Source organism: Arachis ipaensis, chromosome B7 (assembly GCF_059453495.1).
Source record: "Arachis ipaensis isolate K30076 ecotype BB chromosome B7, ASM5945349v1, whole genome shotgun sequence".
In the NCBI taxonomy this organism is placed as follows: Eukaryota; Viridiplantae; Streptophyta; class Magnoliopsida; order Fabales; family Fabaceae; genus Arachis; species Arachis ipaensis.
The window spans coordinates 31,575,423-31,647,511 of record NC_142442.1 but is presented as its reverse complement, the minus strand read 5'-3'; the positions used below and the strand labels follow the sequence as shown (position 1 = coordinate 31,647,511).

At 37.2% G+C, this 72,089-nt stretch overlaps 1 protein-coding gene, 1 non-coding gene and 1 pseudogene across 2 annotated transcripts; 2 read left to right on the top strand and 1 right to left on the bottom strand.

The window, feature by feature from the left end:
• The first annotated feature begins 21,810 nt into the window (after window positions 1-21,810).
• LOC148550753 (small nucleolar RNA R71) lies at window positions 21,811-21,914 on the top strand. The gene has a single exon (XR_015892836.1). It is a non-coding gene; the product is annotated as a small nucleolar RNA R71 (small nucleolar RNA).
• A 23,319-nt stretch (window positions 21,915-45,233) lies between these two features.
• Window positions 45,234-48,445, top strand: LOC107606923 (histone H3.3-like). Its single transcript, XM_088494611.1, has 5 exons — window positions 45,234-45,318; window positions 47,560-47,660; window positions 47,759-47,835; window positions 47,912-48,023; window positions 48,125-48,445. The coding sequence occupies exons 1-5, from the start codon at window positions 45,234-45,236 to the stop codon at window positions 48,293-48,295; spliced, it is 546 nt and encodes a 181-aa protein (XP_088350737.1). The 3' UTR covers window positions 48,296-48,445.
• A 23,135-nt stretch (window positions 48,446-71,580) lies between these two features.
• LOC107606924 (aldehyde oxidase GLOX pseudogene) overlaps window positions 71,581-72,089 on the bottom strand; it is a 1,710-nt pseudogene continuing 1,201 nt past the window's right edge.

Genomic DNA, 72,089 nt, shown 5'->3' with positions numbered 1-72,089 from the left:
AATTAAGATTAACTAACATCTGTTTTGGACACAAGATTGATTAATTAAAATTAAGGCGTGAAAAAGGAAAAAGAGTCACAATACGTGGTTTTGCTTTTTTGCTAATAATATAAAAATATGTGAAAGAAAAAAAATTAAAATATCACCATTTAAAAAAAACTGTTAATCATACATATGAAAAGGGATTGGGAAATATACATGGATATAAAAAATAAAAAATTATTACTCGATAGTAGAATAAAAAATAATCATATATATATATATAAAAAAATAATCATAACAAAAAAATAATTAGCATATGTGACTTAAATTTTTATATGTACAATTAATATATATATATATATATATATATATATATATATATATATTTAGAATTATTTAACAAAATTAATATATATGTATAGATAAATAAAAAAAATTATTATAATTTATAAAAATTACACATATGATGACATTAATAATAAAGAATAAAAAAATTATTGAACGATTGTAGACTCAAAAAAAATTAATTATGATAAAAAAAATTAATTAATATATACGATTTAAATATATTTACATATATAAACTACATAAAAAAAGTATTTAGAATTATTTAAAACAATAAATATATTCTAAAAATAAAAAAATTATTAACTAAACAATTGAATAATTAATATATATATATATATATATATATATATACACGGAAATTAGTATGATTTATGAATATTATTACGTATATGATGGTATTAATGGAAAAAACAAAATTAGTATAATTATTGTAGGCTAAAAAAATTATTTATAATAAAAAATCAAAAAATAATTAATATATGTGACTTAATATATGTGTATTTAAATAAGGAAAGATTTAAAATTATTTAAACAAAATAAATAAATATATTCTACGAATAAAAAAATCATTGACTAATCGATTAATATATACTAGTAGTATAAATAAAAAATTATTAAATAGAAAAGAAATAGTATGTTTTTAATTTTGGGAATAAAACGTAAATAATTATAATATAATAATTTGTTTAATTATTAATATTTATAATTATTATTTTAAATCATAAATTTAGAGAAAAAAAAGTCTATTAACAAAAACGATTAATAACTATATTAGAGTTGATAGACATAACACTAGATTAAGAAAAAATAAACGCAATTACTACAATTTAAATTAATTTTAATAAAATAATTTAAAATTATAATTTTAAACTTATCACGTGCATAGTACGAATTATTGAACAATTTATTATCATGTACATGACACGGATTATTAAACAATTTCTCATGAATTTTTTTTCCAAAATAAAAATACTATTTTTACTTATAATTATTATTCTTTATCAACTCTTTCATTTAAACACTAAAATTATTTATTAATTTTTTTATTTTTATTCCTCACATTTATTAAAAATTTATTTTCAATAATTTAGGTATTAATTGTTGTTATTTAATTAACTTATTTTAAGTATTTACTTATTAAAATTTTCGATATTAATTATACCTCAATTACAGTATTAAGACTTTGAACATAATTTCAATTTAATTTTGGACAATATCAAAAAATATATATATATATATATATATATATATATATATATGATATTTTAGATATTAATTATTATTATCTATTAACTTATTTTAGGTTTTTAATTATTAAAATATTAGATATTAATTATATTCTGTCTACCATGTTAAGCCTTTAGACATAATCCCAATTTAATTTTACAGCAAATATATATAATATTAAATTAAAAGAGTAGATTTTAATTTTACATAAAATAATATAATAGATATAGAGTATAAATAAATTTACTTGACAAATATAATTATTTATAGTGTGATATTTTATTACGATAACATATCTTTGTGCATTGACTCCCTATATAGCAATAATATATATATATATATATATTTAGTTTGTTATTTTTCCATTACATGACATATTTTTTATTATATTTCAAATTTAGAGTTTCTTTCATCTAACATTGCAGTGAAAGAATAACAAGTAAAAAAAAATGAAAAAAAACATGCGAACATTCTAAACATGATTACCACTAATCTTTTTTTCTTTAGTTTTCAAATATATTATTTATTTTATTTATTTAGAGTAATAATTAAATTTATTATAACTATAGTAAAATTATCTTTAAACTATTAGTATTATTAGTAAATTTTAAAAATTATTGACATATTATTAGTATATATAATAAGCAGTAATTTTTTTTCATGTTTATTATTTAAAAAATTTATAATTTTCACATAGTCTTTATTCTATTTTTTCCCATACCTAATGACTGTTGACTACGATCCTATTAATAGTATCACCTATAGTAGATTATACGAAGAGAGAGTATGAAAAATAAAAACAAGAATTATAAGGCTACAAAAAGTTCCATTCAAGTTTGACAAGAGTAAGACGGTTTACATAGAAATAGTTATAATAGATGATAAGATTAATTGATTCATTTACTAAATTTTTTCAAGTAATGCTAAGTTCAATTTATAAATAGAGTTTAATTTTGATGCACTGACAGTGTAAAGCGTTTTACATAGTCGTGCAATCACATCTGTTCTTTTGGATGACCATTCACGCGGTCAATGTGAAATGTATTTATTTTTATTGATGTGTCATTACATAATTGGATACACGTGTAAAACTACTTTACACTGTTAGTGTATCAAAATTAAATTCTTATAAATATTTGTAGTTTATATTTGAAGTTAATTTTATAAGTACACCATTTCACAAGTCAAAGACAATTCTTTTTAATAGCTTTGTAAATGCTAATAGCTTTTATATTTAATTTATTTTGCAATACGATAAAATTCATTGTTCAATCAAGTTAAAGGCAATTCTTTTTAATAGCTTTGTAAATGCTAATAGTTTTTATATTTAATTTGTTTTGCAATACAATAAAATTCATTGTTCACTCAAAAATTATTTGACAAAAATATTTGAGAATGAATTGGTAGAAAGGAAAGTCTATGTCTTCTCAAATTTTGAGATCGAGAAATCAAGCGGAATATATCTTCTGACTGTACACACGTGCAAAATATCTTTTAAGATGGAGTCAGGTATAATACATTTGGTCGATGATCGTAAAATTCTGGATAATCATTTTAATTTGCTTACTCATGCTGATATATTGAAACAAACAAATGAACGATTCTACTTATTTGGTATGTAACTTATTTATATTAACCCACACAAAATTATTTTTCTTTTGATTTTAGGTTTTGCTAAAAAATTGTATAATAGCATCATTTTATCGATAACAAAATATTTAACAGTTTATTTATGAAAATATTTGAAATTGTATTGTGACTTTTTTTAAAGGTATATCCTTTTATTAATATACTATTGTTAGTTTTAACGTTTAATATAAAATAAATCAGTAAATTCTTTTTATTTTATACACATTCGAAGTTATAATTTCTTATATTATTCACTCATTTGTCCTTAATTTGGTACTTTTAATTCAATTTTTTTGTTCAATTAGATGTTATTAGATTCTTGACTAGAAAAGAAAAACTCATATCATGGTCAAAAAATAGAGAGAAGTGACCAGTACATTGTGATTGATCTTCATGATTTGCAGTATGTAAAATTTTAATATGAATATTTCTTTAGGTTATAATTATGTGTTGTGGTGCAAATTTTTTTTCTTTATATATTACTACTTACTCCCTTAATTCTCACTTTCATTCAAAAATGAGAAAAAAAATAAGATGTACACTATGAGATCAATTTACAATCCAATTACTTGATCATCTATGTGATCACCAAGCAACCAAATACATAATTTATTCTCTAATTTATAAAATTTAACAAAGACATTGGTAAACATATTGGTTTCGCATTTATTTATATATTTTATTTATTTATGTTATATTTGTAATTATATTATATCTATTTTTATCAATATATTTTTAAAAAAATATCGTTAGTATTAGTACATTGTGTATTAAATAAATTAAATGATAGAAACACGTAGTTATTTTCTTTTTCAGTCAAGATTAAGTAAAATACTGTAATTTAGACTTGCAATATCAACATATTAATAGTAAAATGAAGAAAAAATGTAATATTATATCAAAAAAAATTTTTAAATCATAATTGTAATTTATGATTGAAATCATAATTTAAATATTTTAAACGGGATAATTTCATTTAGAGAATTCATAATTCAAACATAATTTTTATACACTTAATAGCTACATTCGAGTTAATACATTTGATACTATATTTAAAAATGTTCGGTAGGTCGGGTACCGGACGGTTCGGGTTGATACTTCGGTTGGTGGGAGGGAGATCGCCTGGTTCTGGGCTGCTGGGATGGAGAGGGTGTGGACGATTTCCCGAGCACTTTGTGTGGAGAGGGGGGTGTCACCTGCAAGGACACTCCGACGTTCTAGTTAGTGAAATATGCAGGCGAATAAGGGTTGAGTGGTGTGTGACGTACCTTGGGGGAAGGGTAGGTCCTTCCCCATATATACCGTGTCAGAGGTGGGCCCTGCAGGGACAGACCCACCTTCTTCGAGGCCTCCCTTGCACAGCTGTGGCAAGGCTGTCAGGGATGCGTGTCAGGGACGCGTGTCCGGGTCGGAATCTGAGTGTCTCGCCCCCGACCGTTCGGGTCGGGTGCTGCTCGGGTCGGGCCGGCCCGTAAACTGCTTGGGCCAGGCCGTAACAGTACCCCCGACGCGCCAGCAACGACTGTGAGGATAGTTGGTGGCGCGTCATCTCCTTTCTCGTGTGGCGTCGTCAGGCCGGCCGTCCGTGGGGTGGACGTGCCTTTTGTGCGTGTGTCCGTTCGTTGTTGGAATGACAGTTTGTCGCCTCGTTCTTCGCGCAGGACATTTAATGCTCATAATGGGCTGGGAAACCCCGTATGCAAAGACTATTTTGCCCCCAGGTCTTTTGCGCTTCCTGGGTGGCAGTTTTAAACAGTTTTGCTTTGATCTTTTCCCTTTACACTCTTGCTCCTACTATCTCATTCTTCTTTACCCAGAAAATCCTAGACTATCCCAGAGCTTCGTTCTAGCATCTCCGTGCATCTTTCCTTCTTCCTTCTCAGTTTTCGCAACCGATTCACGTAATCTTTGATCCTCTCTCTTTTCTGCTTTATTGTCGTACGTTTACTGCTTGCATTAGCTCCATGTTATTGTTGTTTTTGTCTGATCCTTGTTGCTAGATGACTTTCTAGTGCCAAGTAAATGTGTTAGGGGAGGGGTACCATTCCAGGATAGGCTTTTAGGTGGCTTGCATGATAGGTATAGCTTTAGCCATGCTTGATCTTAACTGTTGAATAGGATGGACACAATTTCTGGGTTTTTCTTGGACTCCCGACCTCATAGACTAATGGAGTGGTACCCCCACTGTAGGTATGCCCCGTGTTGTTTCCTGGGCTTCTCCTTCCGCCGCGAACTATGACCCCTACGCTTGGGTGACCTCCGATGTGAAGCACTCGCCGAATCAGATGGATCTGGAGGAGTTGACGGAGTTCCGGCAAGCCGGGTATCTGTGCGGGGGGACAGACGAGGAGGCCAATTATGACTCCTTCGTTCCTGCCCCCCATGAGCGGCTGTATGAGATTAATTTTTGCTCCCCCCGGGATTGCCGACTGGATTTGGTTTTACAAAGCCATGTTCACCCAGGTTGGCGTCCGCATACCGTTTTCCGACTTTCAGATATCGCTTCTTAATCGCATATCCGTGTCGCCGTCGCAGCTTCATCCGAACAACCGGGCTTCTATCCGCTGTTTCGAGATGGTTTGTGAATATCTCGAGCTGCCGGTGTCGGTGGATGTCTTTCTCTTCTTCTTCAACCTTATCAACCCTTCCAAACAAGGGAAAGCGAGGAAAGGGTTCCTATCTTTTCGATTTGCCCAAGGTCGGAGGGTATTTGGCTTGTTCGAGGGCTCCTATCATGGGTTCAAAGACAAATATTTCAAAGTTCGTCCCGTCAAAAGTCGCCATCCCTTTTGGTTGTCGCTAGAGGGAGAACGCCTCATCCCGACGTATTGGAGCTTCGGGGTGGGGTCTAACACCTTCATTAAGGTGACCTACAAGGGGATGTCTCCTGTAAACAAGAGAATTGCCGACGTGTTGTTTGCGATTTTTGGAAGGAACCCTATGAACCCCCACCTCCTTATGGGTGAACGGGAGGCCGCCAGGAGTTATATTTGTGAGCTGTTTTGTCTTGTACTTTTGCATCGTTTATTTTTTAATTTGTCTTTTACCGACTTTACGACTGACGCATTTGTTTGTCTATTGTAGTGGAGATGTCTGCTTCGGTAACCGGTCTTGAGGGCCTAGTTAAGACCTTTTTGGAGAATAGTGACGAGGAAAAGGCCGACGAGAAGGTCGCCGGGAAGTCTGGGGACCTCACTGATGAAAAGAAGGCTGCTGTGACTTCTCCTCGAGACACAGAGACGTCTGACAAGAACTCTGTCGGGGCGCGAACTTCTCCCGTTCTCGATGAGACGGCCGTTGTTGGGCACTCGTCCCCTTCTCGTCAAGAGGATGATGACTTGAAGCTCATCCCCACTCCTAAGAGGCGAAGGGCATCCTCCAGCCCGGAAGGAACCCTTACCGTGATGGAAAGGAATTTTGACGCTGCCGCCTTCCTTGACTCCCAGCTGATCCCTGGCACGGAGGACCATTTCCATGGCACCGAATTGGCAGGCCAAGCGAGGTGGATGTATCGTACTCTGCTCTGTGGAGCTGTGATAGCTCGGAAAGCCGAGTTCGAGTTGTCGGGGATGCAGGCGCTTCGAAGGAAACTTGAGTCTTCTGTCAAGGCGAACAACGATTTCAAAGTTCAAGTCGAGTCGCTCCAGGGGCAGCTGTCCGAGGCAGGGGAGAAGCTCAAGGCTGCTGAGGAGAAAGCAGCCTCTACTGAGGAGAAGTTGAAAGCCTCCGATGAGACTGTGTCCCGTTTGGTCGAGCGGGAGATGACTTTTGAGAGCCAGTTGAATGCCGCGCAGGGTCGGGTGGTCGCTGTGGAGAAGGAGCGTGACGCAGTTGTCTCGTCGGCTGACGCTGCGCGAGCTGAGGCGAAAGAGCTAAAAAGGAAATATAAGGCGGTCAGAGAGCAGGGAAAGAACGCGATCTTTATGACTGAAGAGGCTCTCAAGGCCCAGGTGAAGATCGTGGTCCCAGAATTCGACACGTCGGCTATTGGAGTCTTCAAAACAATCCAGGATGGCAAGATTGTCGACATGCCCCGGAAGTGAACTCTTGTAACTTGTATTTTTGCCTGGCTTTGTAAAGTACTTTGTTGCAACCGTTAAGACCTTTGTTACTCTTTAATGGTCGCCTGGTCGGCTTCTAATTATCACCTTTATCTTGTTTGTTTAGTTGCGTTTATGTTTTGTTACCGTTTTTCTGGCGTGGGCTTATTGCTTGTGTCCGTTTTGCCGTTTACGTTGGTAACATGGTCGTTAGCCAAACAATATTCATGAACATGGTAGGCATTTGATAAAAGTAAATCATTGGAAATTAGCATTTGATAAAACTAAACATCTATCTAGCACGTCAGGCCGCTTGGCCGGTGTGCCCAAGCTATGAATAGAATCTCCTCAGGTTACCTGCATTCCATGTTCTCGGGATTTCTTTGCCGTCGAGTTTTTCCAGCTTATAAGCGCCCTTGCCAAGCACTTCTTTGATTCTGTAGGGGCCTTCCCAGTTTGCCGCCAGCTTTTCTTCTCCTGGAGTCGGTAGCCCGACGTCGTTGCGTCGCAGGACGAGGTCTCTTTCCTCAAATTCCCTTCTGAGGACCTTGGTGTTGAAGCGTAGGGCTATTCTTTGTTTCAGCACTACCTCTGACAAGTGGGCCATCTCTCTGACCTCGTCTACCAGGTCTTTGTCCACCGCTTCTTCTACTCCTGCGAGGAGTAACCGCGGGCTAGGCTCACCGATCTCTACGGATATCACCGCCTCGACCCCGTACGTTAAGCGAAAGGAGGTTTCCCCTATGGAGCTTTGCTCGGTTGTTCGGTAGGACCAGAGAATCGAGGCGAGCTCGTTAGCCCATGCACTTTTTTTGCTATCTAAACGCTTCTTGAGACCTAGTAAGATGATCTTATTTGCGGACTCCACTTGTCCGTTTGTTTGGGGGTGTTCAACCGAGGAGAACTTCTGTTTTATCCCCAAGCCGGTGAGAAACTCCGCGAACTTCTTGTCAGTGAATTGCGTCCCATTATCCGAAATGACGATCTCCAGGATTCCGAAACATATTATCACCTGCCTCCACATGAACTTCCTACAATTGGATGAGGATATGCTGGCCAGCGACTCAGCCTCTATCCATTTGGTGTAGTAGTCGATGGCAACTATGAGGTACTTAACTTGCCCCGGGCCAACTGGGAAGGATCCCAAGAGGTCGACTCCTCATTGTGTGAAAGGTCGAGTGGACGTCAGTAGGCTAAGCTCGGAAGCTGGCGCTCTGTGGAAGTTGGCGTTCTGTTGACACTTCGCGCATTTTTTTACGAACTCCTTGGAGTCATTCATCATTGTTGGCCAGTAGTATCCAGCTCGGATGAGCTTCCTAGCTAGGGCTTTGCCCCCGATATGGTGGCCGCAGCACCCCTCGTGGACTTCTCTGAGTACGTAGTCCGTCTGGTCGGGATGCAAGCACTTCAGCAAAGGTTGGCTGAGTCTCTTTTTGAATAGCTGATCCTGTATGACCGTATATTTGGCGGCCTCCCTTTTTACCGCTTTGGCTTCCTTTTCGTCCTGAGGGAGTTTGCCATTTTCCAAGAAGTCAATGATGGGGTCCATCCAAGAAGGGCTTATTTTGGTTAGGTGGAGGGCAATTGCCGGCTTTTTCGTGACGCCTTGAATGAGGGAGCGGTTGCCGATTCCAGGTTTTGTGCTTGCCAGCTTGGATAGGAGGTCTGCCCGTGTGTTCCTTTCCCTTGGGACATGTTGGACCGCAACCTCCTCAAATTGTTTGGTCAGCTCCTTGACCTTCTCTAAGTATTTCTGCAGTAGTGAGTCTCTGGCTTGATAGCTTCCATTTACTTGCGCGGTGATGACTTGCGAATCGCTGCACACTTTCAACCTTGTTGCCCCGACTTCCCGAGCTAGAACCAAGCCTCCCAGGAGGGCTTCGTATTCTGCTTGGTTGTTTGATACGGGGAACTCGAACTTAATTGACTGTTCGTAGATGACTCCGGCCGGGCTTTCTAGGATGATCCTGGCGCCTCCAGATGTCTGGTTGGAGGCTCCGTCTACATGGAGCTTCCACCAGGAAGTCTGCCATTGCTTGTACCTTGATCGCATGTCGGGGTTCGTAGCTTAAGTCGTATTGGGACAATTCGATGGCCCAGGTCATCATCCTTCCCGTCAGATCGGGTTTTTGGAGCACCTGACGAATCCCCTGATCCGTTCTCACGACTACCTGGTGACTCTGGAAGTACTGTCGCAGTCAGCGGGAGGAAACCAGGAGTGCTAATGTCAGCTTTTCCAGTTTGCTGTATCTAAGTTCTGCCCCTTGCAGTGCTCTACTCACAAAGTAGATTGGTTGTTGGGCCTTCCCTTCTTCTTGCACCAACACCGTTGCAAGCGCCCCCTCTGTTATGGCTAGGTACAGATAGAGTGGTTCTCCGACCTTCGGTTTCCCGAGGACCGGGGGTGCTGCTAGAATCTCTTTGAAGTGGTTGAAAGCTTCTTCGCACGCAGGGGTCCACTCAAATGCCATTCCCTTCTTCATCAAACCGAAAAGGGTAAGGCCCTTGCTGCCGATGCACCGAGGAAACGGGACAACGCGGTGAGCCTTCCCGTCAGCCTCTGAACGTCTTTGATGCAGCCCGGGCTCCTCATCTGGAGTATTGCTTGGCACTTTTCAGGGTTGGCCTCCACTCCCCTCTGGGTTATCATGAATCCCAGGAACTTTCCGGCCTCCATGGCAAAGGCGCACTTGAGCGGGTTGAGCCTCATGCCGTGTTGTCGGAGGGATGCGAACACGTTCTCCAGGTTGCTTATGAGATCGTCGGGCCGGGTGGTTTTTGCGAGGATATCATCCACGTAGACTTCCACCGTCTTGCCGATGAGGTCACTGAATATTTTGTTCATCAGCCTCTGGTACGTCGCCCCCGCATTTTTCAGGCTAAAGGGCATCACTTTGTAGCAGTAGGTCCCTCCTGGCGTTATGAACGCCGTTTTATCCTCGTCTGGCCGGTGCATCGGTATCTGGTTGTAGCCGGAGTAGGCGTCCATGAAGCTCAGATACCGGTACCCCGCGGCCGCGTCAACGAGTGCATCAATGTTGGGGAGGGGATAGCAGTCCTTGGGACACGCCTTGTTGAGATCAGAGTAGTCTACACACATCCTCCATCTCCCATTGTGCTTTTTCACCAGGACCACATTTGACAACCAGGTAGAATAGTCTAGTTCCCGGATAAACCCTGCTTCAAGGAGGCTGGCCGTTTATTTGGCCACTTCCTCTGTCCTTTCCTGAGACATTTTTCTTCTTCTTTGGGCCACTGGTTTGGCTTCCGGCCTAATGGCTAGGCGGTGTGACATGAGTCCGGAGCTATTCCCGGCATATCGGCAGGTGTTCAGGCGAACAAATCGCCGTTGGCTTTGATCATTTCCATCAAAGGTTCTTTCAACTCATGGGGGAGGTTCCTATTCACGAACGTGAACTTTTCCTCCGAGTTCCCGACCCTAAACTTTTCCAGGTCCCCTTCGGGTTCGGGTCTGGGTTTGTCGTCAATTCTGGCATCCAGGTCGGTGAGGAATACTCCTGATGCCTCTTTAGACTTCTTTCTTAACGAGAGACTAGCGTTGTCGCAAGCAATTGCTGTTTCCAAGTCTCCCCTCACAGACCCTACTGACCCTTCTTCAGTTATGAACTTCATTACCAACATCCTTGTGCTGATGACTCCTCCTAGGTGGTTGATTGTCTTTCTCCCCAGGATGATGTTGTAAGCGGTGGAGTCTCGTAGGATCACGAACTCGGCCATTATCGTTCTTCTCCCCTGACCTTATGAGATCGGTAGGGTGATTATGCCATCTGGCTTGATGAAATAGTCGCCGAGCCCCACAACGCCGTGCTGGTGAGTCTGTAGGTTGGCGTCCCTTAGGCCTAAGGCATCGAACACATTGCGGAACATGATGTTCGAGTATGCCCCCGTATCTACAAGGATTCGTTTGACGAGACCGGTTCCTACTCTAGCCGTTATGACCATAGGGGGCTTTCTCCGACTTCGTCAAACCACTGATCTTCCGGGACGAACAAAATGTGTGGGAGCTTCCTCGTGCCTCGCGCAGAGGACGAGGAGACTGCTAGGACTTTGGCGTCTTTCCTTTGTGCCGACCTCGACCTAGGTGCTGCATTCCTAGCTGTTACCACATTCACTATGGTGAGGCCCCAGTCGTCTTCCTCCGGTTCTTGGCGTCGCTTGGCTGCCCAAGTCCTGTCCTCGCCGTCATGGTCGCGGTTCCGTCGTCTCGGCTCTCTAATGAGGTGGGAGAATTCAGCTAGCTTCCCATCCCTGATCGCTTGTTCCAACGCGTCCTTCAGGTCGAAGCGATCCTGTGTTTTGTGCCCGTAGCCTTTGTGGTAGTCGCAGTAAAGGCTTCGATTTCCCCCTGTTCGTTCCTTCAGTGGTCGGGGTTTCGACAAGATCCCCTTTTCGGCGATTTGTTGATAAACTTCCATGATTGGTGCAGTGAGGGGAGTTTAATTGGTGAACTTCCCGACCCGAGGAAACGGCCTGGGTGCCTTGCTCGGACCGCTGTCCCTGGCGTGTTCCTTTTGACCTTCTCTGCCCCCGCGGTGCCGGTCTTGGTTATAGGAAGGCTGCCGTTTGTTGGCAGCCACGACTTGGCTCACTTCTTCGTCGTTGATGTACTCCTTGGCTACGCGTTGGATCTCCTGCATGGTCCACACCGGCTTCGTGGTGAGGTGCTTTCTGAAGTCCTCGTTCAGAAGTCCGTTTGTCAGGCACAAGCTTGCAACTGAGTCTGTCAGTCCGTCTATTTCCAGGCACTCGTCGTTGAATCTGTCAAGGTATTTTCTGGTCGGCTCGTCGGGTCGCTAAGTCACCCCGAGCCAGTTGATTGGGTGCTTCGCTTTTGCGATCCTGGTCGTGAATTGGGCTAAGAAGGCATGGCTGATGTTCGCGAAACCGGTCACCGAGCCCTGCGAAAGGTTATTGAACCACCGTATTGCAGGTCCCGCCAGGGTGACCGGGAAAGCACGGCACCTTACCTCGTCTCCCACTCCCTCCAGGTTCATCCTGGCCTCAAAGGCCGTGAGGTGCTCCAGCGGGTCTTGCGTTCCATCGTACCTCATGTCCGTTGGCTTGTCAAAGTGTTTTGGCAGCCGGACCTCGAGTATGGAACGATGAAATGGGGTCGCTCCCATTATCACGGGTCCCCGCGTTCTCGTCATTCTCCCTTCGTCGGCGTCCCGACGAGCGCCTTCGTGTCCGCGATCTGTAGTACGCCGCCCCTCGTGCCTGGCATAGATGACGGTGTCATGGCGTCTTCTCGCGCGTCCTCTTTCTCCCGCGCTCTCGGACTCAGCCTGGGGGCTGACCGTACGTCTGGAGTGGCTCCTAGAGTGAGAGCGGGAGTGGCTTTGTTCTGGGGTGTGCTGGTCGTGTTCCCTGTCTGCCAGCCAGCGTTCCAGGTCTTGCATCCTGTGGCGTAGTTCTTGCATTATTCTGGCATGGTTGTCGCCAGTTCCCCCGAAGGGACGTCTCTCGTGAGATTGTGTTGTGTGTCTTGGAGGGGATCTTGTGCGCTGCTGGGGAGCAGTCGCGGCGTGGTCCTCTTCGGGCTCGGCCTCGCGGCTTGTTCCACCTTGGACCAGTACGAAGTCCATGGACGACCTTCCCCACAGACGGCGCCAATGTTCGGTAGGTCGGGTACCGGACGGTTCGGGTTGATACTTCGGTTGGTGGGAGGGAGATCGCCTGGTTCCGGGCTGCTGGGATGGAGAGGGTGTAGACGATTTTCCGAGCACTTCGTGTGGAGAGGGGGGTGTCACCTGCAAGGACACTCTGACGCTCTAGTCAGTGAAATGTGCAGGCGAATAAGGGTTGAGTGATGTGTGACGTACCTTGGGGGAAGGGTAGGTCCTTCCCCATATATACCATTTCAGATGTGGACCCTGCAGGGACAGGCCCACCTTCTTCAAGGCCTCGCTTGCACAGCTGTGGCGAAGCTGTCAGGGACGCGTGTCTGAGTCGGAATCTGAGCGTCTCGCCCCCGACCGTTCGAGTCGGGTGCTGCTCGAGTCGGGCCGGCCCGTAAATTGCTTGGGCCAGGCCGTAACAAAAAAAACACAAATAATGCACATCATATTATTTATTTATTAATTAAATTATTACAATTTAAATTAATTTTAATAGAATGATTTAAAATTATAATTTCAGTTTTATCATGTACGTGTTAATAACACTTGTAGATGGACTAATTTCAAGCTGGATTTTAGTTTGGAATTGTGAAACAAGTGTAGTATGAGTGTATGACCACTATTTACCACAGTAACTGAAATAAAATTGTTGGCCCGACCTTTATTACCATCAGTAACAATAACATCTGCAGCAGCTGCATGCTTCTTAATCGGCCGATATTTCTTGATTTTAACAAAATACGTTTTCTTAAAAATGGTCAGAATGAAGTTTGTTACGTTTTAAAAATTGAATATAAGTTATGGTATAAAATCATATTAAATGTTAGATAAGACATCTTCATGAATTAATAATAGATGTATTTTAGTTCATCTTTTTTTTTTTTTTTGTGCCAATTCAATCGTCAATATATATTTGGTCCTAATTATTAGAAAATTAGATTAGTCTTGTCTAACTTAGCTAAAATCTTAATGAAAAAACAAGGTTTTTTTTTCTTCCAACTCTCATGAATTAAATTCGAAGCCAATGATTTAAAGGACCGTCAATCTTAATAACTTGATCAATTTTAAATTATATAACACAAGATAGCGAGTTTATCGCATATATGAAAATATTTCAAATTTTAGATTTTTTTGAAAAAAAAAATTATTCACTTTAATGTGGCTCAGCCTCGATGACTAATTTAACCTCTGCCATGTGGCACCGAACATCGATTACATTATCCGGATGAGCACCGATATTGTTATTACTGTTGTTCGTTATAATTCCATATGTTATTATTAATATATTTTGATACGCTATTTATGCTATATTTTGGTACACTATTTATGTTGCATTTTAGTTCACCATTTTGTGATTTTTTTATATTCATTGTATTTAGTTTGGAGTTAAATTATTGAGTTCTATTTTTGGTTTAATAAGCAAACATCGTTATTTGTTGTATTTTAAACTTTAGAATTTCTGCACAACATAAATGCTTAAACATAGATAATTTAAATCGCATAAAGTTTGAGTACGACATTTCCTTATTCAAAATACAACAAAGTGAACAATAATTAAACTACACAAATACATGAACTACAAAAACAACAACCACAACAAACACAAATAAAGTAGCAACTGTAAATTAAATCTCGTCTGTCGGCTGGTTTGGACACCCTTTTTGGGTAAGACCAATTCGCCTGCAGAGACCACATCTTTTCTTTTGGCGTTCGCTTTCGTCCATTTCATTACAAAACCTGGTGGAAATAGGTCGGTCGGTAGACTTCTTGTGCATGGCAGGATTAGGACAAACCTGTGTCCCGTACCATTCCGGCCAAAGCTTCTTATTTGGTATCGGAGAAAACTCCGCCTCATACACTTTGAACATAGCCTGCTGCATGTACACCGAATGGACACACGGACCCCATTCCATACTTGCGGCAGCACAGGATGCTAGCAGATGACGATATGGGAAATGTAATGACTGGAAAATGCCACAGTCACACGTGTCCGCCGTCAAGCGAATACGAAACGACCCTTGCGACCAACCATTGAAAGGCTCTAACTTCTCAACCAGGAACGCTGAAGCTCGTCCGTCGCAATGAGTGACATGCATCTTCGAGCTTCCCTCTCTATTCTTCTTAATAGCAGCTATTAGCCATTGAAAAATTGATTACCCACCACTAGTTGTGCATGTGTCTTCCGTCCTTTCCTGATGAACAATTACTACAGCCTCTCGTAGGTACATCGCACAATGGCTAAAATTGGTAAATATCATGTATCCTTAAGCATAGCTGGTGCACGAAATTGTGATCTCAGGCAACGGCTCCGGAAACTCTGTACGCACGTCTTAATAAATCGTTTTTCATTCACAACTTCGATACAACTAACCAGCAAGTGCACTGGGTCGTCCAAGTAATAAACCTTACGTGAGTAAGGGTCGATCCCACGGAGATTGTTGGTATGAAGCAAGCTATGGTCACCTTGTAAATCTCAGTCAGGCAGATATAAAATAGTTATGGAGTTTTCGAACATAAATAATAAATAGATAGAAAATAAGGATAGAAACACTTATGTATATCATTGGTGAGAATTTCAGATAAGTGTATAGAGATGCTTTCGTTCCTCTGAACCTCTGCTTTCCTGCTGTCTTCATCCAATCAGTCTTACTCCTTTCCATGGCTGGCTTTATGTAAGGACATCACCGTTGTCAATGGCTACTTTTTATCCTCTCTGGAAAATGGTCCGATGCGCTGTCACTGCATGGCTAATCGTCTGGAGGCATCACCCTTGTCAATGGCTGCATCCCATCCTCTTGTGAAAATGGTCCAAATGCTCTGTCACAGCACGGCTAATCATCTGAGGTTCTCGATCATACTGGAATAGGATTCACCCTCCTTTTGCGTCTGTCACTACGCCCAGCACTCGCGAGTTTGAAGTTTGTCACAGTCATTCAATCCCAGAGTCCTACTCGGAATACCACAGACAAGGTTTAGACTTTCCAGACTCTCATGAATGCCGCCATCAATCTAGCTTATACCACGAAGATTCTGATTAAGAGATCCAAGAGATACTCATTCAATCTAAGGTAGAACGGAAGTGGTTGTCAGGCACACGTTCATAGGGAATGATGATGATTGTCACGTTCATCACATTCAGGTTGAAGTGCGAATGAATATCTTAGAAGCAGAATAAGTTGAATTGAATAGAAAAACAGTAGTACTTTGCATTAATCTTTGAGGAATAGCAGAGCTCCACACCTTAATCTATGGAGTGCAGAAACTCCACCGTATGAAAATACATAAGTGATAATGGTTCAGGCATGGCCGAATGGCCAGCCCCCATGAAAGTCTAAGATAGCATAAAACTGATCAAAGATGTCTAATACAATAGTAAAAAGTCCTATTTATACTAAACTAGTTACTAGGGTTTACAGAAGTAAGTAATTGATGCATAAATCCACTTCCGGGGCCCACTTGGTGTGTGCTTGGGCTGAGCTTGAATGTTACACATGTAGAGGTCAATATTGGAGTTGAACGCCAGTTTGTAACGTATTTCTGGCATTCAACTTTGGCTTGTGACGTGTTTCTGGCGTTTAACTCCAGACAGCAGCGTAGAACTAGCGTTCAATGCCCTTTTACGTCATCTAAACTCGGCCAAAGTATGGACTATTATATATTTCTAGAAATCCCTGGATGTCTACTTTCCAACGCAATTGAAAGTGCACCATTTTGAGTTCTGTAGCTCCAGAAAATCCACTTTGAGTGCAGGGAGGTCAGAATCCAACAGCATCAGTAGTCCTTCTTCAACCTTTGAATCTAATTTTTGCTCAAGTCCCTCAATTTCAGCCAAAAAATACCTGAAATCACAGAAAAACACACAAACTCATAGTAAAGTCCAGAAATGTGAATTTAACATAAAAACTAATGAAAACATCCCTAAAAGTAACTAGATTCTACTAAAAACATACTAAAAACAATGCCAAAAAGCGTATAAATTATCCGCTCATCACAACATCAAACTTAAATTGTTGCTTGTCCCCAAGCAACTGAAAATCAAATAGGATAAAAAGAAGAGAATATACTATAAATTCCAAACTATCAATGAAACATAGCTCCAATTAAATGAGCGGGACTTGTAGCTTTTTGCCTCTTGAATAGTTTTGGCATCTCACTTTATCCATTGAAGTTCAGAATGATTGGCATCTATAGGAACTCAGAGTTCAGATAGTGTTATTGATTCTCCTAGTTCAGTATGTTGATTCTTGAACACAGCTACTTTATGAGTCTTGGTCGTGGCCCTAAGCACTTTGTTTTCCAGTATTACCACCGGATACATAAATACCACAGACACATAACTGGGTGAACCTTTTCCGATTGTGACTCAGCTTTGCTAAAGTCCCCAATTAGAGGTGTCCAGGGTTCTTAAGCATACTCTTCTTTTGCTTTGGACCTTGACTTTAACCGCTCAGTCTCAAGTTTTCACTTGACACCTTCACGCCACAAGCACATGGTTAGGAACAGCTTGGTTTAGCCGCTTAGGCCAGGATTTTATTCCTTTAGGCCCTCCTATCCACTGATGCTCAAAGCCTTGGGATCCTTTTTATTTACCCTTGCCTTTTGGTTTTAAGGGTTATTGGCTTTTTTCTCTTGCCTCTTGGTTTTAAGAGCTTTTGGCTTTTTCTACTTGCTTTTTCTTTTTATTTTTTTCGCCTATATTTTTTTTCTGCAAGCTTTGTTCTTTCCTGCTTTTTCTTGCTTCAAGAGTCATTTTTATGATTTTTCAGATTATCAAATAACATGTCTCCTTATCATCATTCTTTCAAGAGCCAACATATTTAACATTCTTAAACAACAACTTCAAAAGACATATGCACTGTTCAAGCATTCATTCAGAAAACAAGAAGCATTGTCACCACATCAATATAATTAAACTAAGTTCAAGGATAAATTCGAAACTCATGTACTTCTTGTTCTTTTGAATTAAAACAATTTTCATTTAAGAGAGGTGATGGATTCATAGGACATTCATAACTTTAAGACATAGTTACTAAATACTAATGATCATGTAATGAGACACAAACATGGATAAGCACTTAACATTAAGAAAACGAAAAAATAGAAAATAAGAACAAGGAATGAGTCCACCTTAGTGATGGTGGCGTTTCCTTCTTGAGGAACCAATGATGTCCTTGAGCTCTTCTATGTCTCTTCCTTGTCTTTGTTGCTCCTCCCTCATTGCTTTTTGATCTTCTCTTATTTCATGAAGGATGATGGAGTGCTCTTGATGTTCCACCCTTAATTGTCCCATGTTGGAACTTAATTCTCCTAGGGAGGTGTTGATTTGCTCCCAATAGTTTTGTGGAGGAAAATGCATTTGAGGCATCTCCGGGATCTCATGGTGATGAGCTTCATGCGTCTCTTGAGATCCATGAATGGGCTCTCTTGCTTGCTCCATCCTTTTCTTAGTGGTAGGCTTCTCTTCCTCAATGGGAATGTCTCCTTCTATGTAAGCTCCAGCTGAGTAACATAGATGGCAAATAAGATGAGGAAAAGCTAGCCTTGCCCCAGGAGAGGGCTTTTCGGCTATTTTGTAGAATTCAAGGGAGATGACTTCATGAACTTCTACTTCTTCTCCAATCATGATGCTATGGATCATGATGGCCCGATCCACAGTAACTTTAGATCGGTTGCTAGTGGGGATGATGGAGCGTTGGATGAACTCCAACCATCCTCTAGCCACAGGCTTGAGGTCCAGTCTTCTTAATTGAACCGGCTTGCCTTTGGAGTCAATCTTCCATTGAGCTCCTTCCACACATATGTCCATGAGGACTTGGTCCAACCTTTGCTTAAAGTTGACCCTTCTAGTGTAGGGGTGTACATCTCCTTGCATCATAGGCAAGTTAAACGCCAACCTCACATTTTCCGGACTAAAATCTAAGTATTTCCCCCGAACCATTGTAATATAATTCTTTGGGTTTGGGTTCTTACTTTGATCATGGTTCCTAGTGATCCATGCATTGGCATAGAACTCTTGAACCATTAGGATGCCGACTTGTTGGATGGGGTTTGTTAGAACTTCCCAACCTCTTCTTTGGATTTCATGTCGGATCTCCGGATACTCATTCTTCTTGAGCTTGAAAGGGACCTTGGGGATCACCTTCTTCTTGACCACAACATCATAGAAGTGGTCTTGATGAGCTTTGGAGATGAATCTTTCCATCTCCTATGACTCGGAGGTGGAAGCTTTTGTCTTCCCTTTCCCTTTTCTAGAGGATTCTCCGGTCTTGGGTGCCATCAATGGTAATGGAAAAACAAAAAGCTTATGTTTTTACCACACCAAACTTAGAATATTGCTCGCCCTCGAGCAAGAGAAGAAAGAATAGATGAAGAAGAAGAAGAAAATATGGAGGAGAGGGGGGAGGGGTGTATTCGGCCAAGAAGGGGAAGAGAGGGTTGTGTTGTGTGAAAATGAAGAAGAATGGAGGGCTTTATATAGGGAAGGGAGGGGGGGTAAGGTTCGGCCATAAGGGTGGGTTTTGGGTGGGAAATTGATTTTGAATTTTGAAGGTAGGTGGGGTTTATGAGTTAGGTTTATGGGGAAGAGTGGATGGATGTGAGTGGTGAAGTGGTTATAGGGAAGAGAGATTGAGGTGATTGGTGAAGATTTTTGGGGAAGAGTGTTTATGGGATTGTGTGAAAGAGGGGTGAGAAGAAGTGAGTGGAGGTAGGTGGGGATCCTGTGGGCTCCACAGATCCTGAGGTGATCCTGTGGAGTCCATAGATCCTGAGGTGTTCAAGGATTTATAATCTTGCACCAAATTAGGCATGCAAAATGCCCTTGCACACAACTCTGGGCGTTCAGCGCCAGATTGGTGCTTGTTCTGGGCGTTGAACGCCCATTTGTTGCCCATTTCTGGCGTTGAACGCCAGAACCATGCTTGTTCTGGGCGTTCAGCGCCAGCTCTTCTCCAGGGTGCAATTCTGGCGTTCAAACGCCCAGATGCTGTCCATTTTGGGCGTTCAGCGCCAGAACCATGCTCTGTTCTGGCGTTGAACGCCAGCCAGATGCTTCTTACTGGTGTTTAAATGCCAGTAAGGTCTTCCTCCAAGGTGTGATTTTTCTTCTGCTATTTTTTATTCCGTTTTCAATTTTTATATTTATTTTGTGACTCCACATGATCATGAACCTAATAAAACATGAAAGAACAAGAAAAATAAAATTAGATAAATAAAAATTGGGTTACCCCCCAACAAGCGTTTCTTTAATGTCAATAGCTTGACAGTGGGCTCTCATGGAGCCTCACAGATGTTCAGAGCATTGTTGAGACTTTCCAACATCAAACTTAGAGTTTGGATATGGGAGTTCAACACCAAACTTAGAGTTTGACTATGGGGGCTCTGGTTGACTCTGTTTTGAGAGAAGCTTACTGTGCCTCTTTTCCATGTTTACAGAAGGGTAACCTTGAGTTGTAAACACAAGGGAGTCCTTATTCAATTAAAGGACTAATTCACCTCTGTCAACATCAATCACAGCTCTTGCTGTGGCTAGGAAAGGTCTTCCAAGGATGATGGATTCATCCTCATCCTTCCCAGTATCAAGGATTATGAAATCAGCAGGGATGTAAAGGCCTTCAACCTTTACTAACACGTCCTCTACTTGTCCATAAGCCTGTTTTCTTGAATTGTCTGCCATCTCTAATGAGATTTTAGTAGCTTGCACCCCAAAGATTCCCAGTTTCTCTATTACAAAGAGGGGCATGAGGTTTATCCCTGAACCAAGGTCACACAGAGCCTTTTCAAAGATCATGTTGCCTATGGTACAAGGTATTACGAACTTTCCAGGATCTTGTTTCTTCTGAGGCAATGTCAGTTGATCCAGATCACTTAGTTCATTGGTGAACAAGGGAGGTTCATCCTCCCAAGTCTCAATACTAAATAATTTGGCATTCAACTTCATGATTGCACCAAGGTACTTGGAAACTTGCTCTTCAATAACATCCTCATTTTCTTCAGAAGAGGAATACTCATCAGAGCTCATGAAGGGCATAAGGAAGTTTAATGGAATCTCTATGGTCTCTAGATGAGTCTCAGATTCCTTTGGTTCCTCAAAGGGAAACTCCTTATTGATCACTGGACGTCCCAGGAGGTCTTCCTCACTGGGATTTACGTCTTCCCTTTCCTCTCCAGGTTTGGCCGTGTTGACTATGTCAATGGCCTTGCACTCTCCTTTTGGATTTTCTTCTGTATTGCTTGGGAGAGTACTAGGAGGGATTTCAGTGATCCTTTTACTCAGCTGGCCCACTTGTGCCTCCAAATTTCTAATGGAGGACCTTGTTTCATTCATGAAACTTACAGTGGCCTTAGATAGATCAGAGACTAAGTTTGCTAAATTAGAGGTATTTTGTTCAGAGTTCTCTGTCTGTTGCTGAGTGGATGATGGAAAAGGTTTACTATTGTTAAACCTATTTCTTCCACCATTATTAAAGCCTTGTTGAGGCTTTTGTTGATCCTTCCATGAGAGATTTGGGTGATTTCTCCATGAGGGGTTATAGGTGTTTCTATAAGGTTCACCCATGTAATTCACCTCTGCTATTGCAGGGTTTTCAGGATCATAAGCTTCTTCTTCAGAAGATGCCTCTTGAGTACTGTTGGATGCAGCTTGCATTCCATTCAGACTCTGAGAAATCATATTGACTTGCTGAGTCAATATTTTATTCTGAGCCAATATGGCATTCAGAGTATCAATTTCAAGAACTCCCTTCTTCATAGGCATCCCATTACTCATAGGATTCCTCTCAGAAGTGTACATGAACTGGTTATTAGCAACCATGTCAATGAGTTCTTGAGCTTCTGCAGGCGTTTTCTTTAAGTGAATGGATCCACCTGCAGAGGTATCCAATGACATTTTAGCTAATTCAGACAGACCATCATAGAATATATCCAGGATGGTCCATTCCGAAAGCATGTCAGAATGACACTTTTTGGTCAGACCTTTGTATCTCTCCCAAGCTTCATAGAGGGATTCACCTTCTTTCTGTCTGAAGGTCTGAACATCCACTCTAAGCTTACTCAGCTTTTAAGGAGGAAAGAATTTGGCTAAGAAAGCCTTGACCAGCTTATCCCAAGAGTTCAGGCTATCCTTAGGTTGAGAGTCCAACCATACTCTAGCTCTGTCTCTTAGAGCAAAAGGGAAAAGCATGAGCCTATAGACTTCAGGATCTACTCCATTAGTCTTAACAGTATCACATATCAGCAAGAATTCAGTTAAGAACTGAAAAGGATCTTCAGATGGAAGTCCATGAAACTTGCAGTTCTGCTGCATCAGAGAAACTAATTGAGGTTTAAGCTCAAAATTGTTTGCTCCAATGGCAGGAATGGAGATACTTCTTCCATGTAAATTGGAATTAGGTGCAGTAAAGTCACCAAGCATCCTCCTTGCATTATTATTATTTTCGGCTGCCATCTCCTCTTCTTGTTCGAAAATTTCTGAAAGGTGCTTGCTGGATTGTTGTAATTTAGCTTCTCTTAGTTTCCTCTTCAGAGTCCTTTCAGGTTTTGGATCTGCTTCAACAAGAATGTTCTTGTCCTTGCTCCTGCTCATATGAAAAAGAGGGACAGAAAAATAATAATAATAGGGGTCCTTTTTACCACAGTATAGAGGTCCCTGTGTGAGTAGAAGAAAAGAAGAAGAAAAAATTCGAACACAGATGGAAGAGGGGGTTCGAATTTGGATGAGATAAAGTGTTAGTAGATGAATAAATAAATAGGAGATAAGAGAGAGAGAATTTTCGAAAATAATTTTTGAAAAAGAGTTAGTGATTTTCGAAAATAGTTTTTGAAAAAGGTTAGTAATTTTCGAGAATTAAAATCAAAAATTAAAATAATTAGTTAATTAAAAAGAAATTTTGAAAAAGAGGGAAGATATTTTCGAAAATTAGAGAGAGAGGGAGTTAGTTATGTAGTTTTGAAAAAGATAAGAAACAAACAAAAAATTAGTTAGTTAGTTGAAACAAATTTGAAAATCAATTTTGAAAAGATAAGAAGATAAGAAGTTAGAAAAGATATTTTAAAATCAAATTTTGAAAAAGATAAGATAAAGAGATATTTTTGAAAAGATATGATTGAAATTAGTTTTGAAAAAGATTTGATTTTTAAAATCACAATTAATGACTTGATTCACAAGAAATCACAAGATATGATTCTAGAACTCAAAGTTTGAATCTTTCTTAACAAGCAAGTAACAAACTTGAAATTTTTGAATCAAAACATTAATTGATGATGTTATTTTCGAAAATTAGGAGATAAAGATAAAAAAAATATTTTTGAAAAATATTTTTAAAATTTTCGAAAATAAATAAGAAAAATGAAAAAGATTTGATTTTTGAAAAAGATTTTGAAAAAGATAAGATTTTTAAATTGAAATTTTGATTTGACTCATAAAAAACAACTAAATTTTAAAAAGTTTTGAAAAAGTCAACTGAAATTTTCGAAATTTATGAGTGAAAAAGGGAAAGATATTTGTTTTATTTTTGAATTTTTAATGATGAGAGGGAAAAACATGAAAAAGACTCAATGTATGAAAATTTTGGATCAAAACAATGAATGCATGCAAGAATGCTATGAATGTCAAGATGAACACCAAGAACACTTTGAATGTTAAGATGAACATCAAGAACTTATTTTTGAAAAATTTTTAATGCAAAGAAAACATGCAAGACACCAAACTTAAAAATTTTTCACGTATAGACACTATGAATGCAAGAATGCATATGAAAAACAAGAAAAGACACAAAACATGAAAACATCAAGATCAAACAAGAAGACTTACCAAGAACAACTTGAAGATCATGAAGAACACTATGAATGCATGAATTTTTCGAAAAATGCAAGATGAATATGCAATTGGCACCAAACTTTCAACTTGACTCAAGACTCAAACAAGAAATATGAAATATTTTTTATTTTTATGATTTTTTTATTTTTTTGGATTTTTGTATATGTTTTTTCGAAAAAAAAACATATAGGAAAAAGAAAATAAGGATTTCAAAATTTTTTAATATGAATTCCAGGAATCTTGTATTCTTAGTCTAAAGCTCCAATCCGAGGGTTAGGCATGGCTTAATAGCCAGCCAAGCTTTAGTATGTAACTCAGATATGCCACGGCTGACATTCTAATTAACTTGCCTCTATGCTGATGGTTGGAAGCCCCTATCCAAAAGAATTAGACATGGCTTTACAACCAGCCAGGCTTCAACATGCTTCATGAAACTCTAGAATTCATTCTTAAAAATTCTGAAGAAAAATATATTTTTGAAAAGATTTATTTTTTTATTTTTTTTTCGAAAACAGATGAGAAATTTTTGAAAGGTTTTTGAAAAATTTTTGAAAATAAAACAAAAAGAAAATTACCTAATCTGAGCAACAAGATGAACCGTCAGTTGTTCAAACTCGAACAATCCCCGGCAACGGCGCCAAAAACTTGGTGCACGGAATTGTGATCTCAGGCAACGGCGCCGGAAACTCGGTACGCACGTCTTAATAAATCATTTTTCATTCACAACTTCGATACAACTAACCAGCAAGTGCACTGGGTCGTCCAAGTAATAAACCTTACGTGAGTAAGGGTCGATCCCACGGAGATTGTTAGTATGAAGCAAGCTATGGTCACCTTGTAAATCTCAGTCAGGCGGATATAAAATAGTTATGGAGTTTTCGAACATAAATAATAAATAGATAGAAAATAAGGATAGAAACACTTATGTATATCATTGGTGAGAATTTCAGATAAGTGTATAGAGATGCTTTCGTTCCTCTGAACCTCTGCTTTCCTGCTGTCTTCATCCAATCAGTCTTACTCCTTTCCATGGCTGGCTTTATGTAAGGACATCACCGTTGTCAATGGCTACTTTTTATACTCTCTGGAAAATGGTCCGATGCGCTGTCACTGCATGGCTAATCGTCTGGAGGCATCACCCTTGTCAATGGCTGCATCCCATCCTATTGTGAAAATGGTCTAAATGCTCTGTCACAGCACGGCTAATCATCTGAGGTTCTCGATCATACTAGAATAGGATTCACCCTCCTTTTGCGTCTGTCACTACGCCCAGCACTCGCGAGTTTGAAGTTCGTCACAGTCATTCAATCCCAGAGTCCTACTCGGAATACCACAGACAAGGTTTAGACTTTCTGGACTCTCATGAATACCGCCATCAATCTAGCTTATACCACGAAGATTCTGATTAAGAGATCCAAGAGATACTCATTCAATCTAAGGTAGAACGGAAGTGGTTGTCAGGCACGCGTTCATAGGGAATGATGATGATTGTCACGTTCATCACATTCAGGTTGAAGTGCGAGTGAATATCTTAGAAGCGGAATAAGTTGAATTGAATAGAAAAATAGTAGTACTTTGCATTAATCTTTGAGGAACAGCAGAGCTCCACACCTTAATCTATGGAGTGCAGAAACTCTACCATATGAAAATACATAAGTGATAATGGTTCAGGCATGGCCGAATGGCCAGCCCCCATGAAAGTCTAAGATAGCATAAAACTGATCAAAGATGTCTAATACAATAGTAAAAAGTCCTATTTATACTACACTAGTTACTAGGGTTTACAGAAGTAAGTAATTGATTCATAAATCCACTTCCGGGGCCCACTTGGTGTGTGCTTGAGCTGAGCTTGAATGTTACACGTGTAGAGGTCAATCTTGGAGTTGAACGCCAGTTTGTAACGTATTTCTGGCGTTCAACTCTGGCTTGTGACGTGTTTCTGGCGTTTAACTCCAGACAGCAGCGTAGAACTGGTGTTCAACGCCCTTTTACGTCATCTAAACTCGGCCAAAGTATGAACTATTATATATTGCTGGAAAGCCCTGGATGTCTACTTTCCAACGCAATTGGAAGCGCGCCATTTTGAGTTCTGTAGCTCCAGAAAATCCACTTTGAGTGCAGGGAGGTCAGAATCCAACAGCATCAGCAGTCCTTCTTCAACCTCTGAATCTGATTTTTGCTCAAGTCCCTCAATTTCAGCCAGAAAATACCTGAAATCACAGAAAAACACAAAAACTCATAGTAAAGTCCAGGAATGTGAATTTAACATAAAAACTAATGAAAACATCCCTAAAAGTAACTAGATTCTACTAAAAACATACTAAAAACATTGCCAAAAAGCGTATAAATTATCCGCTCATCAATAGCATTCATGCATTCGGAGAGGTTTGTCGTCATGTGCCCAAACCTGCGACCGCCGTCATAGTGTTGTAGCTAGATCTCTTTGTTGAAACTATCAATCCAGTCTGCCATCTCCCATGTACTCAGATGATTGCAGACCTACATCGCCTTTTAGATCTCTTTGTACTAAGACAAAATCTTTTGATGCCTGTCTTGTAGTCACGGCAGGTCAACCATTGCTAAGGTATGATTAAAAACAAAAATATTAGATGTACACTAAAATCAGCAATCAAAGTCAGTTTTTATATATTTTTGTATAAATTAAAAATATATATTAAAATATAAATATATATTAAATATAAATTAAATCATACATGTATTTATACGCAAATACATTGATAATTGATTTTAGTGTACGAATAGTATTTTTGTATTAAAAAAATTTTAATTTTTAAAAAATACTATTTACACACCAAAATTAATCACTATATATTTTTATATAAATATATGTAGCTTAACTAATTTTTAATATATATTTTATACTTTTATGTATATTCTATTCTAATGACTGATTTTAATGATATTGATTATAAATTTTTGTATTAAAAAATTATATACCCCATTTTTCCTGCATTATCTTTTGTATATTTTTTTGTTTTGATATTAAAAACAATTAATAAAAAATATATAAAAAAATTATGTAAATTAATCCCATTCCTCATCTATTATTGCTTGTAATTTTCAAGTCATCATCTAGTGACACTAGAAGAAGCAAACAAAGAAGAAGCAAACAAGACAATTACCTACAACCAGACTGAAAATTAAATAAATAAGACCATGTACACTTTTAAACTTTCGGAATATAATGGCCGGCTAACAATTAATTAAAAAATGAAAAATGTAATTAAAAAATAATAATAAATGAAAGCAGTTGAATGTTATGGAGCAAAGCACATGACATGTGCATAACAATGATGTTTATCCCCGGTCCAGTGTTGTAATTCTTTGGTTTTCCATCTATGTATTTATATTTATTTATATAATATAAAAGGTAAAAACTGATACCAAACATATAATACAACGAATTTATGCCATATTACTTTTGCATTTGTATCACATTAGTAATTTTGCGTAGATAATAATTTTATAATATAAAAAATCAGTAATTTGAGTCGGCTTTGTGATGCGTGTGCGTCACCCACGCGTATGCGTGGGGTCGAAAAGGAGGGTGACGCATAAGCATCCATTACGCGTATGCGTGACGACTTTTGTGCTCCACGCATAATATTCGCATTGTTCCATCACAACTTTCTGGTTTTTGTACCATGCAGCAGCAGTATTAAGCTATGACGTGTAGGCGTCACCCACGCGTATGCGTAGGAAGCAGAGAGGAGAAGGAACGCATAAGTGTCGGCCACGCGTATGCGTGGATGCTTTTCGTGCCCTTGGGACAACACCTGCATGGTTCCATTACAACTCTCGGGTTTGGAACCATGCAGCAGCAGCAGCAGCAGCAGCAGCATTCATGAAACTGAGGTGACGCGTAAGCGTCGGCCACGCTCACGCGTGGAAAGGTGAAAACCAAGATGACGTATACACGTCAGCTATGCGTACGCGTCGGGTGATTTGTGCCCTTGGCACCCCACCTGCATGGTTCCATTACAACTCTCGGGTTGTGGAACCATACAGTAGCATTACCAGAATTGAGGCATCGACGCGTACACGTCAATCATGCATACAAGTGACCCAACAGGTTTTTTAGTAAGGAACCAAGCGTCGTCGTTTCATTGTGCTGCACTCTAACTAGCCCTAACCAAATTCCATCGTTTAGAACGCGCCTCTGCCTCAGTGCCTCTCTCACACTCAGTTCAGGGTTCCTCTCATCGATCTCCTGGTCGTCTGTCTAGCCACCGCCTGCTACTGCCGCCGTCGGAACTTCGAACAGCCACCGCATGTTCCGTCACTTCCCCTCCATCGCGCAGCAGCCATCGCAACCTTCCTTCCCTTCAATCGCACAGCCACGTGCAAACGTGGAAGCCTCCGTCGCGCAGCCACGCTGCTGCCGGTGCTAGCTCTATTCCACCGCAGTCACTGTCCTATTCGAAGGTGCGCCTTGTCTCCGTGTCTCCCTATTGCGTGCACTTGATAAACCCATATTTTATGATATATATTGTGCTCAATTCAAGAGATTTATTCAATCATTCACCCACTTATTCATGAAAATGGCATGGTTTTACTTTTCCTTCCTTATTATGTGATATATGTGAAAAACATATTTCCTATATTTCAGAAATTATTTATTTTAATTACCTTTTATTACCATTCGATGCCGTGATTTGTGTGTTAAGTAGTTTCAAATCTTCTAAGGCAGGAATGACTTAAAGGATGGAAAGGAAACATACAAAAATGGAAGGAAAGCACAAAATGGAGTTTTTGAAGAAACTGGCAGCGACGCGAACGCGTGATTGACGCGGACGCGCGCTATGAGCAGAACACAGATGATGCGGACGCATGACCTAAGCGAACGCGTGACAAGGAAAACTCCAGATGACGCGACCGCGTGACCCACGCGGACGCGTGACAGACGCCACGCATCAGAAATTACAGAAAACGCTCCCAGCGATTTCTGAAGCCCTTTTTGGCCCAGATCCAAGTCCAGAAGGCACAGATTAGAGGTTATGAAGTGGGGGAATGCATCCATATGGAAGGAGATCTTCAATTACTCACTTTTCATAGTTTAGATGTAGTTCTTAGAGAGAGAGGTTCTCTCCTCTCTCTTAGGTTTTAGTAAGATTTCTCTTAATTTTAGAATTACTTCTCTTCAAGTGTAGGTTCAATGTTTCTCTTATTTATTTTCTACTTTTATTATATACCTTTGATTATCATTTATCTTTTCAATTTAGCTTATGCTACATTCATGTTATGATTTTCTTAATTAATATTATTTGAGATATTTCAGTTCATAATCGTTTTATTCTATTTATGAGTGCTTTTAATTTAATTTAGATATTTTCTTCCTTTTGGCTTTGGTTAAGTAATTGGTAACACTTGAGTTGTCAAACTCAGCAGTGGTTGAAATTGGTAGATTCCTAATTAATCTAGATCGCTCTAAAGCTAGTATTCCCACAGGGATTGACTAGGACTTGAGGATCAATCTAATTAGTCCACTTGACTTAACTAAGTGGGATTAAAATCCAATTCTCATCACACCTGATAAGGATAACTAGGATAGAAATTCCAAACTCTCATACCTTGCCAAGAGTTTATTTTACAGTCATTTATTTATTTTATTTGTCATTTAAATTACTTGTTCCTTACTTTCAAAACCCCAATTTACAAAACTCATAACCAATAATAAGAACATACCTCCCTGCAGTTCCTTGAGAAGACGACCCGAGGTTTAAATACTTCGGTTATCAATTTATTTAGGGGTTTGTTACTTGTGACAACCAAAACGTTTGTAAGAAAGAATTTTTGTTGGTTTAGAAGTTGTACTTGCAACGGGAATTTATTCTGAATTCTAGACCACACAAAAGTTCTCTCTTCAAAATGGCGCCGTTGCCGGGGAACTGCAAACGTGTGCCTTATTATTGGTTATTGTAAATATTTTTCTTTTACTTGTTTATTTGTTTTTGTTTTCTCCTTTTATTTCCATTAGCTACTATGAACTCTCACCCCTTTTGCTTTGAGTTTGGTTCTAATATTGTTGAAGGAAACGGAAGTTATAGCAGGAACATGCATCAAGGTCAGAGAAATCAAAGATGGATGGAGCCAAGAGGATTTGATCAACCCTTTTGGCAACAACACCCTCCAAGATATCATGGAACAAAGACCATTATACAATGCAAACCAAGCTAATAGATATGGTGGACAGCCTTGTAACTACCAACAAGCCCCACCCTGTGCCTATAGACCATCCTCTCAACATAACTTTGGACTACCACACTCACAAGCTCCTTTTCACCATTCACCACCATACGATCCTTATCTACCCCAATTCCAATCCAATTACTCCCAAACACCACCACTTCCCTATGTACCATGTCCAAATCCATCACCTCGAGAATCACAGGTTCGCCTCAAGGAAACAGTCGATCAACTTCATACAACCCTTCATCAGTTGGAGCAAGCAATACATCAATTATCTTCCAGACATTTAAACCCTCAAGGAACTCCAATAGCTTTATGTGGAGAATCTAATGACGAACGTAGCATGAAGGAGATACTAGAAACCCCAGAGGGCAGTAATGAGCATAACTTTGTTCTGGAACAATTGGAGGAAGCTCAAATTACCCAAGAAGAAGAAGTACTGATTGAAGATTTAGGAGATGCTGAACCTCCATGAGAACCCAGAGTTGCGAAGAATTCCGTCAAGGACGTTACAATTGATGCTAAGGAGGATAGTGCACAAACCCCAAGGCAGGTATTTTATGAAGAACTAGACGGAATGACCCAAGATGCCAGTTTCCTTGATAATGATAATCTCAAGTCAAGTTCTCCTAGTACTGAACTTGCATCCGCAAGTGAATTCTCCGAGATTGAAGAATCTTCCCCAAGTGAATACGAAGATGATGCGGAGGTAGATTTCTCTCAACCTCCAGCTTATGACTTGAGTGATGAGGAAGACATAGAAGACTTTGATCAGGACGATGTTGCATTTGAAGAATTTTACAAGGAAGTGGAGAAATTCACAGAAGATTACAAGGGAGTAGAACTTACAGAACCACTGGAAACACCTATCCCAAGGCCATTACCACCCAATACAAGCTTCAAGTAGGTACAATCCTTAACCTTTAACTTTATTTTTCCACTTGAATATGGTTTGCTTGAGACAGATGGCCAGCTTAGAGCTCTCTGCGGCTTTAAGAGTAAGAGGGAAATGGCTCGTACTCAGAGCTGGTGCACAAGGTTCAATAAGGTTCCACGCTTCAACTCGAAGTGCACGGATTGGTCTCATGTTCAATCGAATGGATCTCGGAAAACGTTTGGTCATCTTGGTGAGAATCTAATTTCTAAACCACCCGGATGAAAAAATATAGATCAAGACGAAGGCGGATTTAACAGCAAAATTTGGGATCCTGGAATCTATTCTGACATTCGTCACCCCGGGAGCCTGAGGACCTGTTTAAAGCTACTAAAAAGCTTCACATGCTTAGTTTGAGATCCCGGAGGCTGTTGGCATTCCAAACATTGGTGGAGATTTCTAGATGAATTTAAGCATAAGCCTCCATAACAGGAAGCTCATCTAATGTCCAACTTAAGGACTTTAACTAAAAGTGCTAGGTGGGAGACAACCCACCATGGTATGGTCGTTTCTTTTTCAATTTTTATTTCGTACTGTTTGATTTTATGTTATAGTATTTTTATTGAACCTGGATGCTATTCATAACATTTGCATTTAGCATTGCATACTGCATAATTGCATACCTGAGTAAAAAAAAGGGAAAAGAGAAAAGAAGGCATGCGACGCGATCGCATCACTAAAGCGTTCGCGTCAGTTGCGAAAAACACCCCCCACACGTCCGCGTCATTCACGCGGCCGCGTGATCTAAAAATCGGCGTAAAAATCCAACGCCCAGAAATCTGGGTTGAAATCGTGCGGCTGTCGTGCGTTTAGCACAAAACGGCCCACGCGTTCGCGTCCATCACGCGAACGCGTCACTTGCACAAAACCCATCCCACGCGAAAGCGTGAGCGACGCGTTCGCGTCGCGTGGATTGCACAACACCCCAAAGGAGACAGAGAGTTGTGCTGAAACGACATTGGAATTGTGTGTTTAGCACAATTTCCAGCGACACGGTCGCATGCCTCACGCGACCGCGTCATTCATCCTTTTATCCATTCCATGCGATCGCATCACTCACGCGATCGCGTCAACCCTTTGCCACCCTAGCCACGCGATCGCGTGCCCCACGCGTTCGCGTGGATTCAAATTCATTAACCCCCCGTCACGCGAAACCCTACCCCGTCGCGCCCCCCATTCCCCTTCTTCTCCCTTTCTTCTCTGTAACCCACCCCTCAACCACCACCACCCGGCCCCCAGCCAACCACCTCCAACTGCCGCACCACCCTCGCCACCCAGCCACAACCACGACGCCACCCCCTTCTTCCTTCCCTCTCTTTCTTCTCTTTCTCTTCTCTTCTTCCCTCCACCACCGCTGCCCCCTCCGCGACCACCACCACCACCGCGCCGTCAACGCCGCGCCTCCCACCACCCTCACCCTCACTCTCACCCCTTCCTTTCTCCCTCTTGCACCCCCTCTCCACCATTACCCCCACCCGGAACCCCCTGCCACCAAACAGCCACCGACCGCCGCGCCAACCGCCCTGCTCCGCCACCGCGCCACCGCGCCACCGTGCACCTCCCAGCACCACCACAACCACCCCCTCCCCCGCCATCTCTCAGTTCCTTAGCTTAGTTCATACGCCTACCAGGTTCCGCCGAATGCCACCTTTCTTTGATTCCTAGTTATTTTCATATTTTTTTCAGTTTATGTTTAAATTTAGGCTAGTTAGAGATGTATGTTGTAGTGGATTCTAGGTGGTTAGGTAGCTAGGATGTGGTTAGTGGATTTAGGCCTGATTCATTGCGATGTTCTTGCTACTTGTTTTATAATTTTCGCAATTCTGCTGTTGTTGTGATGTTAGTATTGTTCATATGATGTTCTTACTGTTCATGCTGCTATTGCGACTGCTCTTTCATGTTCATATTATTTATATTTATTTGCAATTTGTTTTAATTTATATGAACTATTCTGCTTGCTGTTTATTACCCGGGAACATCAAACTTTAGCCAAAATGCTGCCCAATTTTCTGTAAATCATTTTGATTCTCATTCATGTATTGGTTTTGGCATTTTCAATTTTGCTTTCCTTAGCTTTTACCAAACCAATTCATGAGTGTACGGGCCAGCATTCTTATTCCTTTTGTTTTCCCGGTTAATAAATCACATTATGGTTGATTAGATTTCACTTTTCGCTATTTTTATATCTATATGAATCATCAACAACTTGATTTCCTTGCTTGAATATGAGTTGACTGTTGCTTAAAATTGTGAAATTCTTATTACTTAGAAACCGATCATCATGCCACTTACTCTGGTTTTCTTTTTACTAACTCACTAATTTCCGCTTTCTAACCTCTTTTTCAAGTTTAACCACTTTTAACTTTCTAAATTCCCCCTCTGCTTTTTGACTAACTCTTTCAATTTTTAACTCATGGCATGATTATTATTGCCCTTAATTAGCAAGTATTCTCCTTATAATACATTTTGGATTGTAATTTCTCATCTCAGCTTTTTAACTCCAAAACACTCCAAAATGTATAATTATTCAACTCATTTCATTATTCTACTGCTCCTTTGCCATTATGTGCTTATCTTGTTAATTGGCTACTTGTTTTCCTACTTTTATTATATCCTAGATTTCTATTTTTCAGGATGACTGACATTCAAAGAAAGGGAAAAGGCAAGGCAACAACTGGCAAACGGAAAAGAGATGAATCCTCTATGTCTCTACTGGAGCTTATGCATGATGACCCCTGGCGGGAAAAGCATTTCACCCTGCAGGAGAAGGCTGACCAGCTCCTCCTTGCCAATGATCCAATTAAGTTTGCAAACAGATACTGTGAGCTGAAGTATCCAGTGTTTGCTACCTCCAGAAATCTGTACCTGGAGAGAACTTTGAAAATTTCAGAAGAACTACAGCAGTACACCTCCGATCAGATCAAACAAAGAGGCTGGTTCTTCTTGGAAAGAAATTTGACTGAGGTCAATGCTTCCTGGGTAAGAAAGTTTTACTGCAATTATTTCAAGACTTCCATGGACGTAGTGCACCCCAGAGGGAAACAGATACTGGTCACTGAAGAGGCCATTGAGGATATTCTGTGCCTTCAGCCTAAGTCAGATCAGCCTGACAATTACCAAAATGATGAAGAGGATATGAGGTTTCTGAGATTCGACTGGGACGCTGTCAAGGAAAAGATAGCCCTTGACCCTACTGTCCCATGGGTCATGGGTAAGAACACCACCATGCCTAAAGGAATCAAGCGGATATACTTGAATGATGAGGCTCGGCTCTGGCACCAGATCCTGAGTAACTTTATTATGCCGAGTGCTCATGAGACGGAGCTGCCTGCTGCTATGATCACCCTCCTCTGGTGTGTGATGGAGGGTAAGGACCTGTATCTGCCACGTTTCATCCGGCACTATATGGCCAGGGTCCATGTCAAAGGCACCCTCCCTTTCCCTTACCTGGTCACCCAGCTAGGCCGTCGAGCTGACGTGCCTTGGGAGGATGCTGATGAGAAGCCACCTGCTACGGACTGCAAGAAGATCATTCCTCACAGCAGGAACTTTTCTGGCTTTAGGCTACACACCTTCATTCGTTACTGCTTCTGATGAGACAGCCACACCTTCAGCTACCCCCTCTTCTTCCACTGCTGCACCTGCCCCACCCACTGTACCTCCAGCTGCTCCTGAGCCTATTTACCATTTGGTGCATCGACTCTTCATCCGCTTGCATCGTATGGAGCGTCGCAACAAGCGACGCTATGAGCACGTCAAGTTGATGATCCGTTCCGGCGGTGACATCCCCTCCGAGCCTGACACCCCTTCTGATACATCTGAGGTGGAGGAGGATGCTCACGAGGAGGAGACCCCCACCCAGGCTGCACAGGCAGGACCGGAGCAGGCTGCGCCACAGCAGGGGAAGCCACACCAGATACAGGCCGCAGATCCAGAGATTCCTATCCAATCAGAGCCTCCTCTACAGCAGACAGATCCTCCCATGCTCATCCAGTCTGCAGATCCTCAGGCCACTACCGAGACTCCAGCAGCCCATCCTTCCAGTGATGACACTCCTTCACACCCAACTTGAGTGAGCATCGAGGACGATGCTTTATTTTAAGTGTGGGGAGGTCGCCATCTCTAGCGTATTTTTTTGGTGAACCACTACAGACTCTTTTATCTTATTTTGCTTATTTTTCTGTATTTTTTTATTTTTATTTTTATTTTTATCTTTCAGTACTTATACATTGCTCCTTTGCTGTATTTTTACTCTATTTTTACATTTTGCACTTTAGTTTATATTTTAGCCATTTAGTTTAGTTTGTAATTCTAAACTTATTAGTTATAGAATATGTGGATTAATTAGTATAGTTTACCCCTTTTAGCATATGATAGTTTGGCTTAAATTGAAAATAAAAAGGAAGTAAACTAGAGACTTTAACATAATCAAAAATAATCCACACCTTGTATATAGAACATAACATGTTAGTTAGTTAACAACATTTCATCAAAGAGGAACACTAAAACTTTAAAGCCACCCAAAACAAATAAATTTTTTTTTACATTGAGAATAATGGGAACTCTTAAATTCTACTTGCATGACATGTATAACTGATATATGAATTTTGAGCTAGAGAACACACAGCCTGTGAGTTTTGAGTTTAATTGTATGGTTACATTCAAACCATAATTTTTATTCCCGTGTGTTTCGCCCTTCTTTTTTATTCTGATATTCTTTACTTTGTTTTAATTTATATGTCCATTTATAGAGTATAGATACATACTAAGAGATGATTGAGGCCATCATTGGAATTTTTCTCACTTATCCCAAAATTAGCCTACCTTTACATCACCCTTGTTAGCCCCTTTGAGCTTTTTAATCCCCTCTTGTTCTATAAACCACATTACTAGCCTTAAGCAGAAAAACAAAATAAAAATCCCAAGTTGAATCCTTGGTTAGCTTAAGATAGAAATTGTGTATTGTTTAAGTGTGGGAAACTTTATGGGAACATGGATGATAGAAACAAGTAGGAAAGTTAAAAAGAATAAAGATATCTCAAATTAAAAATTTTGGGAAGCATGCTCATGTGAAATCAATTGAATTACCATGTGTATTAAAAAAAATTGTAATTTTTATTTAAATAAAAGGGATACAAAAATTCCCTAATTGCAAAAAAATAAAAAAAGAATCAATGCACATGGGATAAAAAGTTAATGCATGAGCTTGCAAAATAAAAGTGAGAAAATCTGGGCAAATAGGATAAGAAACTTTAAATTACAAAATATGTATGTTAGGTGAGATCTTAGACTAATCAAGGATTCACTTATTAGCTCACTTAGCCTTATACATATACCCTTACCTTTACCTTGGCCCCATTACAACCATGAAAAAGACCTCATGATTTTTGTATGTCTGTATTCTATAATTGTTGATTGGTTAGATGAAGAACAAAGCTATAGAAAGTAAGGATAAAAAGAAGAATAGAGTGATTAACCCAATAAACACTGAGTGACTAGAGAGTAAACACAAAATCGAGTGAGGGTTCAATAGCTCATCACCATATATCTCTGCTTAAATTGTTAATTGTCTTGCAAGTTTGAAAAATATTTTTACCCATCTCAATTGTAAAAGTGCTTTAACATTATCTAGGGTTTGGCTATGCATATATGATTCCTTGAGAATGTGAATTAATTTAACTACATGTAAGTTTTATATACAAGTGAATAAAAAAATTAGAATTGCATGACTCATTTAGGTAGTTGCATTTAGATAGATTGCATTGCATGAGATTCCACCACTTTAACCTTACCTTACTCTTTATCTTGGACTTAGCAAGAGGACATGCTATTGTTTAAGTGTGGGGAGGTTGATAAACCCATATTTTATGATATATATTATGCTCAATTCAAGAGATTTATTCAATCCTTCACCCACTTATTCATGAAAATGGCATGATTTTACTTTTCTTTCCTTATTATGTGATATATGTGAAAAACATGTTTCCTATGTTTCAGAAATTATTTATTTTAATTACCTTTTATTACCATTCGATGCCATGATTTATGTGTTAAGTAGTTTCAGATCTTCTAAGGCAGGAATGACTTAAAGGATGGAAAGGAAATATACAAAAATGGAAGAAAAGCACAAAATAGAGTTTTTGAAGAAACTGGCAGCGACGCGAACGCATGGACGACGCGGCCGCATGCCTAGCGCGAAAAGACAGCGACGCAAACGCGTGACTGACGCGGACGTGCACTATGAGCAGAACACAGATGATGTGGACGCATGACCTAAGCGAACGCGTGACAAGGAAAACTCCAGATGACGCGACCGCGTGACCCACGCGGACGCGTGACAGACGCCACGCACCAGAAATTACAGAAAATGCTCCCAGCGATTTCTGAAACCCTTTTTGGCCCAGATCCAAGTCCAGAAGGCACAGATTAGAGGTTATGAAGTGGGAGAATGCATCCATATGGAGGGAGATCTCCAATTACTCACTTTTCATAGTTTAGATGTAATTCTTAGAGAGAGAGGTTCTCTCCTCTCTCTTAGGTTTTAGGATTAGGATTTCTCTTAATTTTAGGATTACTTCTCTTCAAGTGAAGGTTCAATGTTTCTCTTATTTATTTTCTACTTTTATTATATACCTTTGATTATCATTTATATTTTCAATTTAACTTATGCTACATTTATGTTATGATTTTCTTAATTAATATTATTTGAGATATTTCAGTTCATAATCGTTTTATTCTATTTATGAGTACTTTTAATTTAATTTAGATATTTTCTTCCTTTTGGCTTTGGTTAAGTAATTGGTAACACTTGAGTTGTCAAACTCAACAGTGGTTGAAATTGGCAGATTCCTAATTAATCTAGATTGCTCTAAAGCTAGTCTTCCCACAGGGATTGACTAGGACTTGAGGATCAATCTAATTAGTCCACTTGACTTAACTAAGTGGGATTAAAATCCAATTCTCATCACACCTGATAAGGATAACTAGGATAGAAATTCCAAACTCTCATACATTGCCAAGAGTTTATTTTACAGTCATTTATTTATTTTATTTGTCATTTAAATTACTTGTTCCTTACTTTCAAAACCCCAATTTACAAAACTCATAACCAATAATAAGAACATACCTCCCTGCAGTTCCTTGAGAAGACGACCCGAGGTTTAAATACTTCGGTTATCAATTTATTTAGGGATTTGTTACTTGTGACAACCAAAACGTTTATAAGAAAGAATTTTTGTTGGTTTAGAAGCTGTACTTGCAACAGGAATTTATTCTGAATTCTAGACCACACAAAAGTTCTCTCTTCAGCTCTGTTGAAGGCTTCTTCTAGCTTCTAGGTAATTTTTTCTTTAACTATATGTTTTACTCAAAATTTTGTTAATGTTTAAAAAAATGTGGGTATCTCAATGTCACAATTGTATCGTCAATACGAATTAAAAAAGATTGAAAGTAACAAATAAACAAAGAAATGCATGGTACCGGAGACAAAGTAAATTGCAGAAATTAAAACAAACAAGAAATTAAAGAGAAAATGAAGAAAAAAACATAAACATAAAAAGAAGAACAAGTAAAAGTAGAGAAATTTTATTAATAAAAACGAAAAAGAAACAAATTACAAGTGTTTAAGTTCAGAGGAATTACTTAAGATTTCCAATTCTACTCTGTGATGCCAAGGGGTTGAAAGCTTTTTTGGGTTTCTAAGTGTTTTTCAAAAGAATTGAACTCCCTATAATGTGTCCTAAAGCTCTATTTATAGACTAACCTAATGTCAGCTAACAGTTACCTTTTGTACACCACATGCGAAAAATTTGAATTGCCCCGTAACTGTTCCCGCACTTCTTGCTTAATGTCAATTTCAAAAATCAAATAAATAACCAAACTGACATAATTTAATTAAAATAAATATAAATATTATATATAGAGACATCACCATGTAACTAATTATTTTTTTATAATTTTCTTATAAAAATCATATTTTGTCTAATATAATGCCCCCAAAATTTTTCACTTGAAGTCATACAGTGATTGAAAGTAAAAAAATTTTGTTATTTATAATAATAAAAAGAGTATATACAAACATATGTTTATTTATTTATTTATTTTTATTATTTTTATTATTTATTTTATATATATATTATATTATTTTATTATATATATATATATATTTTTTAAAATGTACATATATATAAATAATAATAATAGTTTGAAACGTCACCTAGAGAACACATAAGAGTACTCGTACTCTTTTTCTTTTTTGTTATTTTATTTATTTATTCAGTTATTTATTTATTTATTTTTATTTTGGCTAAACAAAAAAGTAAGACAGCTCAGTATTTTTATCTTCTTGTAATACTTGTGAGAGAGAGAATACGTTAGTGTTTGAACACCTAAAAGCTTCTTCTTCAACTCTTTGTCTCTTATTCTTCCAAATTTCATCTACTATGGTGGACTTCTTCCATTCACAAGGATTCAACTGTATTTAAATCTTTTGATATTTCAGGTAGGATTTCATTGCTAGCTCTATTCTTATCTTTCTCTTTTCCATTGTCGATTAAGAGGAACCCTAATCCCAAAAATGGCATGCAAAATATCCTTGTGTTATCCATGACTATAAGTACTACAATCTTACTCTGAAGACCATTCTCCTTTTTTCTTTTACATTCTTTGACTCAAATTATGATTTGACTGTTGAACCCTATTCTTCAATTCTGCTATGTTGCTGTCTTTTTCTATTTTCATGTATGAAAGAAGAGGTAGGAAAAAAGAAAAGAGAAAATATATATATATATATATATTCTGTCTATTTTGCTTCCAAAAACATGATAGAAGGGATGGTTCATTTTCTTGGCACAAACATGTCAGAATTTCATTCCTTTTTTTTTGGTAATATATTATTATATCTACAAATATAACCCAATGTTCTCTAATTGAAAAGTGTGTGATGCCCCAGAACCTGTTCACGATGTGTTGAAGATTAAGGTCTTGAATTTCTTCAATTTGCTTTTCGCTGGTTCAACTGACTTCTAATCCTCAAGGTCTTGCTGAAGGAGATGCTTTACCAAACTTCTTTGTGTATATATTTGCCAGCCTCTTTCTAACAGTAAGTGAGCTTGTTTTGATCCCTTCACTAATATGATCTATTTTAATTTAACTAAACTTTTTTCAATGTAAGTAGAAACAATTGCTATCTTGTGGCCATATTAATTAGGAATAATTTAGCTTTTGCATTATTTTTTGTCATTTGATTTTTTAATGAAGAATGCAATTATAGGATCCTTGGCAATGCTCTGAAGCAACGTAACACAAATGCAATAGAAAACAAAGGGATTTGCTTAGATTATATACACATTCTCCTTACTTTTAGCAATGATCAATCTAGTAGATAATGAATTTTTTCATGTATCATTTATAGATTTTTTTTTATATTCATGAGTGTTGGCAAGCAATATTAAGTCTTGTTTCATGTTAAATCCTTGCTTACTGCTTAAACCAAATTAAACCCATATAAATTCAATTTCTTTTTTTTTACCTTTACAGCTTGTTTGTTGATCGTTGACAACCTCGGCACCCAATACTTGATTTTTTTTTTCAATCTACATTGTTATGGCAACCTCAAGCCACCATCTATCAACAAATCCTCTTTCCTCATCTAAAGTGGCCATTTGTGATAAACCTGTTGTGAAAAATGGCAAAGATTTTGCTCCTGAACTAGAGGCCTCAAAATAAAAAATATGGGAATATCAGGTGCTACTCCCTTTCACAATTGATGGTGTAGACTCAGCTTTCGTCGGCCCTATTATCTCTCCCAAAGTCACCAACAAAATCAAAAATTCTTTTCCTGGTCACCCTCAAAGAAAACATGTTTCTTTTCAAGACTCCATTCCTATTGGATACCTCGACTCCAACAATAGGCTATTCAGAAATCCTGCAAATACCAACATTGAAGGTTAGCATGCTTGGTTAGGTAGGGTTGAAACTGAGAAGATGACCTTGTGAAAAGAGATTGGGATATATGACCTAATTCAGCTTAGTAAAATTTCTTACACTGTTAATTCAGGACTAATGCGAGGTGCATTGTATTTCTGGGATGAGACTTCTCATACTTTTCACACCCCATACGGTATGATTATTCCTACTCTTCTGGATGTAGCTGCAATAACTGGCCTACCTCTCTTGGGAGAGAAAATTTTAACTACTACCCAGTCAACCACAGGAGTTGAGTATGCCATTGATATCTCTTGCACCACCTACCAGAGTTTCATTCTTAATAACTGATGAGCGGATATTTTATACGCTTTTTGGCATCATGTTCATATAGTTTTTAGTATGTTTTGTTTAAGTTTTATTATATTTTTTATAGGTTTTAGTGTAAAATTCACATTTTTGGATTCTATTATGAGTTTTTGTATTTTTGTGCAATTTCAGGTATTTTTTTACTGAAATTGAGGAGTTGGAGCAAAAGTCTGTTTCAGAGGCAGAGAAAGTGCTGCAGATGTTGTCCGAATCTGACCTCCTTGCACTCGAAAGAGCTTTTCTAGAGCTACAGAAGTTCAAATGGAGTGTTCTCAATGGCTATGGAAAGCTAACATCTAAAGCTTTCCAGAAATATATAATAGTTTATACTTTGCTTCAGAATAGAAGGCCCAAAACTGGCGTTCAACGCCAGCCATCTACCCCAGTCCAGGCGTCCAGCGCCCACCAAGGGGAGACCAGCGTCCAAACGCCCAAAGAGGTGCCCCTAGCCACCGTTCAACGCCCTAGAGCCCTCCTAGCTCGTGGATCTCAATCAAGCTCATCTCAAACACTTACCAAGTGGGCTCCAGAAGTACATTTTAGCACTAAAAGACTGTTTTACCCTTCTTATGTAATCCTTAGTCATTAGTTTAGTATTTAAAGGATATTTTACATTATCTTCAGGACTTTATTCCATATTTTCATTCATCATTGTATTTTCTGTCAGTGTGAGTTTCAAAACCTCCTAGGTTGAGGGGAGGAGCTCTGCTGAGTTTTATAGATCAATAAAGTACTACTGTTCTTTCTCAATTCGTGTTTGATTCTCTATTCTAAGATGTATCTTTATTCTTCATTCTAAGACCACGTGCCTGACAACCACCCATGTTCTTCTTGGGTTCGTGTGAATACGTAACTGGAAAGCATTGAACCACTAACTTGATTATACATCTCTTAGACGGATAATCTACGACTTCATTGGGACTTTTCAAGACACCAGTTCAACCGAGGTATGGAGAGATTAGAGTCTTTGTGGTAGAGGCTAGAACCCAAAGGTGCAGCGTTCTCTGATCTGGAAGACTCGACCTTATCTGTGGCGCTTTGAGTAGGATCATGAAGGAGAATGAACTGCAGGAGATTCACCATCAATCATAATGGATCCACACTAATCCTGGGATTTAGATCTGGAGGAGCATTGGCGACCTCTCAACCGGCGTCGATCACATACAGCCTGCCATAGAAGAAATCATTCACAGTTGAAGAAGACAGTAAGACCGGATTAATCCAGAAGAATAAAGCATCTCCAAGCCTTAACCATCTTCTTATCATTGCAAACAGGTCAACCTAGTTAAGATCTTTTTATTTTTCATTTTATGCATTTAAACAAATCCAACAACTCTTCTATCCACCTGACTAAGATCTCTTTATTTTCCTTTTATGCATTTAAACAAATCCAACAACTCTTCTATCCACCTGACTAAGATCTACGAGATAACCATAGCTTGCTTCAAACCACAATCCTTGTGGGATCAACCCTGACTCGCTCAGGTATTACTTGGACGACCCAATGCACTTGCTGGTTTAGTTGTATGAAGTGTGGAAATTCGTGCACCAAGTTTTTGGTGCCGTTTCTGAGGATTGTTCGAGTTTGGATAACTGACGGATTATCTTGTTGCTTAGATTAGGTATTGTTTTTTATTTTGTTTGAGTCTTTTTATTTTCTTCTTTTTGAAAAAATTCAAAAAATTTTCAAAAACCTTTTCTTTTCTTTACTTAATCTTTGTTTTTAGTTTGAGTATTTTGTTTTTGTTCTTGTTGAATTTTTGAAATTCTTTGAGTCTTTTTCTAAAAATTTTCAAAATTACTGTCTTTTGTTTGAGTCTTGAGTCAATCTTTAAGTTTGGTGTCTTCTTGTATCTTTTCTTTAAAATTTTCAAAATTAAAGTCTTTGGTTTTCAAAATTTTTAAGTTTGGTGTTTTTTGCATGTTCTTGTTTTCTTTGAATTCTTTGAGTTTTGTTCTTGGTATTCTTCTTGATCTTAAAAGTTTTAAGTTTGGTGTCTTTTGGTGTTTTTCCTTTCAATTTTCGAAAATTTAGTGTCTTAGATCTAAAAATTTTAAGTTTGGTGTCTTTTTGTTGTTTTTCTCTTTCTTCATTAAATTCAAAAAATCAAAAAAAATAAAATATCTTTTCTTATCTTTAGTTGTAATTTTTCAAAATTACACCAAATTTTTCAAATTTTAATTTCAAAATCATTATCTTATCTTATCTTAGTTTTAAATTTCAAAATTCAAATCTTTTCAAAATCAAATCTTTTCAAAAAATCATATCATTTTCAAAAATCTTATCTTATCTTATTTCAAATTCAAAATTTAAAATTCAATTTCAAAATTCAAATTTTAAAATCAAATCTTTTTCAAAAATCAAATTTAAAATCTTATCTTTTTCAAATCTTTTCAAATTCTTATCTTATCTTTTCTAATTTCAAATTTTAAAATCAAAACTTTTTCAAATCTTTTTAGTTTCTTATCTTATCTTTTCTAATTTTAAATTTTAAATTCAAATCTTCTCTAATCTTCTATCTTATCTTAAATTCAAATCTTTCTTTATTAGTTAGTTGTTTTCTCTTTTCTCTTTTTCAAAACTTCCTAACTAATTCCTCTCTCTTCTATTTTCGAAAAGAGTAATTCTCCACATACAAGTGATTTTCCATACAAGTCATATAAGTCATTTATAAACACACCGTTTCACATTTTTTTTGTGCCTCTTCTTCTTCTTCTTCTTTCTCTATGTCTCTTTTTCTTCTCTTCCTCCCTCTTTTTTTATTGAAATTTCTTCTCCTCTTTTCGTTTTCTCTTTCTCCTTTATCAAAATCACCAGAAAAACGAAGAAACATTATTCAAGGTACGTTTCTTGCCTTCTCTTTCTCCTTCTTCTTCTTCTTGCTACACGTTCTTCTTCCTCTTCCTATTCTTCTTCTTCATTTACATGCTTTTCTCTTTGTTTTCTTTCTTCGTTATTCTCGGTTTCTATTGTTTTTTAACATCAAGCTCTGAAATCGTTTTTGAAGAAGAAGAAGCAGCAGCAGAAGATGAGGAGAAAAAAGAGAAAGAGTTCTGAATTATGCATAAGGTGTACTTCAACGAATTTTGGGTGTTTCTTAAATTCTTTGGGTGTATTTTTGTAATCCTTTGGGTGTATTTCTATAATTCTTTAAGTGTATTGATTTCAAGAAGAAATGTACTGTCTCTCCCTATATTGGGTGTATTTCTTAAATCCTTTGGGTGTATTTCTTAAATCCTTTGAGTGTATTTCTGTAATCCTTTGGGTGTATTTCTGTAATCATTTGGTTTATTTCTGTAACTGTTTGGGTGTATTTCTGTAATCCTTTGGATGTATTTCTATAATCGTTTGGGTGTATTTTTGTAATCGTTCGGGTGTATTTCTGAAGTTCCATCATCTTCAAAACAATTTCAAAACTTGATTTCAGAAACCATGAAAATCGAAAAAAAACAGAAGGAGATCGAAGGCAAAGAGAGAACGCTTTTCCATACAAATCATACAAGTCATTTATATTCACGCTTCTTCTGCTTCTTCTTCTTCTTCTTCTTCTTCTTCTTCTTCTTCTACTTCTTCTTCTGTAACGCGCATGTTAGGCCCAACTTTAACGTGCGTGTTAGGCCCAACTTGTAAGACTTGTAAACAAAAATAACTTGTATGTGTAGCACTCCTCTTTCGAAAATCCTTCTTCTACTTCTCTCCCTTCTTTTTCGAAATTCATTAATTAATTTTCAAAACTTTTAGTTAATTAACTTTAATTTTTGAATTTTATTAATAAATAAAATAAACAAAAATATTTTAATTCTTGTTTCTCTTTTTACTTCTAATTTTCGAAATTGCTCATCTCTTTATTCGAATTCTTCTTCTCCTTTTTCTATCTTCATTCTTCTTTCTTTTCTTCTTCACATCTCACTGGGAGTTCTTTGTCCTCTGGCATAGAAGCTTCCTTTCTTGTTGTATCTGTGGTTTTCTGTTTATGACTAGGAATAGGGATAAAAAACCTCTCTTTAATCTTGATCCTGAACCTAAGAGGACTTTAAGGAGGAGCTTACAACAAGTTAAAGCACAACACTCCGGAAGAAACCTTTCAAAAAATTTTGAACAGAAAGTTGACAACATGGCAGCTGAACCTAATCATGAAAGAGAGGCAAGAAAGGTTCTTGGTGCTTACACCAAGCCTACCTCTGACTTCTATGGTAGAAGTATCTCTATACCTGTCATTAGAGTTAACAACTTTGAGTTGAAACCTTAACTAGTGACCTTAGTTCAACATTATTATTCCTAGTGTGTTGGTCTTTTCTTTTAATGTTTCTTGAGTTACAGTGATCTTTTCAATCTGAACATAAATTAGAATTTTCAAACAATTGCGATACAAAATTAAAAGAAAAACCAATAAGACAAACTAGAGTCAAGTAAGACTTTTTGAAAGTCTTGCTCTCACTCTCCCTTAATTTCTCAATTTCACTTATGCTATTGGATTAAAACAATCTAAAGTCAATATAATTTTTTAATTTTCTCTCTTGAACACACTAATATAAATAATTAGATATGCAAAATATTACCTTCTGTCGACCTTTTCTGCAAGCTACTCTAATCTTCGGTGTCGCTGTCAATTTAGATACAAACTTCTTGCTTTCACTACCTTTAAATTTTTTGTTACAGAAAAAAAAAGAAATAACATAAGCACTAAGTGAATAATCTGTTGCAAATTTAAACTGAAATGATGATCAATTTTATACATGGTATAATATAAATAAGTGCTTACTTTAAAATTATTATTATTGTGCAAGGGTTATAATGAATGCAATGTGAGCATGCATGGGGTTGTGCCAAGCTAAGGTTGGTGGCCATGGCCCTTTTTTCTGATATTAAATACACACTATATATTACAAACTAGGCAAGTAGCTATTTCTAGTCTTTTTCCTTATTCATAGACTAACACTCAACTATTATATTAGACATCTCATTTTTATGCAAGCTAAGTGGGATTCATTATTGCTTGTTTAAAACCAAGTATATGTATTATCGACATGATATTTTCTTTCTTCTTATTCTAATTAGCCAGACATTATGGATATAGCAGTTCAAATTAACTATGATAGCATCTAATTAACTATTTTTTCTGTCTATAGAGAAAGATTGGGTGTTGTGTAGGGTGTTCTACAAGAACAAAGAAGATGGTGGTAAACCTAATAGCATGGGAAGCTGCTATGATGACACAGGCTCTTCATCTCTTCCAACATTAATGGATTCTTACATCAGCTTTGACCAACAACAACAATCTCAAACCCATCTTCATGCTGATGAGTATGAGCAAGTGCCCTGCTTCTCGATTTTCTTTTACACCCAAACAAGCCCTATTTTAAACCAAAAATTCAGTTTTAAAATCACTTTTTAACCAAAAATACTGTACATTTGAACTCTGATATGTTATTGCTAGTCTTTGAAATCTGATCTGTCATTCCTCTAATTGGCATGTAAATTTTAATAAAAACTAAAACTTTAGAAACAACAAAACAACTTAAAAGTCATCCACACCAAATAACATGAAGAGAAAAAGAGTACATAGAAGCAATCGAATAATAGTAGCACCCAAGATTCACCTTTAGACAAAGATAAAATAGAGCAAAACACCACACGCACACTCAACCGAATCCCTTTTCACAGAACAAGAAATAGGTCAGAATCCATGAACCACTAAAATCAATTCAGAAAGAAAGCAACCCATCAAAGTAAACAGAGAAAAGACCAGTGACCTTGGTGACACAGAGCAAAGCAAGCCCGACTTTCAGATCCTTGATCCACTGACCCAGAAACAAAAAGGAAAATCAATTGTCCGCAACTGTGACGGCGAGTCGGCGACAGCGAAACCAATTCAGAAAGAAGAGAAAGTTTTAGTCTGACAATTTTGAGAGAGACGTTCTTTGAGAGAGATGTAAGAAAACTCAGAAAAGATGAAGAATACTAGAACCGTTCTTCTGAATATTTTTTGTTCTTTAGATGTGTTCTTCTTTTTTTTTTTTTGTATGAATGAACATAAGAAATTAGGGTTTACGGAAGAGTATAAGCATGATTGACTGTACATGAATAATCAATTAGATGTTGTTTTAAATTTAAATTATTTAAATTTATAAATATAAGTTAGTTCAATTTTAAAATTTGATTAATTTAAAAAGATATATTTTGTCCAACATAAAAAAAAAGGATATTTAAATTTTTTTATAAAATTAAATAAAAAATATTTTTTAATTTTTATTTAATTAAAAGAATATTTTAATAAAAATGGTGATATAATATATATTTAAAAAAAATTAAATACTATGTAAAAAATAAATTTCACATAAGTTATTATTTATCTATATTTTAAAAATATCGGTATTGAAGCAAACACCCTATATAAACCCCCTTTGATCATTCTTCTTTTCGCATTATTCCAAATTAAGTTTTCTCCCGTTTTCATCTTCCATTAACCATTGCTCGCACGAAGCAAACTGCTCGCAAGTCCACCTTTGGCAAAGCCCCTAAAAAGGAACTCGCTAGGAAGGTAAACACACTTTCCTGCTACCTAGGGTTTTCATAGTTATTCCTTTCTGTTTTCGTTTTACGATTGTGATTTCAAGTTATATATATAATCCTCTTTAGGCTGCGAAGAAATCTTCTCCAACAACCGGTGGAGTGAAGAAGCCGCATCGTTTTCGCCCCGGAACTGTTGCCCTACGGTAACACTACTGCGTGCATTAACGACGTTCTCCTATCTCTCAAGTTATTTGATTTCATCAGTTTCTAATGGAACAGTTCTACATTTTTTTGTTTCAATGAGATACGAAAATACCAAAAGAGTACCGAGCTTCTGATTCGCAAGTTGCCATTCCAGCGTTTTGTTCGTGAAATTGCTCAGAACTTCAAGGTCTTCATTTTTTTTTCCAATGTTTATATTTTCACATGATGATGACAATACAAAATTATTAAATAATTCGATATATTTAGCTAAATTGTTTAGCATTGCAGACGGACCTGAGGTTTCAGAGCCATGCGATTTTTGCACTTCAGGAGGCAGTGGAGTCTTATCTAGTGGGACTCTTTGAGGACACAAATTTGTGTGCGATCCACGCCAAGGGAGTTACCATTATGCCCAAGGACCTTCAGCTTGCCAGGCGTATCCGTGGCGAACGTGCTTAATAATTATGAACTAATTAGTTTGTTTTAATTTCTTTTGTTTCATTCTGAAATTTCATTCTTCTGCTCTGCATATTTTCCCTTTCTCTTATGGTAGATATTAGGATTCATAACAAACCTATAATGTGAACATTTTGTTCTTGCCTTCCTTCGTCCTCTATCTCTCTCTAGCTATATATACACGTTCGTTTATCTGTTTGTCAACTTCTCTTTTTGTTAATATTTAATTCGCTTTCAGGCAATTCTCTTTAGGTTAATCATATTTTTACCATGAAAATCCTGTAGTTTTTTCTTTTTTCCCGGGTTATATCTTTTTGATAGAAATGTACATTTTAAAAGCGTAAAAAAATTAAATAACATAAAAAACTAAGATAAAAGGATAGTTGATACTTGATACATATATTTTATTGAAAAGTATAGGTAAATAATAAAAATACTAAACAATGTGAACAATGGATATATCGGATGTTCATTTCATTAAGTGTGCGGATGGTTATTCTAATATTAAGATTTAATTGGATAATTTGGAGGTGTAGTGTGTTTTGATTTAATTAGTGATTATTCATGTTGTTCAAAAAAATTATTTGTTATCTAGCATTACCCATATTTTATTATCAGGAGTGCGAATGGATGGACCAAAGGAAAAAAAATGAGAATTTGATTAGTATTTGGATCAAATATAAAAAAAAAAAATATTGGTTTCTTAATTTTTTTAATAATTTCTCACAAATATTTAAAAATAATAAATATATGTTATCATAAATTTTATTTGGTAGAGCATAGGATTACAATTTGTCAACTAAGAAGATAAATAGTAAGAAAATATATCTATCTATCTATTTATACTTCTATATCTAATCTATCTATACTTATGTATAATAATGAGAATATGAGAAAGTTTGGTGTCTAATTATTTTTCTTTTTTTTAAATATCTTTTATTATATATAATTTATAAAAAAAATTATTTTATTATATTAAAACTTAAACCCAAAATCTTTTAATTCAAGTATAAACAATTACTATCTCAATTAATCTTTACTTTATTATTTTTATTTATTTGATACATGTAAAATATCTTACAAAGTCTTTTAATTACATTATTTTTTTAGATGATAAAATAAATATTTCAATCAATATAGAAACGGGATGCTACACATTCATGTAACTATGTAATCAAGTTGGCCCAACACCAAAAAAATCCAATACCATTAAATGAAACGTGAAATACATGCACCCAATACACACGAAATCGCCCAACACTTCTTCTCCCCCACGCTTCTTCTTTTTCTCCCGTGCTTCTTCTTCTTCTTCTTCTTCTTTTCACGCTCGTTTACGCACGGAGCGTCTTCTTCTTCTTCGCCTTCTTCTTCGCGTTCCTCCTTCTCCTCCTTTTTCGCGTTCCTTCTTCTTCACGTGTTTTCTCCTTATCGTCATTCTTTTGTTGTTGTTGCTGCTGTATTTTTTGTCTTTTTCTCCTTCTCTCTCTGGTGAAGAAGCATTAGAAGGTAAGGAAGTAGAGTTTTGAATAGTGCAGAATGAACCGAACACAGTACTCATGGTGAACCGAACATAGTACTCATGGTGAACCGAAAACAATACAATTATATAGTACTGAGTGAACGAAACATAATCCATTATATAAAATCAAATTCAAACAGCTTTCTGCAGAATGAACCGAACACAGTACTCATAGTGAACCGAAAACAATACAATTGTATAGTACTGAGTGAACGAAACATAATCCATTATATAAAATCAAATTCAAATAACTCTACCTACAATCTATATATTATCAATTCAATTCAATTCAGTACACCTCTCCGTCCATTTAATTCAATTCAAATTAGCAATTGCATTCCATTCAATTCAATTCAAAATTGAATAATCCAAACTTTGTCAGTTTGATTCGTTTCAGAAGAGTAATCCAAATCGCTCTCCTGTTTACCAAAAAATTATGAACCCCTAAATACTGAACTTTAAACCCTAAACCCTAAACACTAAAACCAGAACCCTGAGCACTGAACCCTGAACCCATAAACCCTAAATCCCTAAAACCTAAACCTTAAATCCTATACCCTAAAACCTAAACCCTAAACCCTAAACCCTGAACCCGAACCCTGAACTCTGAATTCTGAATCCTAAACCCTAAACCCTGAACCCGAACCCTGAACACTAAACTCTGAACCCTAAATGCTAAACCTTGAACCCTACCGTAAACCCTAAACCCCTAAAACCCTGAACCTTGAACCCTAAACCCTAGACCCCTAAACCCTAAACCCTCAACCATGAACACGGTGAACTAAAATTAATACACAGGGCGAACCGAAAGTTTGAAACACACTGAACCCCTGTACACTGAACCCTGAACCCATAAACCATAAACCCTAAAACACTAAACCCTGAAACCCTATCGTCATTCTTTTGTTGTTGTTGCTGCTATATTTTTTTGTCTTTTTCTCTTTCTCTCTCTGGTGAAGAAGCAGTAGAAGGTGAGGAAGAAGAGTTTTGAATAGTGCAGAATGAACCGAACACAGTACTTATGGTGAACCGAAATCTTAGTTATGGTGAACCAAAATCTTAATTACGGTGAAACAATAATTATATAATGTTTAAGGAAGAAAATAGAATATATTGGTCTAATTTTTGTTAGACTCCTTTCTGCGGACCGAACCGAAAACATGAAAGTGATGAACCACCTCTTTAGTACTTACCGAACTGAAAAGTTACTCACATTTACTCAGAGTTACTCACAATTACTGACACTCACAATTACTCACAGTTACATATTATCAATTCAATTGAATTCAATTCAGATGTAGATCACCTCAGTCCATTCAATTCACTTCAAATAAAATTAGAAATTTTATTCTATTAAATTCGATTCAGAATTCAATAATCCAAACCTCATCAAATTGATGCGTTTGAAAAGAATCATCAAAATCGCACTCATTCAACTGATTTGAAGTTGATTCATTCATTGTTTCAATTCAAAAGTGCAGATCGAAGAAGAAAATGAAGAAGAAGATGAACGACGAAGATAATTGCGTTGAATCAATCCAGATCCATAATGCAGAGAAGAAAAACGCGAAAGAGGAGAACAACGAATTTAATTAGGTTGAAGAAGGAGAAGAAGAAGAAGAAGAAGAAGAACATGAAGAAGAACGCGAAAGAGGTTTACGTTGTATGAAAAAGTTTACGTTGAGAAACGTTGATAACGCAAAACAAGGATTCGTTATATGGGTTATAAGAGGCACGTGTAAAACAAACAGGGGTGTGGGGCGTGGAGTGAAAGTTACTTGGATACCATCCATGTAATTTTTACATGAATGTAGAGCTTTTCTCATATAGAAAATAGCTATAATTATTATTTTACACTCAATGTATTAAAATTAAATTTTATTTAATAAATAAAAAATAAATCAATGTCTATTGGTACACTAGTATAAATAAGTCAATAAAATAACAAAAAAAAATAATTTTCTGATTTTTTAACTTAAAAATAAATAAATTTTTAACTAATTAAAAATACAAAAATATCATCTAAATCCTTTTATTTAAAATATACAAAAACAAATAGACTCTTAAGAGAAATTTAGATATTTTGTATTTTAAAAGATAAAATATATTTTGTATTTTTAATTAGTCAATAATTTATTTTCTTTCAAGTTAAAAGATTAAAAATTTATTTATCATTTTTTTTAAAATTATATCTTTGTTTCCATAACCAATTAAGTAATTAACTAACTATTTGTCTCAAAATGAGCTCAAAATACTTTTTTTTTGTCAGAAGCTCAAGAATAAAAATACTTTAAGACCCAAATTTTTACTGTAATAAAAATAAGCCTAGTCCAATAATAGGTTAACTGACTCAAGATTCGATCCGACTTTGGAAACAAGCATAAAAAAAGCCATCCTAATTTCTACTTACATTCTCTAAATATTGTCGTCCAAAAGATGACAGATGAGTAATTTCTAGACGATCAAAGCAGCCATTCAAGAGCCATTTATTTTGATCGTAGACCTTGAAAGTTTTTTTTTTTTTTGGTATTTATAAATTTGAGGTGTAATTCTAACTTATCAATTATAAATTGCTATATGCACAAAGTAAAATTTAAATTTTTAATATTTATTTAAATAAATTAATAAGCTAACTAGACTAACTCAATTTGTAGACCTTGAATGTTGAAGCACTATCCTATAAATTGTTACGGCCTGGCCCAAGATCCCCGCGGGTCGACCCGACCCGAGCTCCACCCGATCCGGCCACGCATCCTGTAACCGACCCGGACACGCGTTCTGTACGGCTCGCACACAGCTATGGGACAGCATCCTTTAGGATATGGGTCTGTCCCCATGGGAGGCCCACCACTGACATGTATATAAGGGGAAGACTGGCTCTTCCCCCGAGGTACGTCACATATCACACTACCTTTTCCGCCTGCACATTACTGACAAGAGCGTCGGAGTGTCTTTACAGGTGACACCCCCCTCTCCACGAGGAGCACGGGACATCGGGACCTTGCATCCTTCGATTGGCAGTCCACGACCTGACGAATCCCTACCAACATCCCGGATCGCAATCCGAACCGTCCGGTAACCGACCTACCGAACATTGGCGCCGTCTGTGGGGAGACTCCATGGACTTCGTGTTAGTCGAAACGGAGGCAAGCCGCGAGGCCGTACCCGGAGGCGACACCGCCGGGACGGGAACCCGACAACATCTGAGATCCCCCCCGAGGGACGCAACCCAGGCGCACGAGAGACGCCCCTTCGGGGGGACTGGCGACAACCACGCCAGAATAATGAAAGAGCTACGCCATAGAATGCAAGACTTGGAGTGCCGATTAGCGGACAGGGAACGCGACCAGCGCACCCCGGAACAGAGTCACTCCCGTTCTCGCTCTAGGAGCCGCTCCCGGCACACGCCTAGCCCCCAGGGCGAATCAGAAAGCACTGGGGAGAGAGGACGCGCGAGAAGGTGTCACGACCCCGTCATTTACGCCAGGCGCGAAGGCCGGCGTACCACGAACCGAGGGGACGAAGACGCCCGTCGGGAGAACGACGAAGGGAGAACGAACACCCGGGGACACGTGATAATAGGAGCCACCCCATTCTACCGCTCCATACTCGAGGTCCGGCTGCCAAATCATTTTGACAAGCCGACGGACATGAGGTACGATGGAATGCAAGACCCCCTGGAGCACCTAATGGCCTTCGAGGCCAGGATGAACTTAGAAGGAGTAGGAGATGAGGTAAGATGCTGCGCCTTCCCGGTCACTTTGGCGGGACCTGCAATACGGTGGTTCAATAACCTCCCGCAGGGCTCGGTGACCCAATTCTCCGACATCAGCCATGCCTTCCTGGCTCAGTTTACAACCAGGATCGCCAAAGCCAAGCACCCGATCAATTTGCTAGGGGTGACCCAGAGAGCCGGGGAGCCGACCAGGAAATACTTGGACCGTTTTAACGACGAGTGTTTGGAAATTGACGGTTTGACGGACTCAGTAGCGAGTTTATGCTTGACGAATGGGCTCCTGAATGAGGACTTCAGGAAGCACCTTACCACAAAGCCAGTCTGGACAATGCAGGAGATCCAATGCGTGGCCAAGGAGTATATCAACGACGAGGAGGTGAGCCGAGTCGTGGCTGCCAATAAACGGCAGCCCGCCTACAACCAAGCCCGGCACTACGAAGGCAAAGAGAAACCAAGGGAACATGCCAGGGAACACGCCAGGGACGACGGCCCAGGCAAAACCTTGAAGCCGTTCCCTCGAGTCAGGAAATTCACTAATTACACCCCCTCACGGCACCGATCACGGAAGTTTACCAACAGATAGCAGAGAAGGGGATACTGACGAAACCCCGACCAATGAAGGGCAGGACGGGGGGAGACAAGAGCCTCTACTGCGAATATCATAAAGGATACGGACACAAAACCCAAGACTGCTTCGACCTAAAAGACGCCCTGGAGCAGGCAATCAGGGACGGAAAACTTGTCGATTTCTCCCATCTTATAAGGGAGCCGAGGAGACGCAATCGGGATCAAGGAGGCGAAGACGGCTCCCGGGCAGCAAGACAACACCGAGAGCCAGAGAGGGACGACCACGGTCTCACGGTGGTGAACGTAGTAACAGCGAGAAACTCCGCCCCAAGGTCGAAATCAGCACAGAAAAAAGATGCCAAGGTCCTCGCAGTCTCCTCCTCGTCTGCCAGAGGTTCTCGGGGACTCCCATCCATCTCCTTCGGCCCCGAAGATCAATGGTTCGACGAAATGCCTGAAAGTCCTCCCATGGTCATCACGGCCAGGGTCGGAACTGGCCTCGTCAAACGGATCCTGGTGGATACGGGGGCAGATTCGAACATCATGTTTCGAAACGTCTTTGATGCCCTGGGACTATGAGATACCAATCTGGCGACCCACCAGCACGGTGTGGTAGGATTGGGAGACCACTTCATCAAGCCGGATGGAATCATCTCGCTCCCGACCTCCGTTGGGCAAGGGCAAAGGCGAAGGACTGTGATGACAGATTTTGTAATCTTACGAGATTCCACAGCCTATAAAATTATCTTGGGGAGGAAAACCATCAACGACCTGGGGGCTGCCATTAGTACAAAGCTGCTCGTGATGAAGTTTGTTACTGATGACGGATCCGTAGGATCCATCAGGGGAGAATTGGAAACGGCGGTCGCCTGCGACCATGCCAGCCTCTCTCTCAGGAAAAAGTCCAAAGAAGCTTCAGGAGTTTTCCTCGCCGACTTGGACGCCAGGATAGAAGATAAGCCCAAACCTGAGCCAGAAGGGGATTTGGAAAAATTTAGGGTTGGTGACGGGGACGAGAAGTTCACGTTCATAAACAGAAACCTCCCCCATGAATTAAAGGAGCCTCTGATGGAGATGATCAGAGCCAATGCCGACCTCTTCGCTTGGATGCCAGCCGACATGCCAGGGATAGATCCCCAGCTCATGTCACACCATCTGGCCGTCAAACCTGAAGCCAAGCCAATAGCCCAAAGGAAGAGAAAGATGTCGCAGGAAAGGGCAGAGGAGGTGGCCAGGCAGGCGGCCAACCTCCTTGAAGCAGGGTTTATCCGGGAATTGGACTACTCGACTTGGCTGTCGAACGTAGTTTTGGTGAAGAAGCACAATGGGAGGTGGAGAATGTGTGTAGACTACTCTGACCTCAATAAGGCATGTCCTAAGGACTGCTACCCCCTGCCAAACATTGACGCACTCGTCGACGCAGCGGCGGGGTACCGGTATCTGAGCTTCATGGACGCCTATTCTGGATACAACCAGATACCGATGCACCGACCCGACGAGGAAAAAACGGCATTCATAACGCCATGAGGGACCTATTGCTACAAAGTAATGCCATTTGGTCTGAAAAATGCTGGCGCCACATACCAGAGATTGATGAACAAGATATTCAGTGAGCTTATAGGCAAGACAGTTGAAGTCTACGTGGACGACATCCTCACAAAAACCAGACAATCTCCTGAACGACCTGGGAGGTGTATTTGCGTCCCTCCGGCAACACGACATGAGGCTTAACCCGCTCAAATGCGCCTTTGCCATGGAGGCCGGAAAGTTCCTGGGATTCATGATCACCCAAAGAGGGGTAGAAGCCAACCCCGAGAAGTGCCAAGCGATTCTCCAGATGAAGAGCCCAGGTTGTATCAAAGATGTCCAACGATTGGCGGGGAGACTGACGGCATTATCCCGTTTCCTCGGTGCGTCGGCAGCAAAAGCCCTGCCCTTCTTCAATCTGATGAAAAAGGGAATAGCATTCGAATGGACCCCGGCGTGCGAGGAGGCATTCAACCACTTCAAGGAAATCCTAGCAGCGCCCCCGGTGCTCGGGAAGCCCAAGGCCAGAGAATCACTCTACCTCTACCTGGCAGTAACAGAGGAAGCGCTTGCAGCGGTGCTCGTAAGAGAAGAAGGGAAAGCTCAGCAGCCGGTCTACTTCGTGAGTAGCGCTCTACAAGGAGCCGAGCTGAGGTACAGCAAACTGGAAAAGCTGGCTTTGACACTCCTAACTTCCTCCCGAAGGTTAAGGCAATACTTCCAGGGTCACCGTATAGTCGTGAGAACGGACCAGCCAATTCGCCAAGTACTACAAAAACCTGATTTGGCTGGTAGGATGATGACCTGGGCCATCGAACTCTCCCAATACGACTTGCAGTATGAGCCCCGGCACGCAATCAAAGCCCAGGCAATGGCTGACTTCTTGGTTGAGGTAACGGGTGATCCCTTCGAGGAAAAGGGCACACGGTGGAGGCTCCACGTGGACGGGACCTCCAACCAAACGTCCGGGGGAGCATGAGTCATCTTAGAAAGCCCGGCAGGAGTCATCTACGAGCAATCGACCAAGTTCGAGTTCCCTGTGTCGAACAATCAAGCGGAATATGAAGCTCTCTTAAGCGGACTAATACTAGCACATGAAGTCGGGGCAACGAAGGTCGAAGTATGCAGCGACTCACAGGTCGTCACCTCCCAAGTAAACGGAAGCTACCAAGCCCGGGACCCCCTCCTGCAAAAATAACTGGAAAAGGTTAAAGAAATGACAAGTCATTTCCAAGAGGTCACGATCCAACACGTCCCAAGAGAAAGGAACACACGGGCGGACCTCTTGTCCAAACTAGCGAGCACGAAGCCGGGAGCGGGTAACCGGTCTCTCATCCAGGGCATGGTGAAGGAGCCAACGGTCGCTCTCCATCTGACGGAGTCAAGCCCCTTGTGGTTGGACCCCATCATAAACTTCCTGGAACTCGGCAAGTTACCTGACGATGAGAAAGCAGCCAAAACTTTGAGAAGAGAGGCGGCCAGATATGCGATCATACAAGGACAACTATTCAAAAAGGGACTCAGCCAGCCCCTATTGAAATGTTTACACCCCGACCAGAAGGACTATGTACTTAGAGAAGTCCACGAGGGGTGTTGCGGGCACCACATCGGGGGCAAAGCCCTAGCGAGGAAGCTCATCCGAGTCGGGTACTATTGGCCGACAATGATGAAAGACTCAAAGGAATTTGTCAAAAGGTGCATAAAGTGTCAACAAAATGCCAACTTCCACAAGGCACGGGCCTCCGAGCTGAGTTCACTAACGACCACTCGACCTTTCGGACAATGGAGAGTAGACCTCCTGGGACCTTTCCCAGTCGGCCCAGGACAAGTGAAATACCTCATTGTCGCCATTGATTACTACACCAAATGGGTAGAGGCTGAACCACTGGCCACAATATCGTCCTCCAACTGCTGGAAGTTCATGTGGAGGCAGGTGATAACCCGTTTCGGTATCCCAGAGGTCATCATCTCGGATAATGGGACACAATTCGCGGACAAGAAGTTCACGGAATTCCTCTCTGGCCTGGGGATAAAACAGAGGTTCTCCTCGGTAGAGCATCCCCAGACAAATGGGCAAGTAGAAGCCACAAACAAAGTCATCCTACTTGGCTTAAAGAAGCGCCTAGACAACAAGAAAGGAGCATGGGCCGACGAGCTCGTTTCTGTCCTGTGGTCCTACCGAACAACCGAGCAAAGCGCCACAAGGGAAACCCCTTTCCGCCTAACATACGGGGTCGACGCGGTGATACCGTCGAAATCGGCGAGCCAAGCCCTCGGCTACTGCTCGCAGGTGTGAACGAAGCGGTGGAAAAGGACCTGGTGGAGGAGACAAGGGAGATGGCTCACTTATTAGAAACGGCGTTAAAACAAAGAATAGCCCTGCGTTACAACACTAAAGTCCTCAGAAGAGATTTCGAGGAAAGAGACCTCGTCCTACGACGCAACGACGTCGGCGTGCCGACCCCGGGAGAAGGGAAGCTGGCAGCAAATTGGGAAGGTCCCTACAGGATTAAAGAGGTGCTCGGAAAAGGTGCCTACAAGCTCGAAAGACTCGACGGCAAGGAAATACCTAGAACATGGAATGCGGGTAACCTAAGAAGGTTCTACTCATGACCAGACGACTCACCGACCTGAGAACCTAAACAGATAGTAAATACTTGCTCTGTTCGCATGATAATTTACCTCTTTATTTTATCAAATACTCGCCATATTGATTAATTTGCCTAGCTAACGATTAACTCCTACTTGTCAAAAATTTTCGTACTTGTCTACCACTTCCCTACGTGTGCCGCGCACGAGCGCACCTTAAAACGGCAGACCGGGACTGATCACCCCGGGGGCCATCTTCCTTACGGCCAAAGCCAATGACGGCGACAACACGACCACGGCGGTCCAAGCCATAACAAACATAAAACGGGAAAACGGGCGTGAGCCCACCCCCGAGAGAAATAACGGCAACAAATATAATAAACGGCACCCCGGCCAAACGACTGAATAAGCGTAATTTATAAAGTGTCAAAACAAAAAACGAGCAATAAGTTGTTCAGTAAATGCGTGACAAAATATCCCAAGTTACAAGATCTCACTTCCTCGGCATGTCAACAATCTTTCCGTCCTGGATAGTCTTGAAAACGCCAATTGCCGACGTGTCGAAATCAGGAGCTGCGATCTTTAGCTGAGCCTTCAGGGCATCTTCGGTCATGGAGATCGCGTTCTTCCCTTGCTCCTTGGTCACTTTGAGCTTCTTCTTAAGCTCTGCGGCTTCAGCTTTAGCAGTTTTTGCCTCTGAGACGGCTTGTTCCCGCTCTTTCTCCAAGGCGGCAACCCGACCCTGAGCGGCATTCAGCTGACCCTCCAAGGTCATCTCACGCTCGACCAGCCGGGCCACGGTCTCATCGGATGCCTTCAACTTCTCCGCAACGGACGACGCTTTCTCCTCAGAAGCACTGAGCTTTCCCCCCATCTCGGACAGCTGGTCCTGGAGCAGTTCAACTTGGACCTTGAAGTCATTGTTCGCTTTGACAGAGGACTCGAGATTCCTCCGGAGCGCCTCCATTCCCGACAACTCGAATTCAGCCTTTCGAGCTATCACGGCTCCACGAAGCAAGGTCCGGTACATCCACCTCACCTGCCTGGACAGCTCAGTCCCATGAAAATGCTCTTCTGTCCCGGGTATCAGCTGCGAGTCAATAAATTTGGTAGCATCAAAGTTCCTTTCCATTATAGTGAGGGCCCCTTCCGGGCTGGAAGACATCCTCCGCCTCTTGGGAGTATGGATGAGCTCCACGTCACTGTCCGGTAGGGGGTAAAGGACGCATGCCCTTCAACGGGCACCTCCTCACGAATAGGAGAAGCCTGGGCCCCTGCAGTCTGTTTCTTCGACACGCCGGTATCCTGGGGAGAAGGCACAGCCTGATTCTCCTTCTCCCCAGAAGGACCCTCCGACCTCCCGGCATCCTTTTCTTCGGCATTCTCGTCGTCACTCGCTTCAAAAAAGGTCTTCATCAAATTCTCAAGTCCGGTCACGGTGGCAGACATTTCCACTGCAGCAAACAACAGACGCATTAGTCGTTAGATCGGGTAAAGAAAACAAAAATAAACAAATGAAGGCAAGCAAACAAGACAACTCACGGATATAGCTCCTGGCGACCTCCCGTTCACCCATGAGGAGATGGGGGTTCACGGGGTTCTTTTCAAAAATAGCAGAAAGTACATCAGCTATTTGCTTATCTACGGGCGACAACCTTTTATACGTCACCTTAATGAAAGAGTTCGACCCCGCCCCAAAACTCCAATAAGTTGGGATAAGGCGCTCCCCCTCTAACGACAACCAAAAGGGGTGGCGACCTTTGACGGGGCGAACTTTGAAGTACTTATCTTTGAACCCATGGTAGGAGTCCTCGAAGAGGCCGAATATTCTCTACCCTGGGCAGATCGGAAAGAAAGGAACCCTTTCCTCGCTTTTCCTTGTTTGGAAGGATTAGTAAGATTGAAGAAGAAGAGGAAGACGTCCACCGACACCGGTAGCTCGAGGTATTCGCAAACCAATTCGAAACAGCGGATTGAGGCCCAGCTGTTTGGATGGAGCTGTGAAGGGGGAGACGGATATCCGGTTGAGGAGCGCCATTTGGAAATCAGAAAGCGGTATCCGAACGCCGACTTGTGTGAACATGGATTTGTAGAACCAAATCCAATCGGGGACACGAGGAGAGTGGAAATTGATCTCATAAATACACTCGTTGGGGGCAGGAACAGCGGCCTCATAGTTGACCTCCTCGTCTGTTCCCCCACACAAGTAACCGGCTTGCCGGAACTCGGTCAACTCCGCCAGATCCATTTGGTTGGGCGAGTCCTTTATATCGGAAGTTACCCAGGCATACGGGTCGTAGGCCGCGCCAGATGCAGAAGCCCGGGAGACAATGCGAGGCGTACCTACAGCGGGGTACCACTCCGTCAGTCTATGAGGTCGGGAGCCCATAAAAACCCAGAAACTACACCTTTTCAAACTCAAATCATGGCCAAATACGGTTAAAAGCTATGCCTATCACGCAAATCACCTAAAAACCTACCCAGGAATGGTACCCCTCCCTTAATTCATCTACCCCAGCATTGGAAAGTCATTCGGCAAAAGTAAACCAAGCATGCAACAATCACAAACAGCAACTACGCAGCAGTAAAACATAGTGTAAACACAAGAGAATAGGAACCAAGAATTACCTGAATTGGTTGCAGGAACTTGAGAACAAAAAAGAGGCACGAGGGGGCTCGAACAAGAAATTGTGGATATCAGGGAGAGAGGAAGGTGAAAATAGCAGGAGTAGGAGGAAAAGAGAAAGAAACTGTTTAAAAACCACCACAAGGAGCGCGAAAAGAGGCAGGAGCAAAATGGTCTTTGCGCACGGGGTTTTTTAACTCATTATGAGCATTTAATGCTCAGCGCGAAGAACGAAGCGAAAAACGGACGCCTCAGCAAACCAAAAGACACGCGCACAAGAGACGCGTCTCCCCCACGGTCAGCCGATTCGACGACAACACACGAAACGGGAACATCACGCGCCACCAATAGCCCTCACGACCATCACTCGCGCGTCGGGGGCACTGTTACGGCCTGGCCCAAGATCCCCACGGGTCGACCCGACCCGATCTCCACCCGGTCCGGCCACGCATCCTGTAACCGACCCGGACACGCGTTCTGTACGGCTCGCACACAGCTATGGGACAGCATCCTTTATGATATGGGTCTGTCCCCATGGGGGGCCCACCACTGACATGTATATAAGGGGAAGACTGGCTCTTCCCCCAAGGTACGTCACATATCACACTACCTTTTCCGCCTGCACATTATTGACAAGAGCGTCGGAGTATCTTTGCAAGTGACACCCCCCCTCTCCACGAGGAGCATGGGACATCGGGACCTCGCATCCTTCGATCGGCAGTCCACGACCTGACGAATTCCTACCAACATCCCGGATCGCAATCCAAACCGTCCAGTAACCGACCTACCGAACATAAATAAAAAGCATAGAATAAATTATAGGGTAGATGCAAAGCCGTGGATGGAAGGAGAAAAAACGGGTATAGGACTATAGGGTAGATGCAGGTCGGGTTTGTGGTAGGTCTAGAACTGGTTTCGGGTAGGCTATTAGGTTTGAATCTCCTGTTAAGGGCCACGACTAAAAACAAAAGCATAGAATAAATTATAAAAAAAACATGGAAATTATATAAATTTGGAGAAATTAAAACTATCTAAATATTATAAATAGAACAAGTAATTTACAAAGATTAAAATCCTCTAAAGTATAAAGAAGTTGATAAAGTGATATAATCACTCTTAAATTAAGATAGTGAGACACACATTTAATAAAAATTACAAAATCAATGATGATTAATCTTTCACTTTACTATTTTATCAATTTTTTCATGTTCGAAGATCCAAATTCAATTTACAAAATGAAAATGGAATAATTATCCGAACAAAAGGAACAATCAACCTAGGTTTTATTTTCTGATTTCTCACAATATTGCAGCGAGAAATACTAGACGTCCAAATATTTTTTGAACTAGATTTTTAATTAAGTCTGCACACTTCTTCGCTTTTATATACACACGGGCACTTCGTTATCATTGTCGTCTCTTTTTCTTTGTTTTGCCGCTCTATCGTCGTTCTCTCTGTCTCTCTTCTTCTTTTTTTGTGTGTCATTATCATCGCCGTCGTCGCGACCGCCATTGGCATCGCTTCTTCTTCTTCTTCTTGATGTTGTTGATGTTAATTTCTTCTCTCTCTTTTAATTTCTTCTCCTTATCCTCTTTTTTTATCATTATCATCGTCCTCATCGTTTTTATTTTTTCCTTTTCCTATAAATGTTAAAAAAAATTAAAGCACATAAATTTTGGGGCACAGCACACAAATTTTAGTATATAGCACAAAAATTTTTGAAAGACCACATATAAAAAACATTGACACCCAACCAATAAAATATGCACAACACATAAATTTTGGTATACAGCACAAAAATTTTGGTTTATAGTACAAAAATTTTGATGTCCAACACAAACTTTTAGAAGACTATATAGTCAAAACATTGATTCACCCAACAAATAAAATACATTCGCAGCAAAATTAGTGTGTTATGTGTAAAAATTTATGTGCTATCGAAAAAATTTGTGTGCTATATGCAAATATTTATGACATATGCAAAAATTGGTATACTATACTAATAAAATATATACAACACATAAATTTTGATGTACAATATAAAAATTTTGGTATATAACACATGAATTTTGATGTACATTACAAAACTTTTTAGAAGACTATATACCTAAAATATTGACTCACATAACTAACAAAATACATTCGCAACAAAAATTAATATATTATATACAAAATTTATATATTGCATTGATAAATTTGTATTATATACAAAATTTTGTGTACTATATCAATAAAGTTTTATATTTTTTCCAATAAAAATTTTTGTGCGGCAAAAAGTGTAAAAGAAGAGAAATGATATATATGTAATGTATGTCTATATTAATTTTTTACTATATCTAATTACACCAATTTAATTAAATTTAGGTAAAAAATACTTATACATATAATATTATTTTATTATAATAAAATTTAAATTTTAATACTTATTTAGACAGAGAAACGCACTAATCATTCAATTATCTCAAAGTTTAGTTTATGATGTTTCCAATAAGCTTTTTAAAAGGTTTTGACGCATATAATTAATGAGTCTAAAGTATTGCCATATTTTGTGGTCATTTATTTTGAGAGACTGCTGGTCTGCAACATTAATTTTCTTTGGAATTTTGTCTTTCCATTAAAGTCATACTTACCATTGTATCAGTTAAAGACTTGCTTTTATATTATGCACAGACAAATATAACGCAAGCAGAGGAAAGCTGCCCAAATGTAAAGTTATTAACATTGTTTCTCGTGAGGGGAAAAAAAAAAGGTTTTTTCAATGACCTAAAAAAAGTTTGAATCGTATACTACTGTTTAATATTATAAAAAAACTAGAGTTAGTCCGGGCACAATACGTGAAAAAAACTAATATTATAAATTAGGTAATTTACGCAAATAAAATAAATGAATAAAACTTTTACGCAAATACAACATTAGCACTTTTTAGATGTAAATGCAACAAATGCAACTGTATATAATCCGTTATACTCTGTAGCGGAACTCAATTGCACGTAATTTGCTACAGTCTATCGCGGATTACGTTGAGGCTGCATTTAGCGGTTTATGCTCATATGGTGCGAGACTCATAATCCGCTACACCCTCTAGCGGATTATGAAGAGTGTAAAAAATCGGATTGGCTTATGTTTAAAAAAATTACACTCTCTAAAACCGGGTTTGTTTTGCATAGAATAAAGGGCATTTTAAGTCATTTTAAGCCATTTTCTATGCAAAACAATTTTAAAAAAATGACTTAAAAAATGTTAGGAGTACTATAAAAGTTTGTAATATCTTAGTAATTTAGGTAAATACTGGTTATAACTATATATTTTATTAAAAAATTAATAATTGATTAAAAAAAATTAATAATTTAAAAATTAAAAAAATATATATTTTATTTCATGCATTAAAAAAAGCTAACAAAATATTTAATTATGAAACTTCTTTCAAATATTAATGAGCTATCAATTCGAATTTCATACATACTTTTTTGCCCATTTTTAATAGCTCATGAATATTTTTTTAATACAAGGTTCGGAACTCTGACTCACCTCCATTGATGAACAACGCTCCTCCTCCAAAAATTCTTTTTTTTCACTTTACCCTTTTTACACCTTTTAGTAACGTTCCATGTCTTTATGAGGAGTTAATATCTAGCACGTTTTGCTTAGTTGGGGAATTCCCATTTTTTTTGTAAGTCCAAAATGGGCCTATTATTTTATTGCACCAATAAAATTTATCTTTTGAGAAAAAAATAAATTTATTTAAATTATACTATAAAAAAATATTTTATTTTATACAAAATAATTAAAAAATGACTTAAAAGATGTTAGAAGTACTATAAAAATTTGTAATGTTCTAATGACTTAGGACATTAAAGAAATACTCTACATAGTTAATAATAATTTAAAAATTAAGAAAAATATAGTTATAACCAATATTTACCTAAATTACTAAGATGTTACAAACTTTTATAGTACTCTTAACATTTTCTAAGTCATTTTTTAAAATTGTTTTGCATAGAAAATGGCTTAAAATACCCTTTATTCTATGCAAAACAAACCCGGTTTTAGAGAATGTAATTTTTTTAAACATAAGCCAACCCAGTTTTTCACACTCTTCGTAATCCCCGCTAGATGGTGTAGCGGATTATTAGTCTCGCACCATATGAGCATAAACCGCTATAGGGTGTAGCGGATTACGTGCAATTGAGTTCCGCTATAGGGTGTAGTGGATTATATACAGTTGTGTTTGTTGCATTTGCGTTTGAAAATTGCCAATGTTATATTTGCGTAAAGATTTTGTTCATTTATTTTATTTGCGTAAATTGTCCTTATAAATTTATAGACAATAAAAAAAATAAATAAGTTTTTATTTTATAATGAATTATAAAATAACCTGTAGAACTTTTAAAATAAAAATTATATATATTATAATAATTTTATGATAATAATTATAATAAAAATTGATTTAGCAATTTAAATTTTATATATGAAGTATTTGTTTTAATAAATGTTTGAATTTATAAATTATATTTTTTACGTACTCACAAAAAGAGATCATTTCTATATTATTAAAGGACCATAATTAATAGTGAATATTGTCATATGTAATGTTATTTAGTTAACTTGTTAGTATTGTTGTATTTTGATTATTTTGTATATATAACACCGTACTTATAAAACAAATATAATATTAATTTGTTCGTCAGATAATATTTTATGGTATAATTTTGATGTTGATGTTTCAAAGTTAAAGTGGTTAGAGAAGTTTTTAATTTTTTGATAATTTATGTGAGAGATTATTATAAGATCAAAGAAGTAATAGTAATAAGAATATTGTTAATTATATATATATATAAATACATCGTTAATAATAAATAATTTAAATATTTGTAACTGATATTTATTATTATTTTAATATTGATTTTAATTGTATTTTAACCGTTACTTTATAATTAATATACTTAATGATATGTAATAAATTCAATTAACTAAGGATATTGATTAAGGAAATACATTTTTTTTAAAGAAAGAAAATACATAATACAATAGAATCTTTTTAATCATTGTCACTGTTTAAAATAAATAACATAATTCAAGAACAATTTTTTTTAATGATTATCACCTATTCAAAATAATTGATACGACATAAGTAATAAAAACAAACTCTATAACATAAATTCATGCAACAATACTTTAATATCGAATTTTAATATGACAAAAATAGATGGAGAGATAAGATAGATAGATATGGTATATTATTATAAGTTGTGAAGCTTGAATACAGATTGTTTGTCCTCAAAGTTAACACAATAAGTATTAGTTATTGATAATAAAATTAAGGGATTACTCAAATAAAAATGTCTATTTTATTTTTTATTAAAGATGTCTTTGTATTGCATTTTAATTAATTTCTATATAATTTATTCGATATTTCTCGTCATATATTATTAAATTTTTTAAAAAAATTTTTTAAAAACAATAAAAATATTTAAATTGGACTAAAATAAAAAAATAATAGATTAATTATTAAATTTTTTCTAAAATTATTTATATAAAAAAATATATCACACTCATCAATAATATATAACAAGCTCATGCCTCTTAAAATTTTTACAAATAAAAAAATAATTAATTTATATTCGTGCGAAATATAAAATAATTAATATATTATTATTATTATATTATAAATTAAACATCACTAATTTAAATTTGTTTTTGTTTTTAATATAAGCATTAGAAATAAATAAAATTTTTATAACTAGATGTAGTGTAACAAAATATATATAATATTAATTAATTTTAAAAAAAATTCTGAAAATATAGTTTCTTTTATTTTAGTCAAATAACTATTTATTAAAGTGGACACATTAATTAATTTCTTCTCGTATACCATTTTTTAAAGACATAAAAGTAATTGATTAGGGAATTGGTTGGGATAATTAAAGTTACTATTTTGTTAAATTTTCAATTCAAAGAGAAAACATTGATAAAAACTACGTTGAATTTTGATTTATTTTATTCTCATTTAAATTAATCACTATATAAGTTAAAGTTCTATTTTAAAGTTATATTCGAATTTCAATCTGATTTCTAAAGTTTTAATTTACTTAGTTTGATTTTCTATAAACTACTTATAGAATTACTAGTACATAAATTTTAGAAAAAAGAAAAAAAATATGATTTTTAATTTTAATTTTATCTTTTAATAATATTAATTTTTTATCATATATAATTATTCATTTATTTTTTAATTACATCTAAATAAATTACTCTTAATAAAATTTTTTTGTGTTATTCAATTATATCTTTTTTAGAAAATAATTAACTATTAAAATAATTAAATTTTTTGCAACAAAAATAATTAAAAAATTATGAACAAAAAAAATTAACCATCATAATAATTTTATGATAATAATTATAATAAAATTGATTTAGCAATTTAAATTTTATATATGAAATATTTGTTTTAAGAAATGTTTTAATTTGTAAATTATATTTTTTACGTACTCATAAAAAGAATTTCTATATTATTAAAGGACTATAATTAATAGTGAATATTGTCGTATGAAATGTTATTTAGCTAACTTGTTAGTATTGTTGTATTTTGATTATTTTGTATATATAGCACCGTTCAACTTATTATAAAACAAATATAAATATTAGTTTGTTTGTCCAATAATGTTTTATGGTATAATTTTGATATTGATGTTTCAAAGTTAAAGTGGTTAGAGAAGTTTTTAATTTTTTGATAATTCATGTGAGAGATTATTATAAGATCAAAGAAGTAATAGTAACAAGAATGTTGTTAATTATATATAGAAATAGATCGTTAATAATAAATAATTTGAATATTTGTAACCGACGGTTATTATTATTTTAATATTGATTTTAATTGTATTTTAACCGTTACTTTATAATTAACATACTTAATGATATGTAATAAATTCAATTAACTAAGGATACTGATTAAGGAAATACATTTTTTTTGTAGAGAAAGAAAATGCATATTACAAGAGAATCTTTTTAATCATTGTCACTATTTGAAATAAATGGACATAATTCAAGAACAATTTTTTTTAATGATTATCATCTATTCAAAATAATTGATATGACATACACAATAAAAACTAACTATATAACATAAATTTACATAACAATACTTTAATATCGAACTTTAATATGACAAAAATATATGAAGATATAAGATCGATAGATAATGATATATTGTTATAAGTTGTGAAGCTTGAATATGTATTTTTTGCCCTCAAAATTAACACAATAAGCATTAGTCATTATTAATAAAATTAAGGAATCACTCAAATAAAGATGTCTATTTTATTTTTTATTAAAGATGTCTTTGTATTGCATCTTAATTAGTTTCTGTATAATTTATTTGATATTCTTCGTCATATATTATTAAATTTTTTAAAATATTTTTTTCAAAAAAAATAAAAATATTTAAATTGGACTAAAACAAAAAAAATAATAGATTAACTATTAATTTTTTTTCTAAAATTATTTATATAAAAAAATATGTCACACTCATCAATAATATATATATATATATATATATATATATATATATATATATATATATATAAAACAAGCTCATGCCTCTTAAAATTTTTACAAATAAAAAAATAATTAATTTATATTCGTGTAATATATAAAATAATTAATATTTTATTATTATATTATAAATTAAATATCACTAATTTAAATTTGTTTTCATTTTTAAAATAAGCATTAGAAATAAATAAAATGTTTATAACTAGATGTAGTGTAACAAAATATATATAATATTAATTAATTTTTAAAAAATTCTAAAAATATAGTTTCTTTTATTTTAGTCAAATAACTATTTATTAAAGTGGACAAATTAATTAATTTCTTCTCATATACCATTATTTTGAAGACACACAAGTAATTGATTAGGCAATTGGTTGAGATAATTAAAGTTACTATTTTGTTAAATTTTCAATTCAAAGAGAAAACATTGATAAAAACTATGTTGAATTTTGATTTATTTTATTCTCATTTAAATTAATCATTATATAAGCTAAAGTTATATTCGAACTTCAATTTGATTTTTTAAGTTTTAATTTACTTAGTTTTATTTTCAACAAAATACTTATAGAATTACTAGTACATAAATTTTAGAAAAAAAAAAAAAGCATGATTTTTAATTTTAATTTTAAATAAATTTTATTTTTAATTTTGAAATAAATTTTAATTTTATCTTTTAATAATATTAATTTTTTATCATATATAATTATTCAATTATTTTTTAATTACATCTAAATAAATTATTCTTAATAAAAATTTTTGTGTTATTCAATTATATTTTTTAGAAAATAATTAACTATTAAAATAATTAAACTTTTCACAACAAAAATAATAAAAAAATTAACCATCATAATAATTTTATGATAATAATTATAATAAAAATTGATTTAGCAATTTAAATTTTATATATGAAGTATTTGTTTTAAGAAATGTTTGAATTTGTAAATTATATTTATTATGTACTCACAAAAAGAGTTAATTTCTATATTATTAAAGGACCATAATTGATAGTGAATATTGTCATATGTAATGTTATTTAGCTAATTTGTTAGTATTGTTGTATTTTGATTATATTTATATATATATATATATATATATATATATATATATATATATATATATATAGCACTGTTCAACTTATTATAAAACAAATATAAATATTAGTTTGTTTGTCAAATAATGTTTTATGGTATAATTTTGATGTTGATGTTTCAAAGTTAGACTGGTTAGAGAAGTTTTTAATTTTTTGATAATTCATGTGAGAGATTATTATAAGATCAAAGAAGTAATAGTAATAAGAAGGTTGTTAATTATATATATAAATAGATCGTTAATAATAAATAATTTGAATATTTGTAACGGAACATTTATTATTATTTTAATATTGATTTTAATTGTATTTTAACCGTTACTTTATAATTAACATACTTAATGATATGTAATAAATTTAATTAACTAAGGATATTGATTAAGGAAATTCATTTTTTTAGTAAAGAAAGAAAATACATAATACAATAGAATATTTTTAATCATTGTCACTGTTTAAAATAAATAACATAATTCAAGAACAATTTTTTTTTAATAATTATCACCTATTCAAAATAATTGATACGACATAAGTAATAAAAACTAACTCTATAACATAAATTCATGTAACAATACTTTAATATCGAATTTTAATATGACAAAAATAGATGGAGAGATAAGATAGATAGATAGATATGGTATATTAGTATAAGTTGTGAAGCTCGAATACGTATTTTTTGTTCTCAAAATTAACACAGTAATACTGATAATAAAATTAAGAGATCATTCAAACTAAGATGTTTATTTTAATTTTTATTAAAGATGTTTTTGTATTGAATTTTAATTAGCTTTTATATAATTTATTCGATATTCCTCATCATATATTATTAAATTTTTAAAAAAAAATTTTTTAAAAAAAATAATAAAAAATATTTAAATTGGACTAAAACAAAATAAATAATAGATTAACTATTAAACTTTTTTATGAATTTATTTATATAAAAAAATATGTCACACTCATCAATAATATATATATATATATATATATATATATATATATATATATATATATATAAAACAAGCTCATGCCTCTTAAAATTTTTACAAATAAAAAATAATTAATTTATATTCGTGTAATATATAAAATAATTAATATATTATTATATTATAGATTAAAATTTATTAATTTAAATTTGATTTCGTTTTTAATATAAGCATTAAAAATAAATAAAATTTTTATAACTAGATGTAGTGTAACAAAATATATATAATATTAATTAGTTTTTTAAAAATTCTAAAAAAATAATTTCTTTTTAATAAAATATTATTAGAAAATTAACATTATAAAAAGATATTGTTGAGCATTAGTTTTTAATATAAGCATTAGAATATATATATATATATATATATATATATATATATATATATATATATTGTTGAGTGTGCATATTTTTTATATAAATAATTTTAAAAAAAAAATTTAATAGTTAATTTATTACCTTTTTTGTTTTAGTCTAATCTAAATATTTTTTATTATTTTTAGAAAAAAATTGTTTAAAGAATTTAATAATATGTGACGAAAATCACCGAATAAATTACACACAAACTAATTAAAATATAACACAAAAATATCTTTAATAAAAAATAAAATAGACATCTTTGAGTAATTTCTTAAAATTAAACTATAAACAATTATATATATAGAAACATTTATATAGGAATAAGAAAATTCAAACAGAATATAACGTATTAGTATATTATTGAGAATTATTTATTTACTTCTTTATGAGTCACAACATTGAAAATTGTCAATTAAGTTGCAGAAAACTAAATCATCTGAAATGAGAGTACATGACATTTTTCATCATCCTTGTTTTGAAGATATGATTTATTTCATGCACTCTATCCTAAATCTGTTATCAACCGTGGTCATATCATGAGTTGATTAGATCCAATCTAGAACATGAGTTATCCGGGCTCATCAATTTCATTTCTCACATTAGCAGTACAAATTGATAACAAATAAGATAAATTAGAGAAGAATAATTGAATTTAATTAAAAGAAAAACGTACATCAAGTAAAAAAGAAAAAATTGAAAACTCTTGCCTACATGCATGCTTATATTTTTCATAAAGAAATGCATGAAAATTTAATTTAATAATTGGGTTGAAATTTCATTCTCTTCTCTAATTAATCTGATCCAGATGCCCTCGCTTGGAATTCCTTGATGAACAGCGTAAAGAATATAGAACCCCGGTGGTGCAAGAAAGGGAGAACGTGGAATTCTCACATCAAATTCAAAAGTCAAATTACCGGAGTGTCTCAATTCTCCATTGTTTAGCTCCAACAACCTCTGATTCATGCTGAACGAGTGAGTGTTAAACGGCGGCGCGTACATTGTCACGGACACCAAATCAGGCGCAACCGTTCCATCTGTGAAGCTGATTCGCATCTTGAAGCTCTGGTTATAAGTGAGATTACTGTAACTCTGATTATTAGGGCAAACAATGGATGGTCTCAGATGCGAGAACTGAGCATCCAAGTACGGTGGCGAAAACGATTCAAATCTCAACTCCGTAGGGAACATCACTCCTTTGAACACGTAATTGCCGTGCGGGTTGCTTCCACCAACAAGAATCCTACCGTCACGGACCAAGA

Excerpts from the sequence above, each read along its gene's own strand:
- LOC107606923 (XM_088494611.1), top strand. The coding sequence starts at position 45,234 with ATGGCAGCTGAACCTAATCATGAAAGAGAGGCAAGAAAGGTTCTTGGT. Across the intron at positions 45,319-47,559 it reads CTCTGACTTCTATGGTAGAA|TTTTCTCCCGTTTTCATCTT; the intron begins GTATCTCTATAC and ends TTCCAAATTAAG. Across the intron at positions 47,836-47,911 it reads CCCGGAACTGTTGCCCTACG|TTCTACATTTTTTTGTTTCA; the intron begins GTAACACTACTG and ends CTAATGGAACAG.